Consider the following 55,025-nt stretch of genomic DNA (forward strand, 5'->3'; position numbering starts at 1 on the left):
TCTTTAATGTAGCGAGAAATTCCCGCACCCGGAGGCGCCCCCCCCCCCCCCAGCTGGCCCCCAAACAAACATACACTAGTCCAGCGACAATGAACGCCATACCAATTTCCAAACCGTACACAAGAAACTAAAATCAAAATAACACAAGACCAACAAAGGCCAGAGGCTCCCGACCCGGGACAGGCGCAAAAATGCGGCGGGGCTAAACATGCCCGCGAGACCCCAACCCTCCTTCCATACCCCCAACCAATGTAGTAAAGTAAACGCACAACAACACGCACACCAAAACTCAGCCCAAGAGAAATCCGAGTCCGATGCCAGAAGACGCAACCAAAGAAAACAAACAAAACGACAACAATACATAAACAACAACAGACCACCAGCAGTCAACCGACATGCCAGCTCCAGACTTCAATCAAACTGACCGAAAGATCATTGTATAGCTTACATTTATAGCGAAACTTAGAAAGACAGAATAGTTCACATTGAACTGTTTGTTAAACTTTGATTCTTTGTAAAGCCTATATTTATAGTGAAACTTACATAGACATAATAGTGCTCATTGAACTGTTTGTTAAACTTTGATTCTTTGTATAGCTGACCTTCATAGTGAAACTTACAAAGACAGAATAGTGCACATTGAACGGTTTGTTCAACTTTGATTATATGTATAACGAACCTTTATAGTGAAACCTTCAAAGACAGAATAGTTCACATTGAACGGTTTGTTCAACTTTGATTCTATGTATAGCTAACCTTTATAGTGAAACCTTCAAAGACACAATAGTGCTCATTGAACTGTTTGTTCAACTTTGATTCTATGTATAGCTAACCTTTATCATGTTTATAGCGAAACTTAGAAAGACAGAATAGTTCACATTGAACCGTTTGTTTAACTTTGATTCTTTGTATAGCTTACATTTATAGTGAAACTAACAAATACATAATAGTGCTCATTGAACTGTTTGTTAAACTTTGATTCTTTGTTATCTAATCATTTTAGTGAAACTTACAGAGACAGAACAGTTATCATTAAACTATTTGTTTAAAGGGATAATTCGCGATTTTTCACTTTTCATCTTATTATGTTCATAATACCATAAAAAACATATTCACCAAGTTTTATTTTGATATGAAATCTTATAAAGAAGAAAATTGGGAATTATTAATTTTATTTTTTGAAACTTCCTGACTTATGTGACGTAGTTTAAGTCTTTGATGCATGCCGGGAGTGAAAATATTTCATTTAAGTCTTGTTCGTTAACCATATAATAACGCGATTTAAAGCGCATCGACGACTTTTGGTGTAGCTATTAACCAACGGAAAATAAGTGATAGTCATGCAACTTTTAAAATTAGATCGTGTGGATTTTTTAAAACGAATTTTAATAATAAAAGTAAATCATACAATAGCACAATTTTATGATTTTTTTTCTACAAATACTTTAAACAAACATATGAAACTGACATGATCGATAGTGTATTAAAAATACATGTTTGTATTCTGACCTTTTTGCTTCATTGCAGCAATCATTTTCACTTGCATGTACGGTGGAAACAATACAATGTGTATTGTTTTGTGACACCTTAAGAATGTGGAATGCGTAGTTTAACTCAAGGTAATAAAAAGATTAGCATTATGTAATTCTAATCTTTTGATCCTCATTCAGTGAAATCTAGGCGTCACGGTTCACTGGCATTTCAGGTGTGAACAACATTTCGTATGAATTGTAAACGGGAGTCAGTCAAAGTTTCAGACACATAAATGTAAAAAAAAATAATTAAAATTAATTAACGGGAATAATAAGATCGCACATTAACTGGAAAGCTGTTGTATATTTTTATATTTCGCATAAGATCACTGTTAATGAATTATGACTTTTGATTACTTTAGTAACGATAAAATACTGAATTATTTTAATTGAAGTATACATTTATAAATAAAAATAGCCTTCTAAACACGAGTTTATGAACTAAAAATTGTACTATTATAATTAGTTATCAAAGGTACCAGGATTATTATTTAGTACGCCAGACGCGCGTTTCGTCTACATAAGACTCATCAGTGACGCTCATATCAAAATATGTATAAAGCCAAACAAGTCCAAAGTTGAAGAGTAATTAGGATCGGCAGCCTTAAATATTTCTAACAGATCATTAACAATTGCAATTATAAAATTTAGTCCATCCAAAGTGATCTTTAATTACCTATTTAGGAATTAATGTGCTCATCAAAATATTTTAAATCTCACAACACATGAATACTTCAGATGTTTGAAAAAAAGATGTTTTAAAAAATTGACAGGAAATTAAAGGATCTTATTGGAATGGAATCGAAAAATTATGAACAGAAAGTGTGAAAAACATCAACAAAATTTATACATAATCGGGAATGTCCTTAAAATACTCTTCGTCTCACACCGTAACTATATATAATACTTTAGCTATTTGACCAACGATGTATAAAAAAATGAACGAATTTAGTGTCATCTTCTCCTATTTTTTAATGTAATTATAAGTTTGTTTCAACTGGCAAGAATACCCCTAAAGCGGACAAGCAGTTTATTCTTTAAATTGCTGTCATTGAATATCAAAAGAGAAAATAAATCCCGAAATTGATTTGAAACTTTGATACTCTATAGTTTTCCTGGAAAATATTCACATCCCTCGGGGATTATTAGTGTACTTCCAGTTGCGTATATATTACATGCATGTCGGAACAATTGTGATGATGACGAATTTCTTCCTTTTTTCGAGAACAATCAAATTGATATATAAATGTCCATAACTTCGATGAGACAAATAAAGTTATATATCGACCTGTATTTAAATCTCTTCTTCTTCTTCTTCTTCTTCTTTTGGTTAACAATAGTCTATCTATCGACATTTGATGATTACTTACTGTTGGCATACGTGGACTAGTCTTTTTACAAAACTTTTACCCCAATTTACGCAAAATGTATGTTTCTTTCTTACGTTCAATGAATACATGTATATATTTTAATTTGCGCTATAGTTCCGTATCTTATTATCCAGGCGTATATACGAATGGTCGACAAGTGCGTACATTTTTTCAAATCAATATTTTTGGTATGTTCCGATTTGACCTTCACCATTGAGAACGGGTATAAGTTACATTTTACCAAATTTATCCTTGGAAAAAATATGTATATAGATTTTTTTTCATCAAATCTGTTTTTTTTTTTTTTTGTATTATTTATATTTTTATAAATAATTTTCCTTACACGAGAAATGTTATTCATAAACAAGCGTATGAGTTTAGTAATGACTATATATTATATCACTTTCGGACACGAGATAGAGATGTATGTTATACACCTAATAGTTCAAAATGGAAAGTTATAAGTTATCGGCCATGTACACTGATCAATACCCTAAGAAGTGAAACGATGCATGAATTTGCAAGCTCGACAGGAAATTGCTTGCATACCTGGACGTGTCACCTCACCCCTTACAATTCCTTTAACCATGCGGGTGATCAGTCGAGCGAAGATCCTAATTTATTTGAATCAAGTTTATTACATAAAAGAATTATGAACTAATTAGATTTTCGAAAACAATTTAAGTTTCACGGAACACTTATTTATGATTTGAAATTTGACTTTTTAACTAATTCCAATATCATCAGTCTAAAAATAACAGATAATGGTTATTCAAAAAAAAATAAGAACATTTTCCGTATCAAGTTAGTAACTAGTCGAATAAAACAACCGTACGATTGACAAGGTATCTACACGCAATTACGACTACATTGGGTTACTGTAGTTTTGGTCCTTAGACATATCGTGGTTCAAATCGGAGAAGGTGACAAAATGGCCGAACGCAGAGAATTGATACTCTAAATTTAAAATCGATGGTGATCTCTTATTTAGCAGAATAAAACTTTAATATCTATGAATTTGAGCATTTTTATAAAGAATGGACATAATATCAATTTTTGATTTTTTGGCGAAGTTTCCCTTTAACTTTGATTCTATGTATAGGTGACCTTCATAGTGAAACTTACAAAGACAGAATAGTGCAAATTGAACGGTTTGTTCAACTTTGATTATATGTATAACGAATCTTTATAGTGAAACCTTCAAAGACAAAATAGTTCACATTGAACGGTTTGTTCAACTTTGATTATATGTATAACGAACCTTTATAGTGAAACCTTCAAAGACAGAATAGTTCACATTGAACTGTTTGTTTAACTTTGATTCTTTGTACAGCTTACCTTTATAGTGAAACTTACAAAAACAGAGTATTGCACCGTTAAGTGCATACTAAGATGTTTTAACAGTGTTGCCATGAAGCCATGCAACCAACCAAAGACATGATTCAGTTGAACATTCATAGGGTGGTCATCGTAATTTAGAAATAGGCTAAATCAGTGACTAATAATAACCTGGAACCTTTGATAACTACTTAAATTTCAGTACTCGTGTAGTTTTGGTGGGGTTCGTGTCGTTTATTCTTTAGTTTTCTATGTTGTGTCATGTGTACTATTGTTTTTCTGTTTGTCTTTTTCATGTTTAGCCATGGCGTTGTCAGTTTGTTTTAGATTCATGAGTTTGACTGTCCCTTTGGTATCTTTCGTCCCTCTTCTATAACTTGTAAGTGCAAACTTTTGGGGTTGTTTTCTTTTTGGTCAAAAAACGATTCCCTTCTCAATAAAATTTCTTATTTTTTTAGCACATATTTCCAGAAAAGTTAACATAAAATTGAGAATGAAAATGGGGAATGTGTCAAAGTGACAACAACCCGACCATAGAACAGACAATAGCAGAAGGTCACCAATAAGTCTTCAATGCAGCGAGAAACTCCCGCACCCGGAGGCGTCCTTCAGTTGGCCCCTAAACAAATTAATATGCTAGTTCAGTGATAAAGGAAACTCAAATTAAAAATCATACAAGACTAACAAAGGCCAGAGGCTCCTGACTTGGAACAGGCGCAAAAATGCGGCGGGATTACACATGTTTTTTTAGATCTCAACCCTCCCCCTATATTTCTAGCCAATGTAGAAAAGTAAACGTATAACAATACGAACAGTAAAATTCAGTTGAAGAGAAGTCCGAGTCCGATGTCTGAATATGAAACAAAAGAAAATAAACAAAATGACAATAATACATAAATAACAACAGACTACTAGCAGTCACTCATATGCCAGCTCAATACCTCAACTAAACTGATTGAAAGCTTATGTCTTAATCATAGGAATATCAGGCACAATACCTCCCGTTAGGGGTTTAGTATTAAACCATTATAATACATATGAAAAGAACATAACCCGTGTCATACCAACAACTGCTTTTTAAATGAATAATTCCGATGCAAAGACCCTATAAATAAATCAATATAAGCCAAAATATGCATTCTTTAATGTCCCTGACAACAGTATCGTAACTATATCCCTTCTTAATAAGTCTGTTTAAAGGTTTTGTTAGCTGCTGAGGTGAATACTGACATTTTTGTGCTTTGTAAGGAATATTTCCATAACAGATTGGCTGTGAAATACCTTAACGTATAAGAAGTTTGAATGTTGAGTTATATTTACGAATGATGTCCTTGTACCGACGATAAAATTTGATAAATGTTTAGATAAGTAACATGATTACTTATGCTTTTAGTTGTCCTGTGTATGACCATCTGCCTAGGTTCTGTGAAGTTGTTATACCAAACGGTCAATGTTGTGGTTTTGTATGTTGTTGGGATTGTTATGGTTTGGGAAACTACCAAACAGCTCGTAAGTACAATTAACACATTGCACATTTCTTTTAAATCTTTTTTTTTTTCTTTATCACTTATGAAAATCTAAACAAAATATAGCTCTTAACCGCTTGGTTGGAATCTTCTCTGATAAACACAACCCAATGGTACAACAGACTTGGTTTAAATCTTCTCTGATAAACACAACCCAATGGTACAACAGATTTGGTTGTCAGGTCTGCAAGTTGGAGATGACCACGTATCTTATATCGTTAAAAGTACAACAACGAAAAACATTTAACAACACTGGATGTAGCTATCTTCCAACACGCCCAACAAGCAAGTTTCATTGTCTAAATTACTCTGTTGTGGTCAACTGGTGTCTATGGTCCATGTGTCCATTATACATAGTGGTTCGGTCTACAATGCAAAGATATTCAGTCCTATAACGGTGAAACTACAAAAGTCAAAAAGTCTAAAAAGACCAGTTTTTGTCTGGATTTGCATGAATTTTTACTCGACATTCTCCAAAAGTATGACTTGTGTTTTAAATTTTCTTGACAAATTCTCATTTATATCAAATTTGTATGAAATTTACTCGACATATTCTTGACATTCTGAATATGATCTTAAAATTTCTCGACATATTCTCGACATTCTTATTCTTTCTCAGTTTGGCTTGACATGATCTGAACATTTTAAATTGTGTCTTAAATTTACTTGACAGTTCTATGTTTTACAAATCATGACCAATATTCATAAAATAACTTTAATCTTTATTACTTTTTACATAATATACTGTTGTTTTAAGTTACACTTCTTACAACAAATATGAAAGTTGGGCATGTAAAATAATTGAAAATTTGGGTATTTAAATAGTTTCACAAATGCAAATATGGCTATAAAATCTAATGTATAGAATAAATTAAATGAGGGTGTGTTCATATATATATAACACAATTTAAATGTGGGTTTTAAAAAAAATTACAAATTTTGATTCCTAAATCTAATTAATTAAATGATTAAAACCAATCATACGGTAGACATATTTAACTCTACATTCAAAATATCCAATGTTATTTTGGTAAATAATTATTGAACAAAAAAGTGGTTTATATAAATAGCAAATTAGAATGATATAAAAATCATTCATTTAACAGAAGAAAAATTTGTGTAATGTCATCTGTTGGAATACATATAAGTATTACACACACTAAAATACATATAAGTATTACACACACTAAAATACACGCAACTGTCAAATATAAATTACTGATTTACCTCAAAGCAGCCATACAACTTATCAGTTGACCTGCCATAATGATTCTAAAGATTAAAAGAATTTTTTTCTACTCCAGGAATAATAATAAAAAAAGTATTCATGGTTGGTCCCATCAATGATTTCTATTTTTTATTCAAATTTGAGTGTTGAATTTTATAATTTTTGATCAATGATTTCATTGGTCTCAAACATACATACATAAAAGAGGGACGAAAGATACCTACATGTAATATAGATCTAAACATTTTTTTTCTTTTCAGGAAGGAGTTATTACAAATTTTTGTTGATAAAAAATTATAAAATTCAACACCCAAATTTGAATAAAAAATGTTTTTGGGTTTAAAAAGTTTGAATCAAGAGGAGAACAAATTCTTTGACCAACACGAAAGCTCCCCCCCCCCCCCCCCTTCCTCCCCTATTTTAAGCTACACAAACCCAAAATATGTAATAAACCGTGCAGAATAAGTCTGTTCACATTTCAGGCGAAATTTATACAGTTGAGATAGTGTCAAGACATATTTAATAGTGTCAAGAATGTGTCAAGACATATTCAGACATTATCTAGAATGTCAAGAATATGTCAAGACATGTTCAGACATTATTAAGAATGTCAAGAATATGTCAAGACAGATCGAGACAAATTTAAGACAGTCAAGAATTGGTCGAGACTAATCCAGACTCTTATAAGATGATACAGGAAGTGTCGAGAAATTTTAAGACAATGTTAATACTGTCAAGACACTTTTCAAGAACCTTTTTAGACAAACTAATACTATGTCAAGAATTTTTAACAATTATGCAGACAAATTAAGAATGTCAAGTAAAAATTCATGCAAATTCAGACAAAAACTGGTCTTTTCAGACTTTTTGACTTTTGTAGTGTGACTATCATGAAGCACCACCAAACAATTAACTGAGCACCGCGGGCTGCATTTATCTTTTATAGCTTGAACAGATTCAGAGTCTATATCACTCTAGTGTGGTCTTAATAATGTACTTCTTAGCAATGTACGTTCCTCGTACAAAAATGAAATACAATAAAACATAATTCAAAATACCAAATACAATAACCAACAAATAAAAAACAAGGTATCATTCTAGCAATGAAACGGAAACATACGCGCTAAATGGTTGTATTCACATCTATAAACCAATTTCTATCAACAACAACAACAAAAGAAATACAATTAAAAGTATTTGCAACTTTTAAAAAGCGAATACGGAAAAAAATAAGCTGCGACTTAGTAACAGGGTATCAGCCAATTACATTAATGTGTACATATGATCAAAAATTGTAAGTCAACGTTTTCCAGAGATTACACCAAAGAAAACAAATACTAAAGAGAAAGAATTCAAAAGTTGCAATTAAAGGACCAAATAAGTAACAAGGTATCAGTCTAGGACAAAAGCATGTACGTACGCGCTTGTAGGTCTACTTCAGGTTTGCAAACCAATATATAACAGCAACAACAACAACATCAAGAGAGAACAGAATTTAAAAAAAAAAAGGAACGGACAAGAGGCGAACTAGTCACCCACCGGGTATCTTGTGATCGTAGAAACCAGTACATGCGCTTAAAGACCTAATTTACTCTACATACCAATAGCTACATTGTTACATCAACAAAAGTCTTGACAAGGTGCAACATTTAAGATGGTATGGTAGTCTCAAATTAAAATGATATAATTTATTCATACTTCGCCAAAACGTATTTTCTATCGATATATGTTCAAAAATATAATTAAAATGTAAGGTCACCGTGCATTTTCTCAAGCTACAGGTTGTGACAAAATAGCACATTTTGTATAGATAATACAGGAAAAACAACCAATTTTGTGATTAGCAACTAAAGTAAATGATTGAATTGTAAATTAAATTAGGAAGATATAGCATCTAGACAATGCTTTGAGAATATCAAAAGAAAAGATAGGGGAACCGTCCGTTTTATTCGGCTTAAATACAAAATTGGAAAAGTTTCTTGTATATTCCTTTAGAAAATGCACTGTATTAGAGTTACCTCCCCTTTAAATGCCAATTTAAAAACATTTAAAAAAAGCAAAAAATAATCAATACTTGTAAAAATAATAGTTGTATTCTTATAAATTGTTTTTTTAAAATGAAAATTCACATTAAATTTCTGCATTCCTGCGTCAAATTTTGCTTACTTGATAGAAAATCTCGACCAAAGGTTTTATGTTTTTTTTCAATCCAAGATGGCGAGCGACATTAAATGGATCAACGACATTCTGTTTTCGATGACATAAATCGATCTAACGCTGTCCAGAAATCAAACCGCGTAAATACCCGCGTCAGCATACACTCTAAAACCCATTATAATTTGGGGAGTGTTATGCGGACTGACGCCCGAGGGCTGTATTCTATAGCTAGGTATTGGATAATGGACCTTTATTTCACATTTTCACGACTTCGGTCCTGGTAACGCTTTTTGTCATCGTTACTTTGACGTCCGATACTCATCAACAAGTACTCAATAATTGTGGTTACCGGGATACCAAGCTGACCAAATTGGCCCTGAAAGCAGCCGCTTTGAAGATAAAACATCTAAATAGTTAACAAACCAAACCACAAAAACTCACAAAACCAAGATGGTGGCCTGCCAAAATGGCGTCGTCCAACTGTTTTTGACCGACTGCACACAATATTTAAACGCTCACTAAAAGCTTTCGGGCACTGAGCCGACCATGCGAGGGCTAGTCAGTCAAGGTCGTTAAACTCTTCCATTATCATCAAGTAGCGAAGTGGTTACAGGATATCTTTTTTTTAACAACATTATATATTTATTCATCAAATATGCCTGTTACATTGTTACACCAAGAAACCAAGCTTTTTTTTATGGATCCTGTAATATTCCATTGATAGCCCAGGTTAGCAATCAGCTGCTGGTATATATGTATATATTATAATAATATGTATAAAAATCTTGAAATACAATTTTACAACATTTTAATACATTATGTTTTATTCTATAAATCGTCTAAACTTCTTTTTAGTGACTTTAATAATGGATTAAGTTTCATTGTTCTGTTTTCGTTGTATCTTTTAGTGTATTCTCGAACAAAAATTTGATAAACATTTACCTTTGTCAATTTCTGATTAGATACATAAAATGATTTGTATATGGAAAAACCTAAGATTGTTAGGAAATAATTCAGACCAAAACAATTTTTGTCAAAAATTTTATATCCAAAGACTAATTGCTTAAATGATACTCTAAAATTTAAATTTGATTTTATCATCAACTCAAAAATACTTTTCCGAAAAATTTCTAAAAATCGACAAGAAATAAAAAAGTGGTTATAATCTTCTTCTTCGTTATATACATTACATAGTGTGTCATTCTTCTGTTTCCATTTAAACAATAATTGTTTTGTTGGTAATATGAATTGTAAAAGTTTCCATCTTTATATTTTTAACCTATTTTCTTCTAAGTAATGAAACATGAACAAATATACTTGGTTAATACTATGGTTCTCATTAATTTGTAAAATACGCATCCATTTGCTAACACCAATGGATGGTTCAGTTTTATCTTTACAAATTGACTTCTATAATATATTTGTTGAAAAATTTGAAGCCTCAATGTAATTACCTTTCCAGATTAGTTTCTGTCTAGGAATATTAACAACACTTTTTATAGAACTTTCAGACTGTAACATCTGAAGCCAGTCTTTTGGAATGGCTTTTTTTTTAAATATTTATTTCTGCAATCCAATTAATCTTGTATTCTAATTTATCAAGAATAAAATGTTGAGTTATATTACCAGTGTCGTCTTTAATATCATTGACAAATATCAAGTTACTCTTAATCCAATTTTCAAAATTAATAGTTTTATTTTTAAAATTAATTTGTTTGTTCCCCCAAATTACCTGTTTCCTTACTTCTGTTAAGTTGGTAGGTTTTTTTTTGTTTGTCCACCGCCTGATATTACCCAACATTTAAATACTTCTCTATAAAGTTCAGGGATATGTTTGATATATTCCAGAATTGTCTTCTTTTTAAAATTCATCTTAAAAATTAACCAAATTAATACCAAGTAACAGGATATCAGTCGATCGCGGATACGGGTACATTTCCGCTTATATACCTATATCTTGTCTTTACATCCATACAATAACAACAACGAAAAAGAAAAGAAATAAAAAACAAATTTAAAAGGTACAACGTTTAAACAACGAAAATGGGAAGAACAAGTAGCGAATAGGTTACCGCGTATCAGCCGATCGCGGATACTGGTACATGTGCGGTAATAGGCAAATTTTACGTGTACACACCCAGAGCTAACAACAAGTGAATAAAAAATAAATAAACTGGTTCTTACACGCTTATAGGGTAATTTGACCTATGCGATCCCCGAGACAATGAAATAAAAGAAAATATTAAAAAGAAACAACATATGAAAAGAAAATAAGGAATAAATTAGTATTAGTCGAACTCTGAAACGGATACTTATTCTTATGCTATTTTTTATACATAAAAAAACCCGAGGTTTACACAAGAGACCGCTTCTAAAATAAAGAGACTAAAGCATTTAAAAGGGTGAAACGTATACAAAATTAATAATAAACAGGGTAGTAGAGATTTCCCGATTTGCTACGGTACCAACCGTAGTAAAAACTGGGAGCCGTCATTGAAGTTTTAAAATTAGTTCATATATGCCCTTTATGTCGCTGTATGTTTCACGCATCATTATAAAACGTATTTAGATGATTTTAATCTACAACTTGATATAATATTCATAAAGATATGTTACCTATGCATATCAAACAATATTGCGTGTACACAATTATGCTTTCAACCAACCGTTGCAACGAACGGTTGTAAATTTAGATTTATTTCCCCTGAAATTGCATCAGCAAAGAGAAGCAAAACAAAAAGTACATTCATACTTTATATAATGTTTGCCTGTTATCCTGATATAATAGTTTAAAATAAAATAAAATAGCATTTTTTAAGGGTAGGCTTTTGACGCTAATAATAAAAAAGAGCTACTTTGAAATACAAAATTTACCTTATTGAAAATATATAATGTTAACAATAAATTGAAAAAAAAACTTTTTGGTACCACGTTTGACGCCCACTAATTACAAAGGCGTTTTCAAATCTTTCAGTATAATATAAGAACAAAAACACGACATAGGAAATCTGTAGCAAGATATATAAATGAGATACGAGATTTAAGAATCAAATCTACAACCCACGAAGGGCATCATTCCACAACAATATGCACAACATCATTGGAAAAAATAAAAACAAGAACCTAAAATATTTCTATTATGTTATGGGACAGGATCAGAGCCTCGTGTGTCTCATATAACTATTACATCATAGCTCATAATAATCCAATATCATTTATATATGGTGTTTCCTTTTGGATCTCACTGAAAAATATCATTTCCTATACACATAACAGTTTGTAAATGCTCATTTGTGAACAGATAGACATATGTTTTATCATTGTTTAGTACTTGACAATTGGTACAAAACTGTTTTCTATATTCAATAATAGTTTTCTCTATTCGTTATATAAAGAACAGCTTACAGTAAAATGGGTCTCATCTTCAATAGATTTTAATCTATGCGATAAGTATGATAGCATATGAAATTGGAGATCAACTCACTTGTTTGTAATAAATAATCAAAAGGCCTTCTTTGCATTCTATGGTAGAGGTTCGTATTGTAGGTTTATTTTAGTTGTTCGAATTCATTATCTATAATCCAAGTCATATTTTTTGTTCTGAAATTAGTCACAAATCGTCATTCACACGTATGAGAAATTTTGCCAACGTTAAAGGTACGAATAAGGATCAAATATAGGTGCATTAATCAGTCCCAAGACAGAAGCCTTTGTTATTCTTTTTTTTTTTTAGTTCATTTATATGTTTTGAAGTATATATCGTAAGACGTCTATTTTCATTTAACTAGTACACATATTTCTTTTTTCGGGGGCCAGCTGATGTCCACCTCCGAATGCAGGATTGTCTCACTGCATCGAAGACCATCTGGTGACCTTCGGATGCTATCTGCTCTTTGTTGGGGTTGTTGTCTCTTTGACATATTCCCAATTTCCATTTTAGTTTTTTCCTAATAAAATATTCATTGGACACAAATGTCAGTTCAATTATATTTTAGTAAGTCGTTAGTATAATCATATGAAAATTATTCTAGTCAATTACATTCATTGATTCAAGGAATGATTTTTTTTCATTGGCAACCGAATAGTGAATTAATTATTTTTTTTTTTTCAATTTTACATTTTTAGAAAATAAATAAGACTGAAAATTCTAATTTATCACTCAATTTGAAATTTCAGATCTCTTATTCTATCATAAAAAAAACCTTCTGCTGCAATGATCGAAATAAATTAATTGAATAATAAAACTAATTTCAAAATCATGCAAGAACTAATTATAACATGAAAACTATGCAAATTTTACACTTTAACAAATTTCCAACACCAGTATCATGTGTTTTAGAAAGTAGTCTATAGTTATTATGTTATTTATTCCAAAGTCTCACTCTGTAAGTAACCAATCTTTAAGAGAAAAGCAAATCTATATTTAAAATCTTTTAGCCTTGGGTCCTGGCTAATCTTGTCAGTATAGCCAGGCTTGTATCAATGTAGTGCCTGTCAATGATTGGTTAATACTAATTGTGTCCTCAATGTTTGTTTTACATCTGTATCCAATCAATTCTTGTTTAACATCAATTAGTAAAAATTAGACTGTAATCATTATTTCTTTATGAATTGATGTGTAGTGTTATCATATCTAATTAGTAGTATGATGATAATTAGTCAGCAGAAAAGGGTTAATTCTTATCAGCAATCGCCTAGTGAAAAAGTTAAAAGTTTAAGATTTCACATGTCCAAGGTGTCAATTGGATTTTAATTGTGCTGGTTTACTTCAAACATCAAAATGTATTGAAATATTTATTCAGCCTCACTTTAGATTCAGAGTCAACTAGCACTGAATCGATCACATGGTATTTATTCCCCACCTGGCCCTTACGACGCACAGCTAGATTGAGCAGGATCCCAGGCTAAGAATCTATAAGTCCGTGTTAACCCAGTTCGTTAAAAGAAAGGTCTGTTTGATTCATGCACTTGTGCATAACTAAATCATCCCATAAAGAATCATATACAAAGAGTTCTTGAAACGTTGTAATCGTTATCAAATAAATCGTTAATCTAGTTTTTTTGTGATACGCATTTCACTTCTTTTGATTTTATCATGATGAATAAAATAATTGCATGCTCTAAATGATACCTCTAAAACAGCACTAACAGACGGTTCTTTTACGAACCAACCGTACCTGATACGTAGCAAATCGGGAAACCTCTAGTAGTCTAGCGCAGAAATAGGTACAAACGCTCTAATAGGTAAATATGTTATGCCTACTAATCATTAGCTACCATCAAAGAAAAAGAAATGATTAAAAAGGTGCAACGTATAACAGACTTATAACAAACGAAAAAGGAACAAATACGTAATAGCGTTACACTCGAAAAAAGAAACAGATAAATGCGCGCTAATTAGGTAACCTCACCTAACGAACCGATAAAGCTAACACCGGTACAAGAAAATAAAAGTTACATTTGTTTTTCCAAAATGTTCAACGTTAAACAAACGTATAACAAAAAAATAAAGAACGAATAAGAAACAGGGTATCAGTCGAACGCTTCAACGGGTATATACGCACTTATTATGTTATTTTACCTCTTAAAGCATGAAGCTTACACCAGATAAGAAAATAGTTAATACAAGAAACAAAGTTGATACGCAAAACAAACGACTAAGCAAGATAACTTCGGTCGAGCATAAGCGTTCATATTGTTTTTCCCCATCCACAATCAAACAGCGAACACCATAGACAAGAAAATAAAAAAAACGAAAGCAATAAAAAGATGCAACGTTTAAAAATTAAATAATGAACGAATGGGTAACATGGTCCAAACCAAGTGCAGAAACAGGTTCATACGCACTAATTAACTACTTCCAGTATATGATCCCAGAGTTAACACCAGAGACAGTAAAATAAAAGAAAAAACAGCATTCAAAGATGCAACGTATAAAAAATGAACGATGATGATGGGAAGCAGTAACAGGGTATCAGTCGACCGCTATAATGGGAATCAGTAACAGGGTATCAGTCGACCGCTATAATGGGTACACCCTCGTTTACAAGGTCATGTCACCAATTAGTAACAGGGTATCAGTCGACCGCTATAATGGGAACACACTCGCTTACAAGGTCATGTCACCAATAAGTTACAGGGTATCCGTCGACCGCTATAATGGGAATAAGTAACAGGGTATCAGTCGACCGCTATAATGGGTACACACTCGCTTACAAGGTCATGTCACCATGACGAACCAATAAATATCTTGATATCAAAGGTACCATGATTATAATTTCATACGCCAAACCCGCGTTTCGTCCACCTAAGACTCATTAGTGACGCTCAGATCAAATAAGTTATAAAGCCAAGCAAGTACAAAGTTAAAGGGCATTGAGAACCCAAAATTCCAAAAATTTGTGCCAAATACAACTACGGTAAGCTTTTCATTGGATGAGAAAATCCTTAGTTTTTCGAAAAAGGAGTAGGGGCTATAAGGGCCATTTTTGGCCCCAACCCCAAATTTCATTTAATTTGTCATGTTGTAAGTCTATACCATAGACCTTCTGAAAATAATTGAATTTTAGGTATAGTTTGTGTATTCTGTTGCCTAGCAACCAATATAATGGCGGAGTTAAACTCATCAAATATGATTATTATACAGCTTTAATATATCTATATTTGAAATTAAACCTGTTTTAAGCATGTAGTGAGCTCTACACTTGTACACTATTTAAATATTACATAATTAAATGCACATTGTTGCAAAATTCACTGTTGTTTCTCCCTAGCAACACATCTGTGCCCATGGCAACTGCAATTTGTTTTCTATTTCACAAGATTTAATTTCAAATATATTGCAACAGACAGGCAATTTAAGATGCAAATTGTAAAAAGTAACAAACTCCAAAGTAAATGTTAAGGGGAAAAGCAATATTGAAACATCAACAAACAAAACAAAACACCGGGTATTGCTGATATATACAAATTGTGCATCTAGTGCCCTTATTAGCGACAAGAAGAATAATATAAAGACAAGAACACATATTTAGCGCTAAGAAATCTTAATATCAATTTTCTAAAATAAATAGATACAGACACATGCATTAAAGGGTGTTTTTAAATGTCCGTGTATTTCCATTACAGTAGTTATGTTTCAGGTAGGGGTTGGGGTTGAAAAGGGGGGCACTTTTATTTATAAGGTGATATGACGTGCCTTTGGAATAGTTCACCTTTTTAAGCTTGAAATAAGTAAAAAGTTAAGAAAACTATCAGATATATATATGATAAGGACACTAAAGTTCCCATAACTTCTTTGACTGTCAACTTGTTTGGTGTTCCCGCTGTGTCTTTATCAACTAATATTTTTTTTCTTTTGACACTGAAGTATTCCTCTTTTACATAAAACCACATGAAACCAAATTGATATGGGAAAAGGATTTTTTTTTTCCTACGCAATATATTAAAGGGTATATATTTTGAAAATGTAAAACAGGGTGAAGTAACAAAACAGCAGCACCCCTATCAATTAAGTATTGAAGTAAACCCCAACCCCACCCCTCTAGACGTATGTAGAGGATCGTTAGGGTTGACTTTTCGAAATTCATCTTATTTTTATTATTATCTATTTAAGACGTCCAGATGTATAACCATATCATTCTATAGCATTAAAATACTGGTACATGATACTATCTCAAATAAATCTGTATTCTTAAAAAGTTTCTATATTCCTTATATATATTATTTGTTTTATTGTAATTCTTGTCAAGTTTACTAGTTTATCTTTTGCCTTCACTAATCTTAGTGTCGTATGACTTGGTCTGTGATTAATATCATGACAATATTTATTTCATATACATCAAAATAGTTGAAAACAAGAATGTGTCTTTAGTACATGGATGCCCAAATCACAAGACTAACAACATGAACAAAGGCCAGATAATCCTGAATTGGGACAGACGGAAAAATCGGAAGCTTACACATGTTATTTTAAGATCTTAAACCCCCTCTCCCTTTACCTCTTGCCAAAGAAGAAAAAAATCAAACACACAGCAATACACACAGTAAAACTTAGTTCAAAAGAAGTCTGAGTCTGATGTCAGAATAAACAACCTTGACCGAAAACTTAAACCTGAAGTGGGACACAAGGACGATCGGATGAACAGACAAATGGACCACAGACCAGAAAACATAATGCCCACAAATGGGGCGCAACAACAAAACTGGGTCCATTTTAAAATTTCACTTTATTTTTACATATGATTATAAAACTATTCAAAACATAACCTTTAAAAAGGTAACAGACATGTCAGTTGCTTTCAGACTTCAGGCACTTTTTTTCTATTAATGGGAAGGTCAAATAACATATATATATTATGCATGTATGTACGGATATATGGATAGTCTACCATATGCCGTTTCTGTTCTCTTACCATCAAATTTTCTAGAACTTTATGCGCATTACCAACAAAGACACATGCAATTGGAATATAGGTAGTTTCATTTTCAAAATAAATTTTGTGTTTCTTGCCAATTATGTGAATTTAAGCAAAATAATCTTTTTAATTTGCCCCCCCCCCCCCCCCCCCCCCAATCTTTTCCTAATATAAATCATGGATCCGACCCTAATACCAGAGAGTGAAGATTGCCCCATTCAAACTCTAGATTTTGAATTGATAATAAGCAGAAACATAAGAAATGTACAGATGTTGTTATATATTGGTCTATCTCAAATTTCACAATTAAAAAAAAAAATGTTCTCAAAGTTGTTATTGACTCCCTTACACGTGTAGTTTATTGCTTTCGGATTTTTTAAAGACATTTACCGAGATATACTTATGGAAATAATATTAGGAATACATGTTACATTTATAACCAAAAAAATAAAGTTCCTATAGGCATAAGAATGTATAAACTAAACTTTGTCAGATGAATATCTCCAATTTGAACGGCATATTTCAGCTTTTTATTGCTCCGATTGGCTATGAAAAATATATTATAAACTATCGCACCAACCTTGCACCAAAAAAATATTTTATCCGAAGTTTGATATACACGAACTTGTCAAAATGTTAAAATTTCTAATTGGTGCAAGCATGGTGCGGTGGTCAAAATTTGGAAAAACCATCCAAATTTCTGTATTTTTGCTTATTTGCTCAATTATGACGTCATTTGCACCTACCATTGTGACGTCATTGTACTTTTTGTTGTTAGATAAAAACATTTATTTTAAATCATTGACTCATATTCTAATAATTTATGGAGAAAAAACTGCTCTGTTCGAATTTTTATTATCTTGTAAATCTGGGCCATTTTAGGCCATTATAGCCCCTACTCCTTTCAACCATTTGCTTTCAAAGCCATAATTCTTGTCAACACGGATTGCTGATTACTGGGCTGATGTTACCCTCGGGGACGAAACGTCTACCAGCAGTGGTATCGACCCAGTGGTGTAAATAGTTTTCAGAGTACAAGTATAATAATATAATATGCAAGACGCACTTTAACACCAGAGAATAAAAAGGGAACGAAAATAAATTCATTGAAAGAGTAATAAATTTAAAGCAAATTCGTAACAGGGTATCAGTCGACCGTTATAATGGTAAAATTCTCGCTTAAAGGATAACGTCACAATGACGAACCTATAGATAACACCAGAGAATAAAAAATCAAACCAACTTAAAATCATTAAATGGGAGCAATAAATTAAAGGCGAATACGTAACAGGGTATCAGTCGACTGCTATAATGGATACGTACTCGCTTAAAGGATAACGTCACCATGAAGAGCCAATAAATAACACCTGCGAATAAAGAAGGAAACGAGCATAAAATTATGTAAAAGGAGCAATAAAATAAAAGCGAATACGTAACCGGGTATAAGTCGACCGCTATAATGGGTTCATACTCGCTTGAAGGATAACGTCACCATGACAAGCCTATAAATAACACCAGAGAATAAAAGGAAACGAACATCAAATCTGTTAAAAAGAGCAATAAATTTAAAGCGAATCCATAACAGAGAACAAATCGATCACTTTATCGAATACATTCGCCCTGACAGGGTATTATCACCTGCTCTAAACAGTATCTTACATTAGAATAAAAAAGATATTAAAACCTGTATAATGGATAAGTATATTATAAAACGAAAAAGGAATGAATAAGAAATAAATAACCAATAAATAGTAGATAAGAAAAGGAAACGAATATGACATAAAGAAAAAGAAAGTACCCAACTCCACAACCTTAACGTGGCTATGTCATAAAATGAAAGGGAAAAGGTTATATTCTACTGCTACAGGTTTATAACATTATAAACATGTTTTTTCCCTTCTGTTTAGCTAGCAATACCTGTTATTACAAAGGACAATATTATGGACAGGATGACACATGGATTGATGATTGTAAATACAAATGTGAATGTCTTCAAGCAAATCTAGGATTCTATAGATGTAAAGAATTGTAAGTCATATAATATATATTATACTCAGATGTTTGAATGTAATTGGGGAGTGTAACTGGGAGGAGTCATATCAACCTGTTTTACAGTACAATAATGGATATAGAATCGAATGAGAGAAATTGTGTGTTCTTTATCCCTGTTACAATACTTGTTAAGAGTTATAGAATAAATAACCGAAGAATTAAAATTGAGAAATAGATTCAACGAGTGACCGAACAACACTTAATTCACGAATGCGCGTAGCGCATTTGTTAATTATCATAGTTTGTCGGTCACGAGTTGAATACACTTGAACTATTTGATTCGTTATTCTTTTGTTTCTATTGCTAATTGAATTTGTATTGGACTTTAAGAAGAAAATGCAAGGAACTTTAACTTTTTCTACGCATTCACACGTGTTGATGCGAGTTCATTGAAGCAAGAGGAGTGAAATAACTGAAGGTATTGGTTTTTATTCCACTTGAAAACTACGGTACTTTATTGCAATCAATGTAATAATTAAGAATATATTTTATAAGGGTACAATAAATGGAAAATTGGTCCTCATCAGAGAAGACTGACACTTGCATGTCTATAGCCTTTTTTAACAAATACGTCACTATTTTATACTATTTGAATGTGATGAATGTTGGTGACGTAGAGATAAAGCACATATATACCTACAGAAAATGACATATTTCAAAAGAATGTGTACGTTTCTGCCCCTAGCTAACTGTCAGTGAGGAATTATGTGTATTACTTGTTACCCCTCGGCCCATCTCTCGTCGCTTTGTTGTTGTAAGAAGAGTGTCATCATATTTTTAGCTGTATCCTATCTAAATTTGGATGGCAGATTTCTGTCATTGTGTTGTTATATCTTATACATTTTAAAAAAATAGGTTCACAAAGGGTTAAATCGGCACTAAAAATTTGATATTCATTTACTCAGACCTTTTTATGCATTATTGGTGTTGTAATGTCATCGTTGGTTATGACTCTTAACAGTTGTATGCTTAATTAACTTTAGTCCCGACCCATGATTCAGAAAAAAAATGTCTACATAAATTGAATAATATCATTATTGACTTAAGGTTACAGAACATTTTGGATCCTAAGTTTCGACTAAAGGTGTCTTCGATCGTTTAGGTAAAGTCAAATACACAAAATCATTGTATTTGGACAATACATCCAAACGTTGGCCTGAATCCAAGAACTTTATGAAGAGATTTATGTTAACAAAGAAGTCCGGCTTTAAGAATATATCCATTTAGGAACAATTTTTTTATTTTATGATAAAGTTGAATTTCGAGGCCCTATTTGCCCTTTCGTGAACCTTGTACTTTGTTAGCAATATGATTATATCAAAAATAGAAACATATTAAATGAAGAACCTGTAGAAGAACTTAACCAGAAAAAAATTAAAACCACTATTAGATCATTCACTGTCATGTATGCATGATATTTTCAACCTTTTTCAGCTCTTGATTATTGAAGCTGACAATATGCTTCCTTAATGTTATTATTTTTGAGAGTTTTGATTTGATTATGAGATAGATAACTTAACGTATTTGACTGTGGTGTGAGACATTTCATCCAATTGAGATACAATGCTTCTGTGTGGTTTTTTTATTCAGTATTTTACACATAACAACCATACAGTTTTATATCAGTGACTAGTTCATAAATATTGAAGTTTTCTCACTATCAGTTTTTGTATGTACATTTGATGTGCAGTAAAACTAAGAGTCTGCATTTATGATGTTTAGAAAAATAAATGTGGTGTGATTGTCAATTGGACAACTATTGATTTATATATAGCATTTATGGGCAACCATTCGGCCTTCAACGATGAGAAAAAAACCTAGCCGTATAGTCGGCTATAAAAGGCCCGACATAAACAAAAATAAAACAAAACGATTGAAAAAAAACTAACGGTCTAATTTATATCAAAATTATTTAGGAACACAAATATGACAAACATTACTATAACATAGCTTCCTACTTCTATTTGAACCAACGACATCTTTTAAACCACATGATCCCCGTTTGGGGAAAAAGTTAAATCACAAAAAATGCTGAACTCCGAAGAAAATTCAAAACGGAAAGTCCCAAATCATATAGCAAAATCAAAATCTCAAACATATCAAACGAATGGATCACAACAGTCATAGTCCTAACTTAAGCTTGGTACAGGTTTTTTTTATGTAGAAAATAGTGAAATTCTCCTGGTTTTGTATCTAGCTATACCTATGACTTTTATGCAGTTGCCTCAAATTCCATTATATTGACAACGACGCGCGGACAAAACAAACAGACATGATAGCTAAAAATGTCAAAAATAGTGGTACATCAGTCATCATTCAGTTATAATCTTAATCAATATAAAAACTAACAAATATGTAACAAAGAAGCACAACAATGCATAAATCAAATTTAACAACCTCATTTATTACAAAGTTTTAATACGATTTTATAATCTATGTTAAATCCACTCATAAAGGATTGAACGATTTTAAGAAGTGGACCCGAATCCTTTCCCTTACAGGCACATTGTTAGGTTAACATTAAATTTGACGTAGAATCACGCGATTGGCGTACATCAGTTGACAATCATACAAAAGTCACACAGGTAGAAATAAATTATTTTGTCGTTCATGGCATCAACAGAATATAGTCAATAGTTATTTCAAGCATATCTTTTTGCAGAATCTCAGCTAAAAGTTTTCCTTGTCCTCCTTATGAGAAGCACATTCATAATGAGGTTGGCTAATGATGTTTGTATTGTATTAGTATATTATGATATAGTATATTACAAACGTATCGTATTTTGATCCAATGTTTAACTTTATTTTGTAATCTGCGTATGAATCATGTCTCAAGTAATTTGGCCTTTTCACATATCATCAGCAGAGTTACAGCCTGCGATCATGATTTTTGTTTATTGCAAAAAATAGTAGCAATTCAAAATAGACAATTTACGACAGAATTTGGCAGCAGAAATTTACAAATTCGACTTTATCGATCTTGTTTTCTTTTTTTCCGGATTACTCGGACTCTACCTCACAATTTTTGGAATTCACCATGTCAGAAAATAACTAATCACCTGAGTTCATTTTCTACCTGTAGGCAAATTTCGAGAGGCAATAATTTTCTAATTGAAAAAGGAGCTGATGGTATTATTTTATAAAATAATGTAGTTAAATGGCGTCACCTATTATAACTGATTCGTTTATAACTTTGAAATGACGTGCATGAGGCATATGTTTACGTCTCCTCGATTGGTTGGAACTGAAAACTGTTGTTATGTCGATAACCACTCAAAGGCAAGACACAAACACCGACTTCATCTTTCCTTTTATTTGGTAGAAATATTGGATTTACCACAAGACAACCTTTGGATCGAAACACATGTTTCAAGCATAGTTTTACGTCTTTATTGTTTCTATTCTCCCGAAAAGAAAGCTGTTGCTAAGAAGAATTGAAAGTAATTACAAGAAAAATCTCTGACTTTATCAATCAACTAGATATGAATACACGTATCGGAAAAAAAAAAAGATGAATATCGAGTTCCAAGCGGTAAAACAAAATTTGATTTCATGATCTATATTTCAAAATAATAGTATATTTTGAAATATAAATGTCAAGCGTTTATTCATGACAACGTAGATTTAGATTAGGAAATGTAGAATTTTCAAAGACAACAATTTTTTTAATATTTTTTTTGTCAGAACGAAAATTAACCATGTTAACCATTGCAAATCCTGATCATTAGGCAATTTCTTTTTCCTAAGCAATACGTATCTAAATCAAATAATATAAATGTTTAATATATTTTTTTTATTCAAATAATTTGTTGATTACTGATATGAGCAACGCTGTGCATTGTAATTGCATATTTCAGGATTGATATTTGTGCGTCAATCGCACTTTGCATTTGAAATAGAATGTTGGATATAAGAAATACAGAAAAGGTACTGATTGTCAACGACACCAACTCTTTTGTCTATTTCTTTTTTACATATAAATTTAGTTAGTATTGTTCATTTCTTCTTTTGTGTTTAATACTAAAGTTTTGACACAGCAATGCTTAGGGGTGTATAACATAATATGTACTAGAACAAATTAAGATAACCTAGTCGGGTGACGTTACAAGAATAAGTTGGAGATTAGTCATTCAGAAGTTGTTTTTTTTTTATTTTTCAAAGACATAATTTTTACAAAGCATTGACAAAGAATATGTTATACTTAAAATATGAAAGATAATTGAGTTTATTAAAGAGAACAAAAGACTTGTCTTTAATCAACCCTCTGATTAATAACAAGTTGTTTATTTTGCAGGTGCTATAAATGGCAATTGCCTTCACAGTGTACACTGAAAGAACCTGCTCCAGGGAAGTGTTGTAAAACACCCAGTTGTCCTCCATGGATCACTATACAATATCCTTCAGGATATAAGGAAGAATAATTACTGAACGAAAGCTTTAGAAACCATTTTTTCTACAAATAAAGCGTTAAGACATATTAAATTCAACTGTGGTTACACAAACAGAACCCGAACCTTAGATATACGAAATAATTAAACAAAGTGTAGAAAATCACAGAGACTGAGACAAATACAGCATTGGCTAGCTAGTCACAAATCATGAACAAATCAAATTTGAACAACCTGGATTCTAAGTAAGGAGGAAAAGAGTGGAAAACAATGATAAAAATGAAACGCTCATCGTTGACAGTTCTATTTGTGCAAAGCCTTATAACCCGTGCTCAACTAAAACACATTGATAAAGACTATTCGTAGAGCAAACACATCAATGTACACTCCCAAATTATTATTTTGGGAAAACATAAATCCTTAATTGACAATACAAATAAATCAATGGGGTCATGCATGTTAAAATAAAATAGTTGTATTTCTTTTCAAAAATAACTTTGATGTAACAACAAATCACTCGACCTACAACAGTTGCCCGAGTATCCCTTTGAAATAGTCACCGAATAACCACGGTGATCATTCAATGAAATCATATTTAGAAGTATTTACTTGTAGTTAGTTTTACAACTCATTGTATTCTCCCTTTTTTCAATACCGGATATTTATGTTCAAAATTATATAACACAATTACAAATTGTCTAAAAACGTATTTTACAAAAATTTTCCATCTACATTTATTCAATGTCAAAATACTTCATCGATTTCGAAAATAACACGATCACTACAAACGAAATGTAAATATCACACACCGTTGATGTTTAACTGCGAGGAAGTGTTCTATTTTTTAGTTTCTTATATTCTTTGTCGTTGATACGCAAAGGTTTGTATTGAAATGCTATACTGATACACAAATCAGAATGTTCAAACCAAAAAACCTCCAAATCAATGTCGACACCTGAAAAAAAAATAACCGTCTATTTATTAGTTACGAAACGATATGCTTATTATTAATAAAAAGCCAACCTGCTCCTGCGTCTTATCAATAAATGACATTTTTTATCAACTTACACAAGGTTATGTGACGTACAGAGTTACCAGACAACACAACTGTAAAAACAAATAAAAGACAGGGTAAAGAAAAAATATGAATTTTATCCATCAATTACTCTATTCTGATTTAAACAAATATTATGTATATACTTGCTCTGGGTGAAAAGTAGAACTACAAAAATATTGACCGCCGAGGAAAATTAAAAAAGGGAAGGCCCTAATCAAATAACAATATCAAAAGTTGAAACACATCAAACGAATGGTTAACAACTGTCGTATTCCTGACTTGGTACAGGCATTTTCTTATGTAAAAAAGGTTAATTAAACCTATTTTTATAGCTATCTAATCCTTACACTTGTATGGTAGTCGCATCAAATTACTTTATATATCTCATATGGTTCTACTCAAGAGCACAAGCGTTTACCACCAGTTTTCTTAATAAGAAGATCGTGATCCTTGTGCTTTGGTGTTTTATTGTGTCCCACGGGTTTCCGCTTACGGTCGCCATTTTCGCAATTTCCGAGAAAAAAAAATGCCGATTAAAATTCTTCATTTGCGAAAGAATTTGGCGAAAGAAATATATGAAACGGTTTGTTTTCATTCATCTTGTTTATTTACTTTTTTTCTGGTTTCTCGGACTTAACCTAATCAGACAATACTCGGCATTCACATTGAACTTGTTAAGATTTTGACAGAAAATCAATAATCAGCTGATTGCATTTTATAGCTATCGACAAAAAAGGGCTAATTAATAGGATGTCTTCAACTTCGTACTTTATTTGGCCTTTTTAACTTTTTTGGATTCGAGCGTCACTGATGAGTCTTTTGTAGACGAAACGCGCGTCTGGCGTGTATTCAAAATTTAGTCCTGGTATCTATGATGAGTTTATTGTATAGTTTGACAAAATGATAAGGTTGAATAGCGTCCGTCACATGCCACATAAAGTATTTATTAACCATTTGATGACGCACGTGTTTGAAGAAAAATTTTAACATCCCCTCTCTTTTTTTAAATGATAGTCCAGAAAAAAAACTGTTGTTACGACAGTAAATGTTCAAAAACAAAAACAAATCTCCGATATAAAATGTTATTCTCTGATTTGATATAGATAATTGATTTGAGAGAGTACTTTAAAGTTGTTTGAGTGGCACGACGTGTTTCACGCATAGTTTCACATTTCATTTTTTCCTTCACGATGGTCTAGAAAACTCGGTATGAAGAAATCCATGCAAAAGGTTTGGAACAACCCCTCGCCTCGAATTATGCGATTAACCCTTCAATGTTATGACTTCACCTTAAATGAGGGATCAATTTCAAGTGATAAAAGTTTCTGTTTTGTTGGAAAACCCATTTCTGTTTACAAAGGGGCACATGTTTTCTTCGTTCTTCGTTTTAAAAGTAAATTTATATTGTTTTTAGACCCTAAGATTAGTTTGAGAGAATAATATAGACAACAAGTGGGACATACTGATGTTATTTAAAAGGAAGGGGGGAGGTAGGAAAAAATTAAAATTTAAACAAAAAATATGTTTACCTTTCTTCGTCAGTTTTAATCTAGCGTCGTAATACAGTACATGATATATAAGGCATGGAGGTGTTATTGTTACAGATCAGCTCAACATCTATAGTAAAGAATCCTACGAATTAATACAAGATACAGTCACAAAAAATAAGCATATTTATAAGTACGTCTGAATCCGTGACAACTCTACAACAGATTTATCCATCGGATCACCAGCAATGATGGTGATACATGGCTGTGTACATTATGTATTTACAACTCGTCTAAACATCAAGCCAACAATATAAGATCTGTAAATTTGTTTTTGCAAATTTTGTGTTCTTCCCTCGGCGGGATTCGAACTCATGCTACTGAGATATCGTGACACCAAATCACCTGCACTGTATCCGATGGGCTAGACCACACGACCACCTTAGCTTTACAATAATAAAGTTTTCAACTGCCGGGTGTTACCTTTCCTCGTCAGTTTTAATCTAGCGTCGTAATGCAGTACATAATATATAAGGCATGGAGATGTTAGTGTAACAGACCAGCTCAATATCCATAGTAAAGGATCCTACTAACTAATGCAAGATACAGTCACAGAAAATAATTATATTTATAAGTACGTCTGAGTCAGTGACAACTCTACACAATTTATTCATCGGATCACCAGTAATGATGGTGATACATGGCTGTGTACATTATGTATATACAACTCGTCTAAACATCAACCCAACAATATAAGATCTGTAAATTTGCTATCGCAAATTTTTTGTTCTTCCCTCGCCGGGATTCGAACTCATGCTACTGAGATATCGTGACACCAAATCGCCTGCACTGTATCCGGTGCGCTAGACCCTACGACCACCTTAGCTTTACAATAATAAAGTTTTCGCTGGCCGGGTGTTACCTTTCCTCGTCAGTTTTAATCTAGCGTCGTAATACAGTACTAATATATAAGGCATGGAGATGTTAGTGTAACAGACCAGCTCAATATCCATAGTAAAGGATCCTACAAAATAATGCAAGATATACAGTCACAGAAAATAATTATATTTATAAGTACGTCTGAGTCAGTGACAACTCTACAACAGATTTATCAATCGGATCACCAGCATTGATGGTGATACATGGTGATACATGGCTGTGTACATTATGTATATACAACTCGTCTAAACATCAACCCAACAATATAAGATCTGTAAATTTGTTTACGCAAATTTTGTGTTCTTCCCTCGCCGGGATTCGAACTCATGCTAGTGAGATATCGTGACACCAAATCGCCTGTTCTGTATCCGGTACGGTAGACCATACGACCACCTTGGCTTCACAATAACTAATGATTAATTGCCTACATATTTAAATATACTTTGCATTTAGTAAGTAACCTTGTTAGCATATATTTGCTCGTTTGTGCACACAAGTTGTTATAATTGAATTATACCTTATACATGTATTACGGAGAGAGCTTTTATAGGCTGTGCCTGCTGCTCAATCCCTTTCATTTCTTAATGAATAAAATATGTTTAAAATCAAATCGATATATAAAACATAATTGCATTGAGCAAAGTGCACCTTATATCTAAATAAAAGTAACAATCAGTATTCTTGTTCCAACCGCTTAATAGAACAGTATGAATTGGGAATTTTCCAGTTCCCTATGTAGAAGCTTTCACTGATCAGCTCCTAATCTGGTTATGTTTATTGTTGAACTCGTGTAGGTGGACCAATATTATTATTTCAGGCCATAATTGGGAAAATATAAACAACAAACAGAAAAGTTAAAAATGTTATGTGAAATTAAATTACTGTATGTTGGTAATTGGTAACACGTTGTTTCCATATTCTTAAATCTTATCTCGCTGATAAATATCCTTAAATGACCTCATTTACATGGTTCTCTTCCTGAATGATAAGCAAGTATAAAAGGAATTAGACTTCACGAACTCTTTATATACTTCTACTATTTAATGACTAGTTTTATTATTGGCTTAAGCATTCGCAGGATGGTTTGCAGACTCTTTCTAATTCTGAATATATTATCTGTAACTACGGCACATAGTCTGTCGAAACCAAAAGGTAAGCTATGTATCATTATCTTTCTTAAATTTAAAAAATGTTTAAAATTAGTGTACGCTAACTTAAGTTTTGCTTTTAAATACTTATGTACAACACAAAGAATTTTTTTTTATATAGAAACATGTACAAATAACATATTAACTCCGACCGTGTGGGGGCTTGTAATGATCGTTTAAATCCCCAATCATCACCAAGCTGGAAATTCCATTAAAGTTCGCATTTTAGAAAAAACTTTATCTTCACACCAATAATCCAACATTAAGTACACCATTTCGCAGACAAAGAGAAGAGTACTGGATCAGAAAATTAGATACTGCAAAACCTTATGGATGTAACGATAGATACTGTAGGTAACTTGAGTAGCCCTATCTGTAGTTTAGTGAATGTGATGGATTTATTCAAAAGGTCTCTTCGTCGGCCGAGGAGTCATAGACATCGTCGCTATAAACCACCTGATATGCATGATGTTCTATAGATGGCCTTGCCGAACATATCAATAAACCTCTTGGAATTCATCACATTCGCTCTAAACTGTACTCACTTCCGCTTTCCAGACTGAACTCTCTATTAAAAGCGTTTGAAGAATACCACACTACAGATAGTCGATCTACGAAGTATAACATAGTTGCCATGGTGATGGATATTGCTAACCATAGATTATTCAGACCCGTTTTTGAACATTCGGAGGAACTTCAAAAACGTTCATTCTTCAATTTGAAGTCCACAAACAAGGGTATTGATGCTTTAAATATAAGTAATATTCTTCACCATAAAAGAGTAGAAAGCAACATTCCTGTTTACTTTAAGGATCACTCTACTCCTATAGTATCGTATTCCTATACCAACCCTGTTCATCTAAAATTTTCAATCACAAACAAGTGTTGCAGAATCTAAATATTGATGACCTCAAAGCTAAACCACCTGATTCCCATTCTCATTTCTTGTATAAATCTGCTGGCCATTTGATTTCTTGAGACCTAAACATAGTCAATAACTATAAGTTGAGACAACTTTTTTCCAAGGGTCCGAAATACAGAGAGCCACAGCCAATCAATTGGAAGCAGAACTTCAAACTTCTAATGTATCTGTTGGGGGTAATGTAAAAGACTGGGCAAAAAGAGAAAAGGTTGAGGTTGATATTCTTTCGGAGTTGATAAAATCAGTGAGGTCATTGATTCGGATAAGAGTAAGTAAGCTTAAAGGGTCAATGAGCACCAAATTTCCTTCCATCTTTAAAGACCCCCAGGTCAGTTGTCTTGCCTCCATGACAAATATGTTGTCGTTCCAGCTGACAAAGCCTCAAACTATATTGTTTTTGTTTGCAAGAAACATTACATTGACTGCCGAACTAAGGAATTCGGGATAAATAACGCACTAGGAAATCCTACATATACACTAAGTACGCTTACGAAGCAGGAGATCCTGGAAAACCACAAATCGGTTATAATCTCCTTCTGTGTTAATCCAAAGGATGAAGACCAGGATCTTCCATCCCTATATTGGATTCCTAAGCTTCATCAAAATCCTTATAAGGAAAGGTATATTGCAGGTTCATCCAAGTGTTCCACTTAAGCCCTTTCTAAAGTTCTTACTGCCATACTAACTGTAGTCAATTAGGGACTTCAGAAATATTCCGAAACGGCATATTCAAGAAGTGGTGTTAATCAGATGTGGATACTGAAAAATTCAAAAGAGTTATTGGTGAATTTACAATCTCAATCATTAAAGCATTGTACCAATCTTAAAATCTTTGATTTTTCAACTCTTTATACCACTATTCCACACACTTAACTTAAAGCTCGACTGACAAAACTCGTTAGCTTATGTTTCTTTAACAAAAAGAGCACGTTTTAAATATCTAGTTTTGGGCAGAAATTCAACTTAATTTGTGAAAAATCATAGAGTCAAGGAAAAAATACACCAAAGAGGATATCTCTGCCATGCTGGAGTTTTTAATTGACACCATATTTGTTGGATTTGGAGGTTTGGTCTTCCAACAGACTATAGGAATTCCAATGGATACCAATTGTGCTCCTCTACTGGCAGATTTGTTTTTGTATTCCTATGAAGCAGAATTTATCCAAGGGATTGTACAGAAAGGAGAAAAGAAATTAGCCAAGTTTTTTAATTTCACCTTTCGATATATTGATGATGTACTGTCTCTTAATAACAATAGATTAAGTGATCAATTACATTTAATATATCCAAGTGAACTTGAAATTAAAGGTACTACCGACACAGATAAGTCTGTTTCATATTTAGACCTTTTTCTCGAAATGACTACTGATGGTAGGTTGAATACCAAAATTTATGACAAACGCGATGATTTTAATTTTCTTATAGTCAACTTTCCATTTCTGTGTAGCAACATCCCAGCGGCACCAGCATATGGAGTATATGTGTCTCAATTGATACGTTACTCTAGAGCTAGCTCAAAGTACGTTGATTTTATTGATCGAGAAATACTGCTTTCTCAAAAGTTGCTAAGACAGGGCTATGAATCAATCAAATTAAGGTCATCACTCAAGAAATTTTACGGTCGCCATCATGAGCTGATTGGCCATTATGACACAAGTGTGTCAGAAATCATATCTGATATTCTTCCTCAGTCATAATAACCTTCCACCGTTACCAAACTGAACAAAGAAATATCACGACGGGTGCCGTATACGGTTACAGGAAATGCGTACCCTTCCGGAGCACCTGATTTTACTCCCGGTTTTTAGTGGAGTTCGTGTTTTTTCTTATTTATTATTTATAACTGTTGATGTAAATGTCCTTTGGTTTTTTAGTCTTTGTTTACTCCTTGGTTTTGATTGTTATTGTCCTTAGACCGAACTTATCGTTACAATAAACCCGACATCACCGAATTAAACTTATCACCTAATTTCTCGTTCATGTTCACACTATACGGACACTGTATAGTCTTAGAGGAATATTTTATTAGTTTTAAGTGGCTTTAAACTAGCTGTCAGTTAACTGTGAGTATTTCTTATTGTTGGGATGGACAAGTACCCGGCCAGGTCTACTTGTATTGTTTGGCTTTGTTTATTGTTGAAGGCCGTACGGTGACCTATATTTGTTAATTTTTGTGCCATATTGGTTTCTTTTTTTTTTGGAGAGTTCTCTCATTGGCATTCATACCACATCTTCTTTTTTATAATCATATACAGGAGTGTGCTCCTTGAGTAGAAACTGCTCCGAAAAATTATGAGAAGGAACAATTAAAAATAAGACTCCGTAAGTTTTATGGACACCATCACGAATTTGTTAATCCATACGATGTGTCTCTGTCTAAACTAACTTTTTTACCACGTTTTAAATTGTTGTTTGATATTAACGTTGTCTTGTCTCATAATTATCGAACGTGACCTATTTCGAAATGGGACAGTTTTGATGAGTATTATTTCGCATTACAATACGACGTGTCAGGGTACTTGTTATCCAACATTGATGTATTTAGTTATGATAGTAATCTAAACGTCACTGGCGAGTCGTATATTGACGAAACGCACGTATGGTGTAATACATTATAAGCCTGGTACCTTTGATAACTATAAGCATGTCGAAATGTCCTATTGTAATGTTTATTTGTGTATTGCTCTGTGCGTCATGTTTTTGAATTTATTTGTACTGTCTGTTGTCCTGTCATTGTTATCGTTGAGTGTTATATTGAACATTGCCATACAAGCGCGATGTTTGGCTAGCCGCTCAACCAGGTTCAACCAACAATATAATGTTTTTGTTTTCGGTTGGTTTTTTTAGCCTTTCTTTATCTGAAAGTTTTTTATTACCTATAAAATATAGAGTTGCAAAATTCAAAATGTCGACTTCATTTTAAACATCAACATAAATAAAACACCCAATTATAGGTTTTTGTATTTATTTGCTTATTGAATTAACATATATGTGCCTTATTATTCAATAAAACTATTACAGATGTATGTGTATACATTGACGGTTCACAACACTCTAACGGTTCACACTGGTACGATGGTTGTGATCATAAATGTGAATGTGAAGATTCTATTATAAACTTCTATAACTGTACTGCAAGGTAAATTATCATGAGACTATACATCAGAATATATAGATAACCACATCATTTCTAATAACTGTACATCAAGGTGAATTATCATGTGACAATACATGTGAATATACAGATAATCACATCATTTTTTATAACTGTACATCAAGGTAAATTATCATGTGACAATACATGTGAATGTACAGATAATCACATCATTTCTAATAACTGTACATCAAGGTAAATTATCATGTGACAATACATGTGAATGTACAGATATTCACATTATTTCTAATAACTGTACATCAAGGTAAATTATCATGTGACAATACATGTGAATGTACAGATAATCACATCATTTTTTATAACGGTTAATCAAGGTAAATTATCATGTGACAATACATGGGAATGTACAGATAACCACATCATTTGTTATAACTGTACAGCAAGGTAAATTATCATGTGACTATACATCAGAATATATAGATAACCACATCATACTTTATAACTGTACATCAAGGTAAATTATAATGGGAAAATACATGTGAATGTACAGATAATCACATCATTTTTATAACTGTACATCAAGGTAAATTATCATGTGACTATACATGTGAATGTACAGAGAATCACATCATTTTTTATAACTGTACAGCAAGGTAAATTATCATGTGACTATACATGTGAATGTACAGATAATCAAATCATTTTTTATAACGGTTAATCAAGGTAAATTATCATATAACTATATAAATGTGAATGTACAGATAATCACATCGTTTTTTATAACTGTTTAGCAAGGTAAATTAGCATGTGATAAGATATGTAAATGTAAAGATTATATTACCAACTTTTATAACTGTACGGCAAATAAGTTATTATGTGATTAAACGTGTGAATATTAAAATCATCAAATCAATCACTATAACTGAACAGCTAAATCAAATAATGTCATTTTGTACAAAATTAGTCCTACACCCACCTGAATCTTGACCTTGAGATCAGCGTCTATGGTTAAACAGTTAGGTAAATATCATGTGACTTTACCTGTAAATTGGAAACCTGTACAACAATCTATATTTAAAGAGCCTCACGTCAACTTCTATCTTTAACTGTATTATAAATCAAACTTTCATTTGATTTTACCTGTGACTTTAAAAACCCTCACACTAATTTTCACAACGGTTCCACAAGGTAAAATTTAATGTGCTGATACCTGTGAATGCAAAGATATTTACAGTATTTCATCAACTGTAAAGCATGTAAACTGTCATGCTATTTTACCTGTGACTTTAACGATCAACACACCAACTTTATAACTGTACAACAAGGTAAATTCGTAAGCAGCAATTATTCATATATATGATGTTCAAGCTTAAATCACATATAATCCAATTACTGAGTTTTTGCGTTTTGCCAGACTGTTGTATTGAATGCGTCTTTCATTCCTTGTAAACCTTATTTTTTATAATTGTTTTATCAAAAACAAAACAAATAGAAAAGATATATATTGAGTCCCACATTGAGGTATACATTTGATAGTTTTCAAAGTTTCTTATTTTTTTTAAAGGTTTTATAGAGAATACATGATACATTCGATCACCTTATTAGAAAGGTATCCTAGAACTGGAAGTTCGACAACATCTATATTAAGTCGTTGACATTGAAAAATAATTTTCTGACATCTTTATGAAGACCATGTTATGTTTGTATATTGACAGATGCAAAGCTTACTCCAGCTTACCATCAATCTGTACATTAAAACAAGACCCAGGAGATTCCTGTTGTCAGATTCCAGACTGTGGATCCTATACTGCAATTACTGGAAACAAATTCACAGGAACCATTCCACCAAACAAATTTAATCTGGTTCCCATAGGAACACATTCTGTATTCTATGGATCCAGTCAGAATCCTAATGCTTTACAAGGTAATAGTAGTAAATTTAATAAACTTTTATGTTTTCATGATACTTCTTTGTCTATGGTGATCAGTAAAATTATTCACCTATATAGTAATACTATAGTCAATTTTCAATTAATTACAAACACACAGAGTGAATAAATCAGTAGTTGATATAAGATCTGCTTGCACATCTAGTTCCTATTGTAAGAACTGAAATCCTGGAGTTTTAGTACTGTGTATAGATAATAACTTTAATAATTATGAAAAAGTTTTGAAGACGGAAAATTAATATAATTAAAATCCAAATGTTTGACTTTATTCACAATTACCTTTTTATAAAAAGCGCTGCAGGGCAAATTATTTAGATGTTCCAAGGACCGTACACTCATTTAGAATTTGTTGCAAGATAGGAGAGGAGTATTGGAGAAGTTAAATGTTTTGCTCTATAAAATAAAAACGTGTGTCTCTCAAATTGATGCCTGCATACATTAAAATCATAATCATAAATATTCCTTTTAAAAAAAACGTTTGTTTATTATTATATCTTGCCATATGTTTAATAAGATATAAAAGAGAAACACATTTTCAAAATATCACAACTGAGTGCATTAGGGAATTTAAAGCAAAACTTGTAATTATGTCTTATAGATGCCTGCATATACAAGAACAACGTTTACAAGCAAGGAGCCTCTTGGGATGACGAATGTAATTATATGTGTATATGTTTGAACGGACCAAAAGGACTGTACAGATGTATATCAAAGTATGATTTTCTATATATGAATTAAATACCTTCAAAAACAGGACCTGAATAATTTTGTTTATTTCGAAATACTACAAAATCTTTCTAAATGTCTGTGTCAAGATCATAGTTATATTCGTTGTTTCATTTTAATTCATTATAGTATAAACATTATCTTGTCTTTTGTTAAATTTTTATAAAAATTCTTTTGTACACCATACCAAACATTTCACATACTAAAACAATAATAGGTTTTTGTCAAGTAAACCTCAAATCGAACAATGTTAATAGCTTCACTCTTTGTCACGTGCGGTACCGGTGCCATCATAACTATTGTAAACATTTTAACATTAATAAGGAATAATGTATCTCTGCCGTCTGGAATTATAAACAACTGTCATAAGTAGGAGGTTTATCTAGCTATCAAACCATGTTTAATACGCTACTTTTCTTTTTAAAAATGCTGGTTATTAAAAAATATGGAAGTTGTTTTTCACGTGTTCTGATGATTTATAGCTTAGATTTGCCAGTGTATATGGTATGGGCTTTCCCTGTTTGAATTTGCCTTTGATAATTTTGTTATCCTTCTTCAATATCAAAACACTATTTAAGATGTCCATCCTTGAAGAATTTTGTTATCCGTTTTTATATAACAACACTATTTAGGTGTCCAACTTTGGAGTATTTTGTTATCCTTTTTTATATAACAACACTATTTTAGGTGTCCAGCCTTGGAGTATTTTGTTATCCTTCAATACAACTCTATTTAAGGTGTCCAGCCTATCCAGCATTACCATCATACTGTAAAAAGAACATGGTACCAGGACAATGTTGTCCAGATATTGGTTGTGATGTGCCTGGATTTGGTACCATAAACCCATATCCTCAGCTTGTATCCAATCAAGACCCAACAAAAATAGGCTTGCCACAAACACCGGCTCCAACAAGTCTTGTGCCAATCATACAAATTGATCCTAACCCCTCACAAAATATTACTGGAAGAATTCCAGGAGGAGGATACCCCATCAAACCAGATCAAATCGCTGTAATCAGTAGTAAGTTAACTTAATATTCATGTAAATCATTATCCTTCATACAATACCTCTAGTAGTATTATATAAAAGAGGAAACTCCGTCAAACTGATCACATGTCTGGTGGAATCAATAGTTACTTAACTTAATTGCATGGAAAGATAAACAATTAATCTTGGTCAAATTTTGGTATCATTTGTAATTTAACATATTAGTAGATAAGTAGTAAGTGAACCAAGTAGCAAAGAAAGACGAGTAAATACTTACCCTATATTGATTACAACTAAAAGTAATTCTAGAAGAGCTCGATGATACCCGATAAAACCTAATCTTCTTCCTGGATTCTGAACTACATTTACCTAGATATAGGTAAATTCGTACCTCACATACAATACAACTGGTGGAATCACAATAGGAAAATAAAAAATCAAACCTAGATATTAAACCTGGTATCCATAGAAACTTGATGTAAACCTTCATCCTGTACACTTCACGATTTGTAACTCATGGAGGAAAATAACCATGACACACACAGACAATTATCTTAACAAGTTCAATCATGAACCTTAGTCAAGTCTCTGTTCTCAATATTATATGTAGAAATTGGAACTGTAATATTAAGCAAATAATACTAGTGGATTTCATGAGAGAGAATTTCCCTTCTAATCATATTAAATATAAATCAAAGGATGAAAAGTAGAATTAAATTCAAAATGGAATTATCTAATCAACTCTGGTCAAACTAAAGTCAGATGTTGGTTATAGTCAATATCTATCATACTGCGTATTGCTGTTAACTGGAAACCGACAAAAAACGATATTCTTACCAACAGTGTCAATACTGACGGGAGGGATTGTACTTTCATTTAATAAAAACATAATCTTTCAATCTGTTAAATTGAGGGATGGAGCTGGTCTGACAGTAACTGCAAGTAGTCCTTTGTTAATTTATGTATCATTTTGCTTAGTTTCTTTTGTTACTTTTTCTGAAATCGAACTCGAACTTCTTGAATACTGAGTTTCATTGTGCTAATTGCTATGTGTTTCTTTATTCTACCTTGGCTAGATGTATAGGGGGACGGTTGAGATTTCACAAAACAGGTTTAATCCCGTCACATGTTTGCGCCTGTCTTAAGTCAGAAACTTCTGGCCTTTGTTCGTCTTGTGTAATTCTAGTTCATTGATATGTTTAAGAGTTTAGTGTGACGTCTAATCTCACTGAAGTAGCACAAATTGTCTTAAGAAGCCAGGTGAGGACACCCACCGGTATGAGATATTTTTTCGCTGCGATAAAAACCCTTTGGTGGCCTCGTTTGTTGTTTTCCGCGGTCGGGTTATAGTCTCTTTGACATTATCCTCATTTCCATCCTCAATTTTAATATTAAAAGATATGCAGAACGCTGCAGTGTATGGTAATTTTCCATTTAAATTACTCGAGTTAATTGGTCAACTGTGTAGCAAAAAGTATTTTTACTAAACTATCATGTCTGCTGAAAAAGAAATGTTGTATACTGTGCACATTTACTCTGTTCTCACAAGAACTATAAAAAGTTATCCGTATATAAATACACAAAAAAACTATTTATTTTGAATATTTGTTGAATTAATTTTGTAATGTGGTTACAAGTTAATTCTGACAATGTGTTAACTTTTTAATTTGTTTATAAGAAAAAAACATGTGAATAAACTCGTCATAGATACCAGGACTAAATTTTATACATACGCCAGACGCGCGTTTCGTCTACAAAAGACTCACCAGTGACGCTCAAATCTAAAAAAAGTTTTTAAAAAAATAAGAGGGAATCTTGTTTTATATTTTGTTAATCTATATAAAGATTGTTTGTATACGATCGTGGTTTTATTCATTGTATGCTATCTTTTTATTTACACATTAGTTTGACATAGAACAAAATACAGCTGCAGATAATGCACCGTAGTATGCTATTCATAGATCAGTGTGCATATACTGACAAAGTATATAACAAGGATAAGCTATTTATTTATTATGGTATTATATTTACAGATCAGTGTGTATACAAAAACAAAGTATACAACAAGGGAGAGTCCTGGGATATTGACTGTGACTTTACTTGTACCTGTGTAGATGGATCCACTGGATATTATGAATGTAAACCCAGGTAAAGAATTCAATGACAGTTAGGACAAAGGATTATTTAAGTACAAAATAGACCCTGAACATGTTGCTCATTACGATAGTTCCTCACATGTCTAGGAAAAATGCCCTTGCAGATCTTAGTTTCAAGTTTCAGAATCAAACTTGTCAAAACTTGTTGGTCTTGACTAAATTGTTGTTAAGGTCTACTGTTTGTTCATTGTTTAGCTTATCAATTTTCAAGGCACTGGTTTATTTTTTCACCTGGAGATTTGTCATTGTTAGTGTTGGTATAAGAACAGTTTTAATATATATTTGAAGGAATGTGACTCATTGCAGCGAGGGTACACAAAAAAAACCTTTAAAATTTAGCAACTTTTTGAATTGCTTTTTGTTTCAGATTTTCAAAATTTTTCGTATTTAATGAAACCATTTTGGTTTAGAGCTTTCAATGCTACTGTGTCTTACTTCAAATAAAGTGTCAGCCTTTTCATGTCAAAACTATACATCATCCTGTTATATGCAATAAGCCTTCATTCATCAAATGGATATTAGGGGCAATGATTATCGAACGTTACATAATCAACACAATTTTTTCTAATATAAACAAAAGTTTCAAACATGAGCTTTTTTTATTTCAGCCCTTAATTCCATACAAATTAACCCAAACATTTGTGTGTATGCAATTTATCTTGTCAGTCTAATGTCTGAAGTGTCGCACCATCTGATTTGTGACCAAATGGGGAAATTGAATTGAGAATAATGGCTTTATTGAAGTTAAGTAACCCTTATCATGTTAATATAAACTCCATTTATTATCTCGGAAATGTGCATTTGATAATGGTGGACAAAAACATTTATTTAGACTGAAGCTATAGCCCATGTACAAAACAAAGGCTCCATAGAATACTTTACCATGATTTATTTATAAAGAATTGTTGTATCACTTTTAATATGATATGTGATGATCTTGAGACTCTATTTGTTATTTCAGCAGTTTTACTACAAAGATTGAAAAAACAATTTGTCAATGTTTTTCAACACATTTCTGTTTTATTTGTAGGTGTCCAACATACAATAACTTACCAAAACAGTGTTTCACAACAACTGTACTTGGCAAATGTTGTATAACAATCCAATGTGTCTCCAAAGATGGATCAATTGTGAAGCCTAATGCTCAATTCCCAGTTGTTGGTTTATATACTGGTGGATTCTCAGGATTTAGACCTGGAGTATCCTATAAACCAGGAGTCAACACTACTAGTGTTGATGGATGTAAGACTTTCTTTTTAAAAATTATACAGATCGTTGGAGATAAAGTCAGAATTAATAATAGTTATTGCACTTGTTTCTTTTGTGTTTGTTTTGACCAGCATTTAAGGTGGTACTTAGTAGCAGTATACCAACTTCACCTGCATATGGGATTTGACAAAAGCTAGCAGCTCCAACTCAGACTTTGCAAAACGTCATCAGTGTCTGAGCAATAAGGTTATTATCCAGGGGTATGTCAAAAAACGTCTCGTACTTTTTTTTAAAAAGTTCATTGGAAGGTACTAAGATCTTGTTGATTAAAATTCCGTATCAACTTCACAAATAAAACATGATGGTCTTGATGTTAAGATTCTGCGTACTGAAGTCGTTTTTCATCTTAACAACGTTTTATATTGTTCTTTTATTGATCTTTGTTATATTTCTGATATCATTTTTAACGTTTGGTTTGTCTTCTGTGCTACTAATTTGAGTTGTCTCGGTACTGATACATCCCGTCAATGTGTTTGTATTATTTTTCAATTTTGCTGGTGTGTTTTATATACGCGAATTTGCGTGTTTCTTTGGTTCTTTTAACGTATACCTGTACTTTAAAAGTTCCTGTCATTATGTTACTGTTCTTTATTAACCAACTTAGTACATTATTGTCAAAAATGACTGGTTATTAAAAATAACATATTTTCTGTAATGGCCCTGTTTTTCTATAATGGCCCTGTTTTTTCTGTAATGGCCCTGTTTTTCTGTAATGGCCCTGTTTTTCTGTAATGGCCCTGTTATTTCTGTAATGGCCCTGTATTAATGCCCAGCTTGTCTGTATTAAGCCCATGGTTAGGGTTTTTAATAAAGTTTTAATAAAATTAAGCTGTAAAGAGTATAATACCTTTTTGTTTTTTATTTAATTTAGTAACCAGTAACAAACATTAAAAGAACCATATAAAGGGATCACTGTTCATCCTGTTTTTCAACACATAACTTCTTTCAACATAATATCTTGGATATTTGGTATCTTTAAAGCTTGATCATGGTGAAGTACAAACTATTTTTTTCAAACTAAACTGTCATTAAAGAGTAAGAGAGTACATCAAGTTGGCAGCAACACATACACCTTTTTCAGTTGGTTAATAAATGTATTAAGAAATGGGTATTTTTATGATGGCCCTGTTATATGTCCTTGGTCAGTAATAATGGCCTCAGATGTCTGTAATGGCCCTCGGCGTTGACCGGGCCATTACAGACTTCCTCGACCATTATTACAGACCTTGGACATATAACAGGGCCATTATAAAAATACCCATTCATTAATACTATAATTATAAATTTGAAAAAACGACAAAATTATTTTACTGTCGTAATGGTGTTAATCATATATTGATTCGTAAAAGTTATAAAGAACTTTTGGACAATTTTAAATATCGGTCTATTTCTGAATTGATTTTCACATAACTTTTGATTTTTTAACCCTGTATACCAACATTCCCAATGTAAAATTATAATATTTTTTTTATTTGATAATGGACGACGAAATTTCTTCCTATGTGACGTTTACATTTTCTGACGTCAGACACGCGAAGCAATAAATTTGTTTTTTAAATTGATAGATGCTTTAGTGCATTTTTGTAAATGATTGTTTGTTTTGGGCTATTGTAACGCAGTAATAACTGCTGTATCCATATTTTGATTTTGATTTAGTATGTCTATTTTGTGTACGCATCGGTTGTAAATATTACGAAATTTGATGCGACTATCATAAAGTGAGAGGTTTTGCGCTATGAAACCAAATATTTAATCCACCATTTTTTTACTTTTAAAAACGATTAAAAAGTCAGAAATATAACAGTTGTTCTCTATTATGTGTTTTGTCATTTGATTTTGGCATTTTATAAGGAACTTTACGATTGAGTTTTCCTCTGATTCAGTTTTTTTTTAAGATTTTACTTTTTACAAAACGCAACAGAGTGATAGTTCTTTAATAAAACAGCAGCCAGCACATTTGATTCATGATGTATTGTAAAGGGAATATTAAGCTTTAGCTTTAACAAATAGGTTTTTTGTCAATCTCCTACATGCATATCCAATGACATTTTTCCGATTAAATGTGTGGTTCAGTTCTTTTGATTTTTTCTTATATTTTATCAAAGGGTCAAAGTTTTTTTGTTTTTTTTTTTTATTTTAGCCAATATTAATTTAATGAAGATGTTTGAAACTACCTTAAATAAGGCACAACAGTAGTATACCGCTATTTAATAGTCTTAAATTTACAAAAAGAAAACAAATCCGGGTCACAAACCTAAACCTAGGTAAACACATCAACTATAACACAAAAACAACAAAACAATAGAAATACTGAAAAGGCGAAATGAATTAAATCGGCGAAGCTTTATGTCATGAACTAACTGTATCCCAGATATATGTATTGTTCTTCTTAACTTTTATAAAATCATTTGAGGTATAAAACTACTAATGCATAGCCCAAATGCTTTCTATGTCAAATTCTGCGATTTCAAGCATTAATTGATACTTTGTCGTAAGTTAAAATAAAAAAGTGGCAATCATTTCCTGAAAAATCTTAACCTAACTTAACATACCTTTGATTGAATATTGCAGCGCATTGGTTCCAGGAAGTTTCTTAGTACCAAACCCAGTACTTCTGATCTAAACAACAGGACAATCGTACCCTCCTAATATAACTCCATACCTTCATTTACATTTTAAAAAAACTTTCATAAGGGTTTTACAGTGATTCCAAGGACCCAGGCTTTCATTTTATACGGAAAATACCAAAATAATTTACCTATTGAGAAAGATACAGCTATGCGTAGGAATTATTGTGCTTTAGATAAATTATGTACTTCTTTCTGGTATGCTCTTCCCGACCGGGCCTGCATTATTGGTTCTATACTTTTACCAAAAGTGTTTGAGGCCAAAGGTTGTTTTATTTTATCTTATATGACATAAATTTTCATTAATTTACATAGGAGAAAGGATGATTTTCTAGCTTAAACAAAAAGGGGGGAAGCAAAATAATTTTGCTCCTATGAGGCAGTCTTTGTAAATATTTTAACACGAGTTTCATTAACATATATTATTGTTTTATGACTATTATACTACTGTTCTTGATATAATGATATTTCAAATCTTTCGTGATTTACTTAAACAAAATAGGGTCTATCTGAATGTTTTAAAAATGAAAGTAGTATATCATATTTTTAACTACTTTACAGTGAATTTTATTCATATCGTTTTAGTAGATTTTGCAATTGAAGTGACTATCGATAGTGAGCTACTAAATTGTTATTTGTTGAACAGGATCTGCTTACCTTACCGGGGCACTTGAGATCAAACTCTCAATGTTTGGTTGGGTTCGTGTTCGTGTTTTTGTTCCTTGCTCTTTAGTTTTATATGTTGCGTCGTTTGTACATTTATTTGTCTGTTTGTCCTTTTCTTTTTTAGCCATGTCTTTGTCATTTTGTTTATCTTTGCGCATAACCGTCCCTCTTGTATCTTTTATAATCAAGGTGACAATCGACATCAAATTATTATGATTATGTGTTGTGTTTACAGTGGGTTGTATCTACAAAGGACAATTGAACATAATAGTGTGTCTTGTGTTAACAGTGGGTTGTATCTACAAAGGACAATTGAACATAATAGTGTGTCTTGTGTTAACAGTGGGTTGTATCTACAAAGGACAATTGAACATAATAGTGTGTCTTGTGTTAACAGTGGGTTGTATCTACAAAGGACAATTGTACATTATGATATTTTGTGTTGTGTTTACAGTGGGTTGTATCTACAAAGGACAATTATACATTATAATATTGTGTCTTGTGTTAACAGTGGGTTCTATCTACAAAGGACAATTGTGAATTATGATATTTTGTCTTGTGTTAACAGTGGGTTGTATCTACAAAGGACAATTATACATTATGATATTTTGTGTTGTGTTTACAGTGGGTTGTATCTACAGAGGACAATTACATCAAGTTGGTGATGAATGGGACGATGGTTGTGATTTCCATTGTAAATGTGTGGATAGTAAAACAGGAAGATATCAGTGTACTGCTCAGTTAGTATTTTTATTTTATTGTTTACCTCTAATTAGAGTTTAACGAAAATGAAGGGTTTTAAATATTTCATTGGTATTTTTTTCTAGGAATTTTGTGAAAAAAGTAAATTATTCAGCTTTTGCTGATAAGAATGGACAAAGGAAGCTAACTCCAAGTCAGTACCAAGTCAGGAATATGACAGTTCTTGTTCGTTTTTTATGCGTTTTGTTATTTGATTTTGCAATGCGATTATGGACTTTCCGAATTCATTTTCCTCTAAGTTCAGTATTTTTGTGATTTAACTTTTTTCAATAATGTTTACCCAATTGATTCCACTGCAATCTATTCATTGCGGTGCTAACAAGCAATGCTTTTCCAGTGACATGCATGATTTCCTGTCCTTTTTCCTAGTTGGTTTTATTATCGTTTGACTTACTATGACACTTTTATGTCTTATTAATTCAGATGTCCAGAGTTCACCAGACTTCCTGCTCTCTGTGAACTTATACCTGTATCTGGTCAGTGTTGTAAGAGACTGCAATGTAGAACTCCAACAACAGTAGCCCCGGGTGTTGTAACTCCTACTTCAATCATATCAACACCAGATCCTCACCCTGGATGTACTGATGTCATAGAAAACTGTGCGAATTTTGGCCATTCTGTATGTCAGCCACCATATGATGCATGGGCAAGGAGAAATTGTCAACATTATTGTGGAATGTGCGGTATGTATTCACTATAGTTTCTTTTGCAATTGAAATTCTATCAACTTGAAACTTAGTAAACATATTTCCTATGATATGATCTTTCAAACTAAAAGTTTTGACCCTTATTATACTGTCAACATAGAAAATTATAGTGCCCGTTTCAGTCAAGGTAGTTTTCGATGAACTGGATTTTCCATCACTGACTTGAATACCTAAACTACATACCTAAACTCCACTTGTATTTTTGTCCATCGGATGAGTTAATATAAAAAAGAAGATGTGGTATGATTGCCGATGAGACAACTATTCACAAAAGACCACAATGACACATACATTAACAACTATAGGTCACCGTACGGCCTTCAACAATGAGCAAAGCCCATACCGCATAGTCAGCTATAAAAGGCCCCGATAAGACAATGTAAAACAATTCAAACGAGAAAACTAACGGCCTTATTTATGCAAAAAAATGAACGAAAAACAAATATGTAACACATAAACAAACGACAACCACTGAATATACAGGCTCCTGACTTGGGACAGGCACATATATAAATAATGTGGCGGGGTTAAACATGTTAGCGGGACCCCAACCCTCCTCCCCCTAACCTGGGACAGTGTATAACAGTACAACATAAGAACGAACTATAAAAATCAGTTGAAAAAGGCTTAACTCATTAGATGGACAAAAATATAAGTGGACGTGGCCGGGTACTTATACATCCCGACACAAAAAGACACAATGAACAGATCTGAGAGTACTCGCAGTTATCTGACAGCTAGTTCAAAGCCACTAACAGCTAATAAAAAAATTTTGCATCTAAGACTAAACTATCGATCCGTACACATCCAACATCCAATGGTTAAGCCTTTTTCAACTGATTTTTACAGTTTGTTTTTATGTAATACTTACTGTTACACCACATTCCCATGTAAGGGGAGGGTTTGTGATCCCGCTAACATGTTTAACTACGCCACATTATTTATGTATGTGCCTGTCCCAATTCAGGAGCCTGTAATTCACTGTTTGTCGTTTGTTTATGTGTTACATGTTTGTTTTTCAGTCATTTTTTTAAATCTAAATAAGGCCTTTAGTTTTCTCGTTTGAATTGTTGTACATTGTCATATCGGAGCCTTTTATAGCTGACTATGCGGTATGGGCTTTGCTAATTGTTGAAGGCCGTACGGTGACTTATAGTTGTTAATGTCTGTGTTTTTTTTTTGGTCTCTTGTGGACAGTTGTCTCATTGGCAATCATACCACATATTGTGTCCATACAAACATCGGTATATTGCTTGGTCTTCAAAGTGCTCCATGAAACCTCTTCCTTAATTATTAACATCTATTTTATCAGCAATCAAAGCCGAGCTTCTAAGGAATTGTTTGTTTCAAAAGGTGGCGTGAATCAGATGTGTATACAAAAAACTTTTTGAGTGCATAGTGCACACTTGGATTCTCTCATCTTGCAATAATAATAAAACCTTTGACTTTTCTTTACTTTACACAAGTATTGCCAATTCCGAACTAAAAGAAAAATTGAAAGAGTTGGTATTGCTTTGTTTCATATAAAAGAATGGCGATCGTAGATGCAGGAATTTTGTCTTGAGGATGGATAAATCCTACTCTGATTCAACAAAACATTCTATGAAACTAACATTATCAAGCTTGCTTTCTTGATTGGTAACATATTTGTTACAACTGCAGGACTTTTTTTAAACAAACTATCGACATTCCAATGGGAACCAATCGTGCCCCTCGTCTTGTCGACTTGTTTCTTTATTATTAAAATTAGTTAGCAAAGGTACTAGGATTATAATGTAGTACGTCAGACGCGCATAAGACTCATCAGTGACGCTCATATCAAAATATTTATAATATTTGTAAAACCAAACAAGTACAAAGTTGAAGAGCATTGAGGATCCAAAATTCCAAACAGTTGTGGCAAATCTATGCCTGGGATCAGAAAATCCTTAGTTTTTCCAAAAATGAAATTATTGTTAACAGGAAATTTTAAACAAAAAACGACCACATTATTGATGTTCATGTCAACACCGAAGTGTTGACTACTGGGCTGATGATACCATCTGATACCTTAGACTGACTTCATACAGGAACGTCTTACTAGTAGTAAGAAAGATTAGAAGTTAGCAATATTCTTTAAAAGAGGGACGAAAGATACCAAAGGGACAGTCAAACTCATAATCTAAAACAAACTGACAACACCATGGCTAAAAATGAAAAAGACAAACAGAAAAACAATAGTACACATGACACAACATAGAAAACTAAAGAATAAACAACACGAACCCCACCAAAAACTAGGGGTGATCTCAGGTGCTCCGGGAGGGTAACAGATCCTGCTCCACATGTGGCACCCGTCGTGTTGCTTATGTGATTACAAATCTGGTAAATAGTTTTAATTCGGTAGGTCACATTCATGAAAGGGAAGGGGATTGTAGTTACGACGTAAGGAACATATCCGATATCATTTGTGAAACGGTTATTCCATAACGGTCAACCAACTCGTGATGGCGTCCGTAAAATTTACGAAGGGATGATTTCAACTTTACCATTTGGAACTCTTGGTTTAATAGCTTCCTTGTGAGCAGTAACCCTCTATTAAGAAAATCATGATAGGAAATGCAAGCACGGGAATATCGTTTCAATTGGGAGATATATACCCCGTATGCAGGTGCTGCTGGAATGTTGCTACTTAGACATGGAAAGTTCACAATTGGAAAGCTGAAATCATCTCTTTTGTCGTAAAGTTTTGTTTTCAACCGACCCTCATTGTCAATTTCCAGATGTAAGTCAAGATATGAAGCCGACTTAACTGTATCTGTAGTATCCTATATCTCCAATTCGATGGGATAGATGCGTTCCACATAGTCACCAAATTTTGAATTGTTTAGTGAAAGAACGTCATCTATATAGCGGAAAGTAGAGTTAAAGGATATTGCTAACTTTTTATCTTTCTTTCTAAGAAGTTCCTGCATGAAGGCAGCCTCATAATAATAAAGAAACAAGTCGGCAAGTAGAGGGGCACAGTTTGTTCCCATTGGGATGCCGACAGTCTGTTGAAAAACACGTCCTCCGAACGTTACAAATATGTTGTCAATCAAGAAATCAAGCATCTTGATAATATCGGTTTCAGAGAATTTTTTGTTTGAATCAGAGTGATTCTTTACAAAGTATGATTTATCCCTCCCTAAGACAAGATACTTGTATCTACGTTGGCCATTCTTTTTTATGAAGCAAAGTAATACCAACTCTTTTAATTTGTCTTTTAGTTTGGAATGTGGAATACTTGTGTAAAGAGTAGAAAAGTCAAATGTTTTAATACTGTTACAAGATGAAAGAGAGTTAGATTGTATGTACTCTAAAAGATCTTTGGAATGTTTAAGTATCCACATCTGATTCACCCCACCTCTAGAATAGGCAGTTTCACAATAACTTTGAAGCCCGTCTTTGATTGCTGATAAAATAGATGTTAATAATTTAGAAAGAGGTTTCGTTGAGCACTTGGAAGACCCAGCAATATACCGTTGTTTGTAAGGACACTTATGTAGTTTAGGTATCCAATACAGTGATGGAAGATCCAGTTCTTCATCTTTGGTTGAAATACCAAAGGAACAAAGAACAGACCTATGATGTCCTCTTTGGTAAGTGTCGTGAGGGTATATGTTGAGTTTCCAAGTGAATTGTCTATACCTAATTCGTTTATCAAGCAATTAATGTAGTGACTTTTACAGACAAAAACGATGTTATTTGGGGCTTTGTCTGTGGGGACAACAACATATTTATCATGGAGGTCGGATAAGTGTTTAGCAACATTTGGGTCTTTAAAGATTGACGTAGCATGGGCATTGATGGACCCATTCAGTTTCTTGATTCTTATTTGTATTAACGACCTCACTGCCTTAATCCATTCGGATAGACTGTCTACGTCTTCCTTTTCACGTTTAGCCCATTGCCTGGCATAATCCTCTACTGAGTCCATCAAAATTTCAAAGTTGTATTTTCAATTGATGGATTTAGGCTCACGATATTTCGGACCTTTCGATAACACATTTCGTAGAGAAGTGTTATTAACAATGTTAAGGTCACCGGTATTAACGTGGCCAGCAGGATTATATATGAATTGGGAACTAGCACAAGTGCAATCAGGAGGTTTAGACTTGAAGTCGTCAATATCGAGATTCTGCAAAACGCGTTTGTAATTGAAAATTTTAGTTGCAATAGGTTTGGTATAGGTATAAGAAATTATTGGTACAGACTGGTCTTTGAAATAAGGAGGTATTTTCGATTGAACTAATTTATGATGAAGGATATTGCCTAGGTTGACGCCATCGAGACCTTTGTTGGCAAAGGAAAGATTAAGAAAAGATCTTTTCTATTTTTCATCTTTTTCAATGCGAACTGGCTTGAAAAGTCTGTGACTTGCAATATCCGAAATTATAGCTTGAAGTTTGTATTGGTTTGAATGAGGGTTTGTAACAGTGGATTCCAAACACAAAATTGAACAGAGAATGAAGTTTTGAAAGGGGTAATGAATAAAGTTTCGTGCGAATGTGATGAATACCTAACGGCTTTTGTATGAATGACAGCAAGTCATTAATAGAGACATCATGCAGAGAAGGTGATGTATAATGACGATGACCATGACTGCGTCTACGTCGAGGAGTCAAGTTGAAAATATTCATCACATTCACCGAGTTACACGAAGGACTAGATAGAATACCTATACCATCAATTTTGTCATTGCAGCCATACGGTGTTGCAATTCCCAATTGTCTAATCCAGTAGTCTTCTTTTTGCCTACGGAGAGTCGTTGAAAGATTAGGATTGTTAGAGCTATGGTATATCTTTTCGATAATGCGAAGTGTCATAGAAACGATGGAATGATTGGGCTGATTGAAATGCTGGTATAGAATGTCGTTAGCATTGAGGTTAATGTCTGATCTATGACCGCACATACGTTTGTTTAGCCTTCCTTTCGTTTCACCGACGTATACCAATCCGCAAAGGCTGCACTCTAATCCGTAGACGACATTTATCGATTTACAATTCAGATCATCGTAACTTCTGGTAAAATATGACTTCTTGGTCAAATTGCTAGTGAATTCAGCATCTGTAATTAAAATAGCACATGTTTTGCAGCCTTTGGTCTCACATTTTAACTTTACCTTCCGCTATATAGAAGATGGTCTCTCACCAAAATAGCACATGTTTTGCAGCCTTTGGTCTCACATCTTAACTTTACCTTCCGCTATATAGAAGATGGTCTCTCACCAAATAGTAAAATATTTGGTGACTATGTTTAACGAATCTATCCAATCGAGTATTAGTATTCTGTTTCCCTCTTTTAGTTTATGTTGATGTTTAAAACAAATCCTGTGAAAAAAATATTCACACTCCATTACCAAGTTTTAATAACTTAAAACCGATTTTGCCTTACCTTCCTCATTTGAAATCATAGTTTTTAATACAGTTCAATCCGCTGTGATGACAGTATTTATAATTGTCATTGTATTTTACAGCTCAGCCTGGTGTGTGACCACACCTTCCCCTTTATGTCAAGATAAACTTCCAAACTGAGATTTATATGGTAAAAAGGTTTGTGACGACGAGTATGTGCCATGGGCTAAATAAAACTGTCAATAGTATTGTGTGATGTGTTGTAACTATCATAATTTGTCAGATTATTTTCAATATATGAATTCTGTGTTAAACTTTAATAGCATTATGTATTCGGGTTTAGTTTTCTGTAATTAGTTAATACTTCAGTTTCATTATGTATATCTCTTTCATATTCATTTGTTAAAATTTCCTGTTTGCAATAGCATGAATTGTCCTATATAATAAGGATGTTCTTATCCCGGGCATAAAAACAATGCCGTATTTGGCAAAACCTTTTCAACTTTTTATCTTCAGTGCTGTACAACTTTGTACCTTTTTCACTTTCGATCTTTTATATCTGGGCGTTATGTATTCGGGTTTAGTTTTCTGTAATTAGTTAATACTTCAGTTTCTTTATGTATATCTCTTTCATATTCATTTGATAAAATTTACTGTTTGCAATAGCATGAATTGTTCTATATAATAAGAATGTTCTTATCCCGCGCATCAAAACAATGCCGTATTTGGCGAAACCTTTTCAACTTTTGATCTTCAGTGTTGTACAACTTTGTAATTTTTATCACTTTCGATCTTTTATATCTGGGCGTCACTTGTAAGTCTTGTGTGGACAAGGCGCGTTTTGGCGTATTGAATTGTAAACCTGATGCCTTTTGTTATCTATTAATCATGTTTTTCTTTGTCTAATATGTTCTATTAATTTGTATTGTAGTCCTGTAATATTATGTTGTCATTTCAATGTTATATTTAACTTTGCCATTAAAGTGCGAGGTTTGTCATGCCACAAAACCAGGTTCAACCCACCACTTTTATTCCCCTTTAAAAGTGTCCTGTACCAAGTCAGGAAGATGGCCATTGTTATATTATTGTTCGTTTCTGTGTGTGTTGCATTTTAACGTTGAGTCGTTTGTGTTTTCTCTTATTTTTGAGAAATTGAGATAAGACGTGGCACGGTACTTGTCTATCCCAAATTCATGTGTTTGGTTTTCATGTTATATTTGTTATTCTCGTGGTGTTTTGTCTGATGCTTGGTCCGTTTCTGTGTGTGTTACGTTTCGGTGTTATGTCGTTGTTCTCCTCTTATATTTAATGCGTTTCCCTCGGTTTTAGTGTGTTACCCCGATTTTGTTTTTTGTCCATGGATTTATGAGTTTTGAACAGCGGTATACTACTGTTGCCTTTATTTGACTGTCCCTCTGGTATATTTCGTCCCTCGTTTATGTAATAATTAGGAGGTTGTTTTTGCTTTGGTCGCTGTATCAAAGACAACACTCACATGAATTCGTTAATTTCCCTGCTTATTCCAAGATTTGTCAATATTTGACTGTTTTATACATTCTACAGTGTTCTGACATAAGACCTAGCAATGAGTAGGATGTACCCGTGTAGAATGTACATAATATAGAAAACACATAGTTGTGGTCATGAACCATAACAGAACTATTTCCTCTATTTATTAAGTTGGAGATGTGGTTAGATTTACCAATGAGACAACCATCCACGAAAGACACACAAAAATATTATGATGTATGGTAATTCACAAATCCTTTGATTTATGATTATGAGTATGAATTAAACACACATATATAGATATATTGTAGCCAAATGTTCAAGTTACAAAATTATATACACTTATACTTGTATAACCAAACTTGTCAAGACGACTAAAACTATTTAAATAATTATTACATCAGTGGTGCATTGTATACGATATAAAAATAAGGAGATGTGGTATGATTGTCAATGAGGCTGATATCCACCAAAGTTCTAATAAAGTGGATTTAATAAATTGCAGATAACACTAAGACCGTTAACAGTGCGAATACCCCGTACCCTTAGGGGGCTATGAAATGTCCATCGTGAAAATATAACACAATTAAATTGAGGGAACTAATGGCCTAATTTATTACAAAACAATTCAATTGTGAAAACTTATGGCCTAATTTGATATCAAAACAGTTAAATATATTTGTTATAAAATAAGGTTCAACTACAAAGGAAAATAACTCAAATTATAACTATATAGTGTATCAAAATGTGTTCCTTTACTAAATACAATTTGATGTTATATCTAAAGCTGGCTTTGCATTAATGGAAGCAACTTTTACCATTTAGCGTTCACATGAACTTTGATTTTTCATCTCTTTAATTTAGATATTCTCATCAATCTACATATGTATTATATTACAGTTAATTATCAGATGACAACTTCTACATCCTCCTGTGTTGACAAGAACCCCTCTACCTGTGCAGATATTGGACCAGATGTGTGTACTTTGCTTATTGACTTTGCCAGAGAAAATTGTGTTCACCAGTGTAACTTATGTCCTAAACATGCAGTACCCTCAGGACAAGTAACAAGTATGTTATCATTACAATGTGTAATTTATGTCCTAAACCTTCCTCAGTACCATCAATACAAGTAACAAGTATGTTATCATTACAATGTGTAATGTATGTCTAAACCTTCAGTTTCATCAATACACGTAACAAGTATTTTAACATTACAATGTGTAACGTATGTCCTAAACCTTCAATATCATCAAAACAAGTAACAAGTATGTTATCATTACAATGTGTGACGTATGTCTTACACCTTCAGTATCATCAATACAAGTAACAATTATATTATCATTACAATGTGTAACGTATGTCCTAAACCTTCAGTACCCTCAGTACAAGTAACAAGTATGTTATCATTACAATGTGTAACTTATGTCTAAACCTTCAGTATCTTCAATACAAGTAAAAAGTATGTTTTCATTACAATGTGTAACGTATGTCCTAAATAGTTATCAAAGGTACCAGGATTATAATTTAGTACGCCAGACGCGCGTTTCGTCTACATAAGACTCATCAGTGACGCTCATATCAAAATATTTATAAACCAAACAAGTACGAAGTTGTGCCAAATACGGCTAATGTAATCTATTCCTGGCATAAGAAAATCCTTAGTTTATTCGAAAATTCAAAGTTTTATATTCAGGAAATTTATAAAAATGACCACATATAAATTGATATTCATGTCAACACCGAAATGCTGACTACTGGGCTGGTGATACCCTCGGGGACGAAACGTCCACCAACAGTGGCATCGACCCAGTGGTGTAAATAGTTATCAAAGGTACCAGGATTATAATTTAGTACGCCAGACGCCAGAAACCTTCAGTATCATCAATACAAATAACAAGTATGTTTTCATTACGATGTGTAACGTATGTCCTAAACCTTCAGTACCCTCAGTACAAGTAACACGTATGTTATCATTACAATGTGTAACTTATGTCTAAACCTTCAGTATCATCAATACAAGTTAAACGTATGTTATCATTACAATGTGTAACTTATGTTCTAACCGATTTTGGTCCAGGTTTCGCTCGTTTACCGAGGAATTGTAATCATGTGAAAGCAGTGAATTTTAAAGTTAAAGTTTTCAATTAAGGTTGCGTTGTACGAAGTCGAGGTTGCAGTAACGTGAAACTGACAATTTATTGTTAAAGTCAAACGCCACTTGGAGCAGTCGTGGCCAATTCGAGACCGTTGTATTTAGAGGAGAAAACCAGGATATCTAGAGAGAACCTCAAACCTTTGTTAATTTTTAACTAAGGTCACATACGCATTATGATGTCAAATTAAGACATTCATCACGATCTTATCAAAATTTATACATAGATTATTTTAAATGTATAAGGTATGACTGACAGAACTATTTTACAAAAGGATTTAAAAAGTCTTTTTCAACAACATTATCCGAGGTTTTGTTTATCATTTTGCAAAATAAAGCCCTGAAAAGTAGGTGTTATAGCCGAGATTGTTGAATACTATGCATTTGCCGTTTGAACCAAATTTTGAGAATGGTAACAATGAAACAACGGAATAGACACTTTTAGTCATGTGTGTTCATAAATCATATCTTGAGACAAAGACAGTTGCTAACTTATGATATAATACATTCGATAACATTTGATATCCTCTATGTTAAGCACCATCACCAAATGGTTATTAACTATTTATGATATTTTGTAAGCACCATCATCAAATGGTTATGTACTAATGATTATATTTATTCTAAGCTCTACACCAAATGGTTATTTACTATTGATGATATTTATTTTAAGCACCATCACCAAATGGTTATGTACTATTGATGAAGGGAGTGACTTGAGTAGGAACATATCCCCCGGGTGTTACTGACCTATTTTGATTATGTAGTTTAGACACCATCACCAAATGTTTATGTACTATTGATGGTATTCATTTTAAGGACAATCAGCAAATGGTTATGTACTATTGATGATATGTAGTTTAAGCACCAACACCAAATGTTTATGTACTATTGATGGTATTTATTTTAAACACCATCACCAAATGGTTATGTACGATTGATGATATTTTGTAAGCACCATCACCAAATGGTTATATACTATTGATGATATTTATTTTAAGCACAATCACCAAATGGTTATGTACTATTGATGATATTTATTTTAAGCACCATCACCAAATGGTTATGTACTATATTGATGAAGGGAGTGACTGGAGTAGGAACATATCCCCCGGGTGTTACTGACTTATTTTGATTATGGAATTCAACTAAGACAATTAATGAAGTCCAACAATATTTATATTTCAGCTGATCAGATGACAACTTCTACACCCTCCTGTGTTGACAAGAACCCCTCTGACTGTGTAGAAATTGGGCCAGATGTTTGTACTTTGCTTATTGACTTTGCCAGAGAAAATTGTGCTCACCAGTGTAACTTATGTCCTAAACCTGCAGTACCCTCATTACAAATAACAAGTATGTTATTATTACAATGTGTAATTCATGTCTAAACCTTCACTATCATCAATACAAGTAAAAAGTATGTTATCATTACAACGTGTAACTTATGTTCTAACGA

The 55,025-nt window shown here is 32.7% G+C and overlaps 1 protein-coding gene and 1 long non-coding RNA gene across 2 annotated transcripts; both read left to right on the forward strand.

The window, feature by feature from the left end:
- The first annotated feature begins 1,511 nt into the window (after window positions 1-1,511).
- LOC139522758 (uncharacterized) lies at window positions 1,512-19,498 on the forward strand. The gene is made up of 3 exons (XR_011664488.1): window positions 1,512-1,619; window positions 5,634-5,749; window positions 19,476-19,498. It is a non-coding gene; the product is annotated as an uncharacterized lncRNA (long non-coding RNA).
- Window positions 19,499-28,484: 8,986 nt separating this feature from the next.
- On the forward strand, window positions 28,485-54,286 carry LOC139522646 (putative epidermal cell surface receptor). Its single transcript, XM_071316113.1, has 11 exons — window positions 28,485-28,643; window positions 32,583-32,700; window positions 34,392-34,600; window positions 35,224-35,338; window positions 36,089-36,372; window positions 38,373-38,487; window positions 39,526-39,737; window positions 43,683-43,797; window positions 44,243-44,502; window positions 52,312-52,482; window positions 54,240-54,286. The coding sequence occupies exons 1-11, from the start codon at window positions 28,535-28,537 to the stop codon at window positions 54,284-54,286; spliced, it is 1,755 nt and encodes a 584-aa protein (XP_071172214.1). The 5' UTR covers window positions 28,485-28,534.
- The last annotated feature ends 739 nt before the right edge of the window (window positions 54,287-55,025 follow it).

This window comes from Mytilus edulis, chromosome 5, assembly GCF_963676685.1.
Source record: "Mytilus edulis chromosome 5, xbMytEdul2.2, whole genome shotgun sequence".
Taxonomy (NCBI): Eukaryota; Metazoa; Mollusca; class Bivalvia; order Mytilida; family Mytilidae; genus Mytilus; species Mytilus edulis.

Coding starts and splice junctions, on each gene's coding strand:
- LOC139522646 (XM_071316113.1), top strand. CDS start 28,535: ATGACTAGTTTTATTATTGGCTTAAGCATTCGCAGGATGGTTTGCAGA. Junction 32,701..34,391: donor TTCTATAACTGTACTGCAAG/GTAAATTATCAT, acceptor GTATATTGACAG/ATGCAAAGCTTACTCCAGCT. Junction 43,798..44,242: donor AGATATCAGTGTACTGCTCA/GTTAGTATTTTT, acceptor TTATTAATTCAG/ATGTCCAGAGTTCACCAGAC.